At 48.0% G+C, this 65070-nt stretch overlaps 2 protein-coding genes across 2 annotated transcripts; both read left to right on the forward strand.

The window, feature by feature from the left end:
* The first annotated feature begins 36004 nt into the window (after positions 1-36004).
* On the forward strand, positions 36005-37657 carry LOC123044435 (geranylgeranyl pyrophosphate synthase, chloroplastic). Its single transcript, XM_044467171.1, has 2 exons — positions 36005-36772; positions 36968-37657. The coding sequence occupies exons 1-2, from the start codon at positions 36125-36127 to the stop codon at positions 37388-37390; spliced, it is 1071 nt and encodes a 356-aa protein (XP_044323106.1). The 5' UTR covers positions 36005-36124; the 3' UTR covers positions 37391-37657.
* Positions 37658-40424: 2767 nt separating this feature from the next.
* Positions 40425-43304, forward strand: LOC123044436 (uncharacterized). Its single transcript, XM_044467172.1, has 2 exons — positions 40425-41513; positions 42239-43304. The coding sequence occupies exons 1-2, from the start codon at positions 40821-40823 to the stop codon at positions 42281-42283; spliced, it is 738 nt and encodes a 245-aa protein (XP_044323107.1). The 5' UTR covers positions 40425-40820; the 3' UTR covers positions 42284-43304.
* The last annotated feature ends 21766 nt before the right edge of the window (positions 43305-65070 follow it).

Raw genomic sequence — 65070 nt, forward strand, 5'->3', positions numbered from 1 at the left:
GTAATATAATAGCATGGAACAATCAAAAATTATAGATACGTTGGAGACGTATCAAGCATCCCCAAGCTTAATTCCTACTCGTCCTCGAGTAGGTAAATGATAAAAACAGAATTTTTGATGTGGAATGCTACCTAGCGTAATTCATAATGTAATTTTCTTTATCGTGGCATGAATGTTCAGATCCAAATGAATACAAAATAAAAGTTCATATTGATAAAAGAAATAGTAATACTTCAAGCATACTAATCAAGGTAATCATGTCTTCTCAAAATAACATGGCAAAAGAAAGTTCATACCTACAAAATCATATAGTTAGGCTATGCTTCATTTTCGTCACACAAAGACGTTCCCAACTTCTATACCCCCGATGACAAGCCAGGCAATTGTTTCATACTTAAATAATCTCAAACTTTTTCAACCTTCACGCAATACATGAGGAGAAGGTATTAAGTTCATAAGAACAGAGTAAGGTATTAAGCAACATGACATGATGTAGAGGGATAAACTCATGCAATATGATATAAACCCTATTGTCGGTGTCAAAACCGGCGGATCTCGGGTAGGGGGTGCCGAACTATGCGTCTAGGCAGATGGTAACAGGAGACAAGGGACACGATGTTTTTACCCAGGTTTGGGCCCTCTCGATGGAGGTAAAACCCTACTCCTGCTTGATTGATATTGATGATATGGGTAGTACAAGAGTGGATCTACCACGAGATCAAGGAGGCTAAACCCTAGAAGCTAGCCTATGGTATGATTGTTGTAATGGTTGTTCCTCCTACGGACTAAAACCCTCCGGTTTATATAGACACTAGAGAGGGCTAGGGTTACACAGAGTCGGTTATAATGGTAGGAGATCTACATATCCGTATTGCCAAGCTTGCCTTCCACGCCAAGGAAAGTCCCATCCGGACACGGGACGAAGTCTTCAATCTTGTATCTTCATAGTCTTGGAGTCCGACCGATGATGATAGTCCGGCTATCCGTACACCCCCTGGTCCAGGACTCCCTCAGTAGCCCCTGAACCAGGCTTCAATGACGATGAGTCCGGCGCGCATATTGTTCGACATTGCAAGGCGGGTTCCTCCTCCGAATTAATTCATAGAAGATTGTGAACACCAGGATAGTGTCCGGCTCTGCAAAATAAATTCCACATACTACCGTAGAGAGAATAATATGTACACAAGCTCAATCTGCTGACGTATTTTGCGGCGTGACGTCACACCACTGCCAAGCCCTTACTTGAATCCTTTTTACTATACCACCTCAGCGCGTTTAGCGAAGCGGTTTCCTTGGCATGTCTTGTCGAAGTAGAGATCGTGTTCCCCTTATTCTAGGATTCCCATCAATACGGACGTGGGTAACCCAACCGCGCCATTGATTGTGGCGCTTGGGAGATAGGCGAGTCTTACCAGGCCGGTGGGGACGCATAGTCTTTGTCCACCCATATATAAGGGGATAAGGATCCACCTTTTTTACCTACGCCTTCCTCCTCCTTTGGCTATCCATCTCCGCGCACTCGAGCTCCAGCGCCCAAGTCCGCACCTCTCGCCTCAACCTTCTCCGGCCATGTCCGGAGCGGGAGGCAAGTAGATGGCCTCCTCCGTTACGGAGGGGCACATCGAGAAACTGCGCGGCGCCGGATACCTGTCCAGCAACATCGCGCACCGGCTGCCCGACGAGGGGCAGCTCATCCCCGCCCCCAGGCCCCATGAGAGGGTCGTATTTCTTCCCCACTTCCTTCACGGACTGGGCTTCCCACTACATCCCTTCGTCCGGGGGCTCATGTACTACTACGGCCTAGACTTCCACGATCTGGCGCCAAACTTCATGCTCAACATCTCGGCGTTTATCGTCGTGTGCGAGGCCTTCCTCTGCATCCATCCTCACTTCGACTTGTGGCTAAAGACCTTCAATGTCAAGCCGAAGGTGGTGAAGGGCGTTCAAGCGGAGTGCGGAGGCGCCATGGTGGGAAAAATGCCCAACGTCATCTGGCTCAAGGGTGCCTTCGCGGAGTCCATCAAAGGGTGGCAATCGGGGTGGTTCTACATCACCGAGCCGCGTGACCCTAAATGGGTAGCGGCCCCCGAGTTCAGATCTGGTACCCCCATGCAGCTCACCTCCTGGAAAGAGAAGGGCTTGCTATGGGGTAGTTCGAAGGAGCTGACCGGACTCCAGTCCTGTCTCCAGACCCTGGTGAACAAGAAGCTTAAGCTTGTCAACGTGATCCAGGTCTGTAGCGACCCGACCTCAGATGGTCAAGTCTCTGTGCTCAGGTGTCATCCCTGGATCAGTAATGCTGACACCACACAGTACTTCGAAGGATTTATAACAGAGTAGCAATCACACACTTATTACATCGTTATCCAAAAGAGGACTTATTACAATAATCATGGCTTAAGGCCATCTATTAACGATAACAGCGGAAGACTTGGAAGATAAGTGAGTCCATCAACTCCAACGGCATCACTGAGTATAGAACCACGACCTAAAAGCACCTTACTCGTCGTCTGAAAAGTCTGCAACATGAAAGTTGCAGCCCGAAAATGGGTCAACACATGGAATATGCTGGCAATGTAATACATAGAGAATGATGAATGATAAGCCTATACTACATGCATATATGGCTGGTGGAAAAGCTCTATGGTTACAGTTTTTTTTGCATAAAGCCAATTTTTCCCTACTGCAAAGGAATAAATTTATTTAACTATCATGGTGGTTGTTAAACATTGAGAATGGTTGACAGCATTCTCAATACCAATTAAAAAGTACTCATTAACAAACCCAACAATATTAAATTAGAGTAACATGTTGAGATTCACATGATATTCAAGTACTAGATACTCAAGATGTCCATAACCGGGGACACAGCTAATCATGATTAGTTTGTACACTCTGCAGAGGTTTGCACACTTTTCCCCACAAGACTCGATCGCCTCCGTTTGGTTTCTCGCACTGCATGGTGTTTGAGAAACGGATGACCGAGACATAGTCTTTCAGAAGCGCTAGCACCTTACGATGGGTAGACCCGTACACCTACATCCCCTACATCTGCTAGTCCACCACTATAAGAGTTCGCACGACTTAGTCAACTATGCCAGAGCCCATAATGGCTTGTGGCTGCACACGGAAGTTTCTAGCATTAATTATCTTATGATCCCTTTGAGCCTGGGTGGCGGTCCATAGGAAAATCACACGGTAACCCCGGGATTTCCAAAAAAACAGGCAATCACTGGATACCCCAGGTGCCTCAATCCACCCAGATGTGTATTTAAGTTGCCACCTTAGATAAACCATTAATTAACAATCTCACATCTGTCATGGATATTCACTCACCCAATCCACGTCTACTAGCATAGCATGGCATAATAAGAAAACGTAGAAGTAACTCCCAAAGGTTTCATAAGTAAAACAGGTAATAGGTACTACCTCATCTACTTCCCATCCCACAATTTAATTAGATCCTAATCATGCAATGTTTGAGGATTGATCTAATGCATAAAACCTGGGTAGTAGAAAAGGTATGATCAAGTGTTACTTGCCTTGCTGATGATCCGTGAAACCTAGAGATTCAAAGTAACAAGCGGCGCACTCCGGGTGATCTATCGCAGACAAACAACAAGCATACAATAAGTACTCATCTAATGCACAGGTAAATCTCGAATAAAAGATCTAACCAGAAAGTTCAACTTAAGAACCCTGGTTGCAAAAAGAATCAAATCAAATAAAGCAACGAAAACCAAACGGCGAAAGAAAACAGCTCGGTTCTAGCAAGTTGAAACTAAGTCAAATTTTACAATAGCAAAACTTTGTTTAAGTTGATTAGTCGGAACGGCGGCTTCGAAACGAAACTCCAGGCGCTTGAATCACCTGATTCCGATAAACGAGCGAGAAGATAAACTAGAACGAAGATCGGATCTGAAATCGCTATCAGAAAAATAGCAGAATAAATCCGATTAAAAGAAAAATGACGAACGGTTAAATGAACGGACGTTCGTTAACCGGGAATAACCGGTGATCATGTTCGTTAAGACGAACGGTCCGGCGAACGCTCGCTAAACAATAAAACCGGAAATAAAAACCGATCGAGGGTTTCGAAAAAAACCCGAAACGACGAAAAAGAAAACCGGAACGATTTTTATAAAAAAACCGAACCGAGGGAGGGTGGCGCGGCGCGGCTACCTCGATGAGGCGGGGCTCCGGCGGGGCGGCGGCTAGGCGGCGGGGCGACGGCGACGCGGCGGCGGCAGCGGCAGGCGGCGGCGGCGGCTGCGGTGGCGCGCGGCTGCTGCTGCTGCTGCTTGGGGGCGGCGGCTGCGGGTTGGGGAGGAGAGGGGGGGTGCTGGGGTATTTATAGGGGGGGTGCTGCTTGGGGGAGGGGGCAAGGCAAGGGCGGCGGCGGTGGCGGAGTCCGAGCCGGACTCGGCTGGGGTGGCGTCGACCGCTGCGCGCGGGCGCGTGCAGGAGGGGCGGCGGGGCTGGGCCGGCTGGCCAGCTGGGCCTTGGCCCAGGCGGCGGGGCGCTGCAGTTTTTTTTTATAAATAACACGCGCAGAAAAAAAACGAATAAAATAAAATTCTAAACGTACTCCAAAAATTTCAAAGTAAATTTTCCTCGACTCCTAAAAATGAGTCGAACAAAATGAACTTTTACTCGGGGCCTAAAATGCAATTTTTGAAAACATGCATTTTTCCCTAAGGCAAATAAACTCCGAGAAAATCCAGAATTTGAGTTATTTATTAAATCTTCTTTTTTCCTAAATTTTGGGAAAGTCATATTATGCCCTCTCTTATTTTTTTTGATATTGGAAAAATATTTGAAGATAAAATAAATAAAGTCAAACGATCCTCTTTTCTTAATTTGAGGGGACTCATATATGAAAATTTCGAAATCTCCAACTCTCTCCGTGGGTCCTTGAGTTGCGTGAAATTTCTAGGATCGACAAATGCAAGAAAATATGTAATGCATGATGATCTAATGTATAACATTCCAAATTGAAAATTTGGGATGTTACAAACCTACCCCCCTTAAGATGAATCTCGCCCTCGAGATTCGGGTTGGCTAGAAAATAGGTGAGGGTGGTCCTTGAGCAAATCTTCTTCTCTCTCCCAGGTGGCTTCATCCTTCGTGTGGTGGCTCCACTGAACCTTGCAAAACTTGATAACCTTGCTGCGAGTAACTCTGCTGGCAAAATCAAGAATCTTGACTGGTTTCTCCTCATATGTTAAATCATCCTTCAACTGAATTGCTTCCAGTGGCACTGTATCTCTTAGCGGTACCTCTGCCATCTCGGCGTGACATTTCTTCAGCTAAGAAACATGGAATACGTCATGAATTCCTGACAGTCCTTCTGGTAATTCCAACTTATAAGCGACTTCTCCCATGCGCGACAAGATCCTATACGGTCCAACGAAACGTGGTGCTAATTTTCCTTTAACTCCAAAACGCTTAACTCCTCGAAGTGGGGATACTCTAAGATAAACTCTGTCTCCAACTTCATATTCTATCGCCTTGCATTTTGAGTCCGCATAGCTCTTCTGTCTGGACTGGGCTACCTTGAGCCTATCGCGAATCAACTTAACTTTCTGTTCAGACTCCTTAATCAAATCGGGTCCAAACAACTGATGGTCTCCAACCTCATCCCATGACAACGGTGTCCTGCACCTCCTTCCGTATAAAGCTTCGAAAGGTGCCATCTTCAAGCTGGTTTGGTAACTGTTGTTATAAGAAAACTCTGCATACGGCAAGTTATCGTCCCAACTAGATCCATAATCTAGTGCACAAGCTCTTAGCATATCCTCCAAAACCTGATTGACTCTCTCAGTCTGTCCATCCGTCTGTGGATGAAAAGCTGTACTGAACTCTAGCCTGGTTCCCAAAGTCTCATGCAACTGATTCCAAAACTTTGAGGTAAATTGGGTTCCTCTATCTGATACGATACTCCTCGGAACTCCGTGCAAACACACAATTCTAGTCATGTATATCTTTGCCAACTTAGCACTGCTATAGGTAGTCTTGACTGGAATGAAATGAGCTACCTTCGTCAAACGGTCGACTATAACCCAAATCGAGTCATAGCCTGATCGAGTCTTTGGCAAACCCGTGATGAAATCCATGCCTAGTTTATCCCACTTCCATTCGGGTATCGGCAATGGTTGCAACAATCCTGCTGGCTTCCGATGTTCTGCCTTCACTCTCTGACATACATCACAAACTGCTACATACTCCACAATATCCTTCTTCATTCCGGTCCACCAAAACGTTTCCTTCAAATCCAAATACATCTTGGTATTTCCTGGGTGAATCGAATAGGGTGAATCATGTGCCTCTTGCAGAATCAACCTTCTGATCTCCGGGTCATTTGGCACATATACACAGTCCTCAAACCATAGGGTATCGTGCTCATCCTCACGAAATCCCTTTGCTTTTCCTTCGCTTATTTTCTTCTTTATATCCGCGATCTCCTTGTCATTTTTCTGAGCTTCCCTGATTTTATCTATCAAGGTAGACTGAATCTCCAATGCTGCTACATAGCCTCTCGGAACTATTTCCAAACATAGCCCACGAAGATCTTCTGCTAACTCCTTTGGTATCTCTCCCGTCATCAGCGTATTGACATGGCTCTTGCGGCTCAATGCGTCAGCTACTACATTAGCCTTTCCGGGATGATAATGCAATCTCATATCATAATCCTTGATGAGTTCCAACCATCTCCTTTGTCTAAGGTTTAACTCCTTCTGCGTGAAAATGTACTTCAAACTCTTGTGATCCGTGTACACCTCACAATGATTTCCAATGAGGAAATGTCTCCATGTCTTCAAGGCATGCACTACGGCTGCTAACTCGAAATCATGTGTGGCATAATTTAATTCATGAGGTTTCAGTTGTCGTGAAGCATACGAAACAACTCTTCCTTCCTGCATAAGCACTGCTCCAAGTCCTCGACGTGAAGCGTCACAATAAACCTCATAATCCTTGGTCTGATCTGGCAAAATTAACACTGGTGAGGTAACCAATCTTTTCTTCAACTCCTGAAAACTTGCCTCACAATCCTCAGTCCATATGAATTTGGTATCCTTTTTCAGCAACTCCGTCATAGGCTTTGCAATTCTTGAGAAATTCTCAATGAATCTCCGGTAGTATCCTGCGAGTCCAAGAAAACTCCGGATCTCTCCAACTGTCGTTGGTGCTTCCCATTCGGTTACGGTCTCAACCTTTTTAGGGTCAACTGCTATCCCTTCTCCGGATATAACATGTCCAAGAAATCCAACTTCCTTTAGCCAAAACTCACATTTGCTGAACTTGGCATATAACTGATGTTCCCTTAGTTTCTCCAAAACAATTCGCAAATGTTCCTTATGTTCCTCTTCATTCTTCGAGTAAACCAAAATATCATCAATGAACACCACGACGAACTTATCCAAAAACACCATAAACACTTTGTTCATCAGGTTCATGAAATAGGCAGGTGCGTTAGTCAGTCCAAATGACATAACGGTATACTCATACAGTCCATATCTGGTGGTGAACGCTGTCTTAGGTATGTCCTGCTCTCGAATCTTCAACTGATGGTACCCTGATCGCAAATCGATCTTGGAAAACACCTTAGCTCCTTGCAAACGATCCAACAGATCATTTATCATTGGTAGTGGGTACTTGTTCTTGATTGTTACTTCATTCAATCCACGATAATCAACAACCACCCTTAAAGATCCATCCTTCTTCTCCACTAAAAGTATGGGTGATCCCCAAGGCGAAGAACTTGGGCGTATATACCCTTTATCCAATAGCTCCTTAATCTGCTTCTTGATTTCCGCCAAATCCTGTGCAGGCATCCTGTATGGTCGCTTCGATATTGGGCCCGTACCTGGCAAAAGCTCAATCAAAAACTCAATGTCTCTATCTGGTGGCAAACCTGGCTCTGATACCATCTCTGTAGCGACCCGACCTCAGATGGTCAAGTCTCTGTGCTCAGGTGTCATCCCTGGATCAGTAATGCTGACACCACACAGTACTTCGAAGGATTTATAACAGAGTAGCAATCACACACTTATTACATCGTTGTCCAAAAGAGGACTTATTACAATAATCATGTCTTAAGGCCATCTATTAATGATAACAGCGGAAGACTTGGAAGATAAGTGAGTCCATCAACTCCAACGGCATCACTGAGTATAGAACCACGACCTAAAAGCACCTTACTCGTCGTCTGAAAAGTCTGCAACATGAAAGTTGCAGCCCGAAAACGGGTCAACACATGGAATATGTTGGCAATGTAATACATAGAGAATGATGAATGATAAGCCTATACTACATGCATATATGGCTGGTGGAAAAGCTCTATGGTTATAATTTTTTTTGCATAAAGCCAATTTTTCCCTACTGCAAAGGAATAAATTTATTTAACTATCATGGTGGTTGTTAAACATTGAGAATGGTTGACAGCATTCTCAATCCCAATTAAAAAGTACTCATTAACAAACCCAACAATATTAAATTAGAGTAACATGTTGAGATTCACATGATATTCAAGTACTAGATACTCAAGATGTCCATAACCGGGGACACGGCTAATCATGATTAGTTTGTACACTCTGCAGAGGTTTGCACACTTTTCCCCACAAGACTCGATCGCCTCTGTTTGGTTTCTCGCACTGCATGGTGTTTGAGAAACGGATGACCGAGACATAGTCTTTTAGAAGCGCTAGCACCTTACGATGGGTAGACCCGTAGACCTACATCCCCTACATCTGCTAGTCCACCACAATAAGAGTTCGCACGACTTAGTCAACTATGCCAGAGCCCATAATGGCTTGTGGCTGCACACGGAAGTTTCTAGCATTAATTATCTTATGATCCCTTTGGGCCTGGGTGGTGGTCCATAGGAAAATCACACGATAACCCCGGGATTTCCAAAAAAACAGGCAATCACTTGATACCCCAGGTGCCTCAATCCACCCAGATGTGTATTTAAGTTGCCACCTTAGATAAACCATTAATTAACAATCTCACATCTGTCATGGATATTCACTCACCCAATCCACGTCTACTAGCATAGCATGGCATAATAAGCAAACGTAGAAGTAACTCCCAAAGGTTTCATAAGTAAAACAGGTAATAGGTACTACCTCATCTACTTCCCATCCCACAATTTAATTAGATCCTAATCATGCAATGTTTGAGGATTGATCTAATGCATAAAAACTAGGTAGTAGAAAAGGTATGATCAAGTGTTACTTGCCTTGCCGATGATCCGCGAAACCTAGAGATTCGAAGTAACAAGCGGCGCACTCCGGGTGATCTATCGCAGACAAACAACAAGCATACAATAAGTACTCATCTAATGCACAGGTAAATCTCGAATAAAAGATCTAACCAGAAAGTTCAACTTAAGAACCCTGGTTGCAAAAAGAATCAAATCAAATAAAGCAACGAAAACCAAACGGCGAAAGAAAACAGCTCGGTTCTAGCAAGTTGAAACTAAGTCAAATTTTACAATAGCAAAACTTTGTTTAAGTTGATTAGTCGGAACGGCGGCTTCGAAACGAAACCCCAGGCGCTTGAATCACCTGATTCCGATAAACGAGCGAGAAGATAAACTAGAACGAAGATCGGATCTGAAATCGCTGTCAGAAAAATAGCGGAATAAATCCGATTAAAAGAAAAACGAAGAACGGTTAAACGAACGGACGTTCGTTAACCGGGAATAACCGGTGATCACGTTCGTTAAGACAAACGGTCCGGCGAACGCTCGCTAAACAATAAAACCAGAAATAAAAACCGATCGAGGGTCTCGAAAAAAACCCGAAACGATGAAAAAGAAAACTGGAACGGTTTTTATAAAAAAAACCGAACCGAGGGGAGGGTGGCGCGGCGCGGCTACCTCGACGAGGCAGGGCTCCGGCGGGGCGGCGGCTAGGCGGCGGGGCGACAGCGACGCGGCGGCGGCAGGCGGCGGCGGCGATGGCTGCGGCGCGGCGGCGGCGGCTGTGGTGGCGCGCGGCTGCTGCTGCTGCTTGGGTGCGGCGGCTGCGGGTTGGGGAGGAGAGGCGGGGGTTGCTGGGGTATTTATAGGGGGTGCTGCTTGCGGGAGGGGGCAAGGCAAGGGCGGCGGCGGTGGCGGAGTCCGAGCCGGACTCGGCTGGGGCGGCGGCGACGCGCTGTGCGCGGGCGCGCGCAGGAGGGGCGGCGGGGCTGGGTCGGCTGGCCAGATGGGCCTTGGCCCAGACAGCGGGGCGCTGCAGTTTTTTTTATAAATAACGCGCGCAGAAAAAAACGAATAAAATAAAATTCTAAACGTACTCCAAAAATTTCAAAGTAAATTTTCCCCGACTCCTAAAAATGAGTCGAACAAAATGAACTTTTACTCGGGGCCTAAAATGCAATTTTTGAAAACACGCATTTTTCCCTAAGGCAAATAAACTCCGAGAAAATCCAGAATTTGAGTTATTTATTAAATCTTCATTTTTCCTAAATTTTGGGAAAGTCATATTATTCCCTCTCTTATTTTTTTTGATATTGGAAAAATATTTGAAGATAAAATAAATAAAGTCAAATGATCCTCTTTTCATAATATGAGGGGACTCAAATATGAAAATTTCGAAATCTCCAACTCTCTCCGTGGGTCCTTGAGTTGCGTGAAATTTCTAGGATTGACAAATGCAAGAAAATATGTAATGCATGATGATCTAATGTATAACATTCCAAATTGAAAATTTGGGATGTTACAAGGTCATGCTCGTCCGTCGGATTCTCCCCTGCCAGCAACGGGCTTTCAATTTGTGGGAGTTTGATCCGGCACAGCACCAGACCCTTAGCGGGCTCTTCGACACAACGTACGAAGCTGCCTGGAGGGTGCTGTTCAAGGGCGGAGAAGCCCCCGCATCCGCGACTGAAGATCGCGGATTCAGCACGCAGTGCCCGGCCGGTGCGGTAAGCTATGTTATCCTTTATGGGACATTCATTTCTTTCATAGTTTGACTCTATGTGGGATTTAAAATTCCCCATGCCTTTAACAGGACTGGCAGAGGACGTCCGGACAGGTTAACTGTCCGGCTCCCCTCCCCGAAGACCCAGCGGATACCAGTTGACGGGGCTGCTAGTCCCGACACTTTATGTGGTGCCGGAGAAGAAGGCCACGGGAACCCGAAGAAGTTCTCGGCGCCAGGTGGTATCGGACTCGTCGTCTGATGGCTCCGAGGCGGACTCCTCCCCCGAAGACGAGGAGGAGAAAGAGGCCTCTCCCCAAGAGGGGGGAGAGAAGAAAAGGAAGGCTTCCCCAACGGAGGAGGCCGAAGGGTCCAAGAAGGGAAGGACCCTTCCTCCGGACTGCTCCGCCAACACCGACGACGGCGACGGGGAGTGGCCCTCAAGGGACAAGCCCCTGGCAAGATCGTAAGTATCCGGATTCCTGAATGATTTATAATTTCTCTTTGTGCCACGTAGTGTCCTTCTAATGCCGCATACTACCTATAGTCCGGCCGAGGATGATCTTCCCGCTTCATCGAGCGGGTCCTTGGCTCCGTCGGATGTGGATTCCCTTCCGACCGCCTCCACTCCCCGTGACGCTGACAACGCCAAGGTGGGATCCCAGGAGGGGACCCATCAGGAGGAGGAGGCTCCGGAGGTGCCGCAAGGCAGCCTCCCGGACTTTGCGCCGGACTCCGCACCGGAACCTGTAGTGGTTCTGGAGTCCGGCAGGCGGCCCCTTCGTAAGAAGGGCAAGACCGTGACACCGGCGGCCTTCGTCCAACCGGAGGTGCCGGACAACTTGTTGGAGGCTCTCAACGGCGCTTCCATCAAAGAAGAACACCGCACTATCATGAGTGCGGTGATTCAGAAGGTTCAGCTCACCAAGAGCGGGCTGACCTACAGCAGTCTTCTAACGGGCTTTGAGGTAAGAAATTTAAAATATGTAATGTAATACCGCATAGACAGTAGCCCCTGATGCTCGGTTCGGTGTTCGGAAAGAAAAGCCGGACTGAGGATCTAAAAAGATATACGTAGGAGGTCTAAAAATTATGTCAATATGGGATTGCAGGCTGCGCTGCTAACCTCTGCCGCACTGACTGCGGAGGTCGATGCTTTGAAGCAGAACCTTGAGCGGTCCGAGAGTGAGCTCGGCCGTGCCAAGAAGCAGCTCGAGGACAGGGAAGGTGAGTAACACCCTATTGAATTTGTACCTTACAGAAAAGGATTTTGGTTGCAAGAAAAATAACAAGGATAACGTGGGTACTCCAGGGGCCACGAACGAGGTGGCGACCCTGAAGGAGGCGGTGTCTGCGGCCGAACGCAATGCGGGAGAAGCAGTAGGCGAGGGTGGCGGAGGTGTAGCAAGAGATCCAGGCTCTCATGGAAAAACATGAGGGTTTGGAGCGCGACTCGAGGACTCGAGAGTCCGAGCTTGCATCGGCTCTTGAGAGCGCAAAAGCCGCTAAGGCCGAAGCCCACAAGGCCCTCCAAGAGGTCGAGGATTTGAAGAAAATAGCAGCGGGTAAGGCTTTTGTCATGCAAAGCAAGCATGTGAAAGTGAATTACCTGTTACTTACCCGAATTCGGAGCTCTCCAGGAGCGTTTGTAGATCTGCCTCGCAGCGTGTCCGATGCTGCCGCATTCTACCGGGCCGAGGAGGGGAGCTCGACGGAGAAGGTCTTCTGGTCTCAATATGCTGAGGCCGGACATCCGGTGCCCCTTAGCGACCAGCTGAAGCAGCTGGTCGAGCTCCACAAGGTAGCCGAACAGGCCATGAAGGGCCTCATAGTTCGGCTATGGCCCCAGGAGGCCATGCCTGGGAGCTACTTCGGCCTGGTGCGGCGGCTGGTGGATGCGTGTCCCTGGGTGGAAGTCGTCAAGCGCTCTGCCTGCATTGAAGGTGCCCATCGGGCCCTTGCCCGTGCAAAAGTGCACTGGGGCAGGCTGGATGCTGAGAAGCTTCTGACGGACGCGCCGCCGGCGGGCAAGGAGTATCGCACGCCCGAAATGTATTATAAGAGTGTCCTAAAGGATGCCCGCAAGATTGCGGATGAGTGCTCCAAAGATGTAATATTTGATTAGACTCGCAATGTGTTATCCTGTGCGCTGAAAACTTTGTTCATATGCACTAAGCAACGCTTATTGATTTAAAATATTACCTTCTGTGCGGCCGTTTATCAAATCTGAGAGATGGCAAGTCGTCGGCTTCAGCCCCCATACACGAGTGCTGGGGTGTTCGGGATAAACTTGAGAGCTCTTGTTCCCATTTTTGGGTCCATCTAGGGAGGCGCTCAACACAACGAACAAGGCAACCGGACTTATAATGCTTGAACACTCTCACTTAGCCATAGAATTCTATAATTTTAAATTTCGGCGAAGCCCCTAGTATTCGGAAGACCGAGTTCAGGGCGCTATCCACGCCTGGGCCGGACAAAGCCAGTTCCTCGCTCTAAGCGGCATAAGTCTTTAGGGACTCGAAAAGACCTCTCGAACAGCGACCAGCTCTCGCCTTATCATGACGGTCAGTTTTAGCTTTCTCTACTGAGGCGCTCGCCCAGCTCAACCGGGGCGCAATCGCAGTGGTTCTCCCAGTGCTACCTTAGCCGATAAAATGGAGCGTAAGGTACCAAAACCTGGGAGCCGGGCAAACCCAACTATTGACCCAAGACATGATTCGGAGCCGATGCATATAATGCTATAAGTTCAAGTGCCGCACTTGGGAAAGTGTTCGGACTTATCACACCATAATGCGGGGAACTTAAGCCCCTGGTGTATTCGGCCGTACCAAAGTGTACGGATGCAGGATTCGTAAATGAACATATATATATATATATATATATATATATATATATATAAGAAAAGAAATGCGGCTATAAGCAAAAAGCGATGCATTGTTTATTCAGAAATACTGCCATGAATGCAGAGCGATGCAAATAGTGCGGTAAGCAAGGGATTGGACTATTTAAACATGTCCCCCTCCAGGGGTAGGCTGCGGAATGGTGTATTAAACAGATTTAATGCTCGTAATGGAGACCACCTTAGTGTTCGTCGTAGCTTTTCTCCTTCCCTGGCTGTTGCATCGTGAGTTCGGCAGGTCTACTGCCGGACAAGGCCTCTGGTGAACGGAGTCCTGTGGATAAGAAAAAATAAAAAGAAAAAGACCGACATACTTGGGAGCCCCTGGTGTGGTTAAACCGTACTCTGGGCCTGTCGTGGTCGTGCCCCTCCCCCTATGCCCATGGTATCTCCAGAGCGTAATGATGTACGCGAAGGACTGGTTTTGCAATTATGCGAGGGCTGGGGTTGGGGCCGCATTGCTACGCATGCTCGGAACGTGCCAGGTGGTCTTGTTGTATGTTACTCCGGGCGCGTTTGGCCGTGTCCGGTCGCTTAACGGCCGGACTCGAAAATTGCCTTAAGAGGCTGCTCTGTACTTCTGCCGCGAGAGCCACTGTATGTTCCTCCGTTTGGAGGGAGCGTTCCGTGTTTCCGTTGACCGTGATGACTCCTCGAGGGCCTGGCATTTTGAGCTTGAGGTATGCATAATGCGGCACCGCGTTGAACTTTGCAAACGCAGTCCGTCCGAGCAGAGCATGATAGCCGCTGCGGAACGGGACTATATCGAAGATTAACTCCTCGCTTTGGAAGTTATCCGGGGATCCGAAGACCACTTCTAGTGTAACCGAGCCTGTACAATTGGCCTCTACACCTGGTATGACGCCTTTGAAGGTCGTCTTTGTAGGTTTAATCCTTGAGGGGTCTATGCCCATCTTGCGCACTGTATCCTGATAAAGCAGGTTCAGGCTGCTGCCGCCGTCCATCAGGACTCTGGTAAGGTGAAATCCATCAACGATTGGGTCTAAAACCAATGCGGCGAATCCGCCATGGCAGATACTGGTGGGGTGATCCCTTTGATCAAAAGTGATCGGGCAAGAGGACCATGGATTGAACTTCGGGGCAACTGGCTCCATCACATATACATCCCTAAGTGCACGCTTCCGCTCCCTCTTGGGTATGTGGGTTGCATATATCATGTTTACCATCTGTACTTGTGGGGGGAAGCCCTTCTGTCCTCTACTGTTCGGCGGTCGGGTCTCTTCCTCGTCATCGCTATGCAGCCCCTTGTCATTGTTTTCGGCAATTAGCTTGCCTGCCTGCTTAAATACCCAACAATCCCTGTTGGTGTGATTAGCTGGCTTTTCGGGGGTGCCATGTATCTGGCAAGAGCGATCGAGTATTCGGTCCAAATTGGACGGACCCGGAGTGGTTCTTTTGAATGGCTTCTTCCGCTGACCGGGTTTAGAGCCTCTTAATCCGGTGTTGACTGCCGTATCCTTAGTGTTATCGCCGTTAACGCGGTGTTTGTTTTTGTTTTTGACGCGACCTGCCATTGCGGTCCTTAGTATTCGGACTGCCAGCATTTTTGCTGAGGTTGTTACTGCGGGCTAGCCAGCTGTCCTCCCCCGCATAGAAGCGGGTCATTAGTGATGTGAGAGCTGCCATGGATTTCGGCTTTTCCTGTCCTAGGTGCCGGGCCAACCACTCGTCGCGGATGTTATGTTTGAAGGCTGCGAGGGCCTCTGCATCCGGACAGTCGACGATTTGATTTTTCTTTGTTAGGAACCGTGTCCAGAATTGTCTGGTCGATTCGTCTGGCTGCTGAATTATGTGGCTTAGGTCATCGGCATCTGGTGGTCGCACATATGTGCCCTGGAAGTTGTCAAGGAATGCGGCTTCCAGGTCCTCCCAACACCCAATTGACTCTGCTGGCAAGCTGTTGAGCCAATGCCGAGCTGGTCCTTTAAGCTTGAGTGGGAGATATTTGATGGCGTGGAGATCGTCACCGCGGGCCATATGGATATGAAGGAGATAGTCTTCGATCCAAACCGCGGGGTCTGTTGTGCCATCATAGGGTTCAATGTTTACGGGTTTAAACCCTTCAGGGATTTGATGATCCATTACTTCATCTGTGAAGCATAGTGGGTGTGCGGCGCCTCTATACTGGGCAATATCACGACGTAGCTCAAGAGAGCTTTGTCTACTATGTTCGGCCCGACCGGAGTTGCTGTATCCAGCGCGACGGTAGTCGTCGCGCATCATGGGGCGCCCACGTGATCCGTAGATCGATCTTGATTGTCTTGCCTTGTGCTCCAATATGTCTCGCAAGTCCGGCGCATTCTCCCGTGGCTTCGCACTTTTCGAGCGGTGCTGGGGTACGGTTCTGGTGGAGGGCCTAGATGCCTCTCTGTCGCGGCCATGAGGTGGTCGGTCTGCCGTATTGTGCGCTGGTGATGTGGGTTTATACTCATCCTCCTCTAATTGGGGGAGCAACTTGCGTTTTGGGTAGCTTTTGGAGGGGCGTTCGAGTTCATGCTCTTCGGTCGCGAGGACTTCGGTCCATCTGTCGGCCAGCAGGTCTTGATCAGCTCTGAGCTATTGCTGCTTTCTCTTTAGGCTGTTTGCCGTGGCCATAAGCCTGCGTTTAAAACGCTCTTGTTCGACGGGATCCTCGGGCATGACAAATTCGTCGTCGTTGAGGCTTGCCTCGTCTCCGGAGGGAGGCATGTAATTATCATCCTCGACCTCTTCGTCTGCCGCTCTCTCATGAGGGCTGGCTTCTGCGTCCTCCTGCGCTGAATCTTGCTGGAGGGGTTGTCTTCGGCACTCTCTGGGGTGTTATTATCTCCGGTGCCGGAATCTCCATTCTTGCTGTGGCGGGATTTAGAGCGGCGCCACTGACGTCGGCGCTTGGGCTGTTTCTTAGGGGAATCTGCCTCCGTTGTTTCTTCGCCATTCCCATCCTTTGGGATGTCCACCATGTATATGTCGTATGACGAGGTGGTCTTCCAGTGCCCCGTAGGCGCTGGTTCTTGGTCGTCTCCGGCATCGTCATCCATACCGTCGATGTCTTCGGAGTCGTAGTCTAGCATGTTGGTTAGATCGTCGACAGTGGCTACAAAGTGGGTGGTGGGTGGGTTTTGAATTTCTTCGTCATCCGCGTCACAACCGTCCTGACCGTAATCCGGCCAGGGCTCTCCTAATAACGAGAGACGCTTTAGCGAATTCAGGATGTCGCCAAAGGGCGAGTGTTGAAAGATGTCTGCGGCGGTGAACTCCATGATCGGCGCCCAATCGGATTCGATTGGTAGGGGCGCAGGAGGTTCGGAGTCCGGCGAGGAGTCCGGCACCTCAGAGTCACGAGCTTTACGAGGGACAAGGTCAGTATTCGGCTCCATCGCCGTAGAGATTGCAGCTCCCGAGGCGGTGTCCAGCCACCTGTCCTCGATCTGCGCGGTCGGCTCCGAACTAGGGGTTGGAGCGGACTCATGTGCGGCCTCCAGGGCACTGTCCGGCGGCAGAGCTAAATCATGCCCATCGTGACAGTGTGGCGCGCTCGGGTGTGGCTTGAATCCATCGAAGATCAAGTCTCCGCGGATGTCAGCCGTGAAGTTTAGGCTTCCAAATCTGACCTGACGGCCAGGGGCGTAGCTTTCGATCTTCTCCAGATGGCCAAGCGAATTGGCCCGCAGTGCAAAGCCGCCGAACACGAAGATCTGTCCGGGGAGAAAAGTCTCACCCTGGACTACGTGGTTGTTGATGATTGAAGGAGCCATCAAGCCTATCGGTGACGACACAGAGGAACTCTCAATGAAAGCACCAATGTCGGTGTCAAAACCGGCGGATCTCGGGTAGGGTGTCCCGAACTATGCGTCTAGGCGGATGGTAACAGGAGACAAGGGACACGATGTTTTTACCCAGGTTCGGGCCCTCTCGATGGAGGTAAAACCCTACTCCTGCTTGATTGATATTGATGATATGGGTAGTACAAGAGTGGATCTACCACGAGATCAAGGAGGCTAAACCCTAGAAGCTAGCCTATGGTATGATTGTTGTAATGGTTGTTCCTCCTACGGACTAAAACCCTCCGGTTTATATAGACACCGGAGAGGGCTAGGGTTACACAGAGTTGGTTACAATGGTAGGAGATCTACATATCCGTATTGCCAAGCTTGCCTTCCACGCCAAGGATAGTCCCATCCGGACACGGGACGAAGTCTTCAATCTTGTATCTTCATAGTCTTGGACTCCGGCCGATGATGATAGTCCAGCTATCCGGACACCCCCTAGTCCAAGACTCCCTCACCCATCTTGTTATCCTCGATGGCAACAATACAATACGTACCTTGCAACCCTTTCTGTCACTGGGTAAGAACACCGCAAGATTGAACCCAAAGCTAAGCACTTCTCCCATGGCAAGAAAGATCAATCTAGTAGGCCAAACCAAACTGATAATTCGAAGAGACTTGCAAAGATAACTCAATCATACATAAAAGAATTCAGAGAAGATTCAAATATTATTCATAGATAAACTTGATCATAAACCCACAATTCATCGGATCTCGACAAACACACCGCAAAAAGAGTTTACATCGAATAGATCTCCACAAGAGAGGGGGAGAACATTGTATTGAGATCTAAAAAGCGAGAAGAAGCCATCTAGCTAATAACTATGGACACGTAGGTCTGTGGTAAACTACTCACAACTCATCGGAGGGGCAAGGATGTTAATGTAGAGGCCCTCCATGGTCGATTCCCCCTCCGGCAGAGTGCCGGCGAAGGCTCCAAGATGAGATCTCGCGGATACAAAAGGTTACGGCGGTGGAAATTCTGTTTCATGGTGCCCCTGGATGTTTTCAGGGTACGTAGGTATATATAGGAGGAAGAAGTACGTCAGTGGCCGCCCGAGGGGCCCACGAGACAAGGGGCGCGCCCTACAAGGGGGGCGCGGCCTCCTATCTCGTGGCTTCCTCGGAAGCTTCTTGACTTGCACTCCAAGTCCTCTGGATCACGTTCGTTGCAAAAATCACGCTCCCGGAGGTTTCATTCCGTTTGGACTCCGTTTGATATTCCTTTTCTTCGAAATACTGAAATAGGCAAAAAAACAGCAATATGGGCTGGGCCTCCGGTTAGTAGGTTAGTCCCAAAAATGATATAAATGTGTAAAATAAAGCCCATAAACATCCAAAAGGGGTAATATAATAGCATGGAACAATCAAAAATTATAGATATGTTGGAGACGTATCACAATCCTTCTGGCAATTCCAGCTTGTAAGCTACTTCTCCCATACGTTCCAAGACTTTGTATGGTCCCACAAAACATAGTGCTAACTTTCCCTTAACTCCAAAACGCTTAACTCCTCAAAGTGGGGACACACGAAGGTATACTCTGTCTCCGACTTCATAAACTGTCTCCTTGCGTTTAGAATCCGCATAACTCTTCTGCTTAGACTGGGCTACCTTGAGTCTGTCGCGAATCAGTTTAACCTTCTCTTCAGACTCCTTAATCAAATCTGGTCCAAACAACTGACGATCTCCAACTTCATCCCACAATAACAGTGTCCTGCACCTCCTTCCATACAGGGTTTCGAAAGGGGTTATCTTCAAGCTGGCTTGATAACTGTTGTTATAAAAGAACTCTGCATACGACAAGTTGTCGTCCCAACTAGATCCATAATCTAGCGCACAAGCTCTCAACATGTCCTCCAGAATCAGATTAACTCTCTCGGTCTGTCCATCTGTTTGTGGATGAAAGGCTGTACTGAACTCTAGCCTGGTACCCAAAGTCTTGTGTAACTGATTCCAAAACTTTGAGGTAAACTGGGTTCCTCTATCTGATACAATGGTCCTCGGAACTCCATGCAGACATATGATCCTGGTCATGTATATCTTTGCCAACTTAGCACTTGTATAAGTGGTCTTCACTAGGATAAAATGAGCTACTTTCGTCAACCGATCGACTACAACCAATATAGAGTCATAGCCTGAACGAGTCCTAGGCAATCCTGTGATAAAATCCATGCCATTGTCCCACTTCCATTCAGGTATCGGCAATGGCTGTAGCAATCCTGCTGGCTTCTGATGCTCTGCCTTCACTCTCTGACATACATCACATACTGCTACATACTCGGCAATATACTTCTTCATTCCGGTCCACCGGAAACTTTCCTTCAAATCCAGATACATCTTAGTGTTTCATGGGTGAATCGAATACGGCGAATCATGGGCCTCCTGCAGAATCAACTTCCTGATCTCGGGGTCATTAGGCACATATACGGGATCCTCAAACCATAGGGTATCGTGATCATCCTCACGAAATCCTTTAGCCTTTCCTTTGCTCATCCTTTCCTTTATCTCGGCAATCTCCTTGTTAGTCTTCTGGGCTTCTCTGATCTGATCCATCAAGGTGGAGTGAATTTCCAATGCTGCTACATAACCTCTCGGAACTATTTCCAAACATAGCTCGTGAAGATCCTCTGCTAACTCCTTGGGTAATCCTCCTGTCATGAGCGTATTAACATAACTCTTGCAGCTCAACGCATCGGCTACTATGTTAGCCTTTCCGAGATGATAGTGCAACTTCATATCATAATCCTTAATGAGCTCCAACCATCTCATTTGCCTGAGGTTCAACTCCTTCTACGTGAAGATGTATTTCAAACTCTTATGATCTGTGTATACCTCACAATGGTTTTCGATGAGAAAATGCCTCCATGTCTTCAACGCATGCACTACGACTGCTAACTCCAAATCATGAGTAGCATAATTTAACTCATGAGGTTTAAGCTGTCGTGAGGCATATGAAACAACTCTTCCCTCCTGCATAAGCACTGCTCCAAGTCCTCGACATGAAGCGTCGCGGCACTTGATAATCCTTTCGTTGATCTGGAAGAATCAGCACCGGGGCTGTAATCAAACGTTTCTTCAACTCCTAAAAACTGGCTTCACACTCTTCAGTCCATTTGAACTTGGTGTCCTTCTTCAACAACTCTGTCATGGGCTTTGCAATCCTAGAGAAATTCTCTATGAACCTCCGATAATAACCTGCGAGTCCGAGAAAACTCCTGATCTCTCCAACTGATGTGGGTGCCACCTATTTATTCACAAAAACAACCTTGGTAGGGTCTACTACTATTCCATCTCCGTATATAACATGTCCGAGAAATCCAACTTCCTTCAACCAAAACTCACACTTGCTGAACTTGGCATATAACCGATGTTCCATGAGCTTCTCGAGAACCAAACGCAAATGCTCCTTATGCTCCTCTTCATTCTTCGAGTAGAACAATATATCATCAATGAACACTATGACGAACTTATCCAAAAACTCCATAAACACCTTGTTCATCATGTTCATGAAATAGGCAGGTGCGTTAGTCAGACCAAATGAGATGCCCATCTAATCTTAGTGAACATTCTCAGCCACTCCCACTAGCTTCTTTGTGGACTTATCTGCCATCTGCAAGGTTATGATTGTGGGCATACATTCTACTAAATTCAATTTGTGATAAAGAGTTAGAGGCATCACACTAACACCTGCTCCTACATCACAAAGAGCATTATTTACATCGAGATTGCATATTGAATAATATATGGTGGGTATACCTGGGTCTCCCAAATTTCTTGGTATCTTATTCTCAAAGGGGTACTCCATTATTGTAGCCACCTGCCCCTTCAAATACATACTTCTTTTATTGTTAATGATGTCACGAATGAACTTGGCAAAAGTAGGAATCTTTAATATATCAGTTACATGCATAGAAACTTTAAGATCGGCTATTGCTTGTAAAAAGGAGGAATAAAGTGCATCATTCAAAGGTGGCCTAACAGCCTTAGGGTAAGGAAGAGTTTTCTTCATTTTGCCTTTGTCTTTCTCCTTTTCGTTACCTCTTTATTTATTCTTGTTGCTTGGATACTTTCTCCTCTGGTCGGATAAGGTGGTCGGGTATTCCTTTCTACCCTTGGTTCTTCATCTCTTTCAGTTTCTAGAGCTGCTTCTTCTTCATTATTTTCACCATTTACTGTTTCAGCATTAAGGTCAATTTGTTTGCCAGTCTCTGCTTCATTTTCTTGAGCTTCCTAATGGACATGTTCTTCAGGTTCTTCACCAAAGAGCAGTTCTCTGTTCTCGTATGTTTGGCTCCGGCTCTCTCTTCTCCTTTGTTCTTGTTCCTTCTCATACCACTCGGGGCCTTTAGGATCATGTGTTCTCTTACTACTATGAGTCGAAATTTCATTAGTAGAAACATGATTATACGGGAGTGTTTATTCCTTCTACCTCTTGACTTAATCCTTCTACCTCTCGTGAAAGGTAGGTTTGAAGGATATATGCCCTAGAGGCAATAATAAAGTTATTATTTATTTCCTTATTTCATGATAAATGTTTATTATTCATGCTAGAATTGTATTAAACGGAAACTCAGTACATGTGTGAATACATAGACAAATAGATTGTCACTAGTATGCCTCTACTTGACTAGCTCATTAATCAAAGATGGTTAAGTTTCCTAGCCATAACATGAGTTGTCATTTGATAAATGAGATCACATCATTAGGGAATGATGTGATTGACTTGACCCATTCCGTTAGCTTAGCACTTGATCGTTTAGTTTGTTGCTATTGCTTTCTTCATGACTTATACATGTTCCTATGACTATGAGATTATGCAACTCCCGAATACCGGAGGAACACTTTGTGTGCTACCAAACTTCACAACGTAACTGGGTGATTAAAAAGGTTCTCTACAGGTGTCTCTGATGGTGTTTGTTGAGTTGGCATAGATCGAGATTAGGATTTGTCACTCCGATTGTCGGAGAGGTGTCTCTGGGCCCTCTCGGTAATGCACATCACTATAAGCCTTGCAAGCAATGTGACTAATGAGTTAGTTACGGGATATGCATTACGGAACGAGTAAAGAGACTTGCCGGTAACGAGATTGAACTAGGTATTGAGATACTGATGATCGAATCTCGGGCAAGTAACATACCGATGACAAAGGGAACAACGTATGTTGTTATGCGGTTTGACTGTAAAGATCTTCATAGAATATGTGGGAGCCAATATGAGTATCCAGGTTCCGCTATTGGTTATTGGCCGGAAACATGTCTCAGTCATGTCTACATAGTTCTCGAACCCATAGGGTCCGCACGCTTAAAGTTCGGTGACGATCGGTATTATGAGTTTATGTGTTTTGATGTACCGAAGATTGTCCAGAGTCCCGGATGAGATCGGGGACATGACGAGGAGTCTCGAAATGTTTGAGACGTAAAGATCGATATATTGGAAGGCTATATTCGGACATCGGAAAGGTTCTGAGTGGTTCGGGTATTTATCAGAGTACTGGAGAGTTATGGGAATTCGCCGGGGAGTATATGGGCCTTATTGGGCTTTAAGGGAGAGAGAGAGGGGCTGCCTAGGGCAGGCCGCACGCCCCCCCAAGGCCTAGTATGAATTGGACTAGGGGGGCGCCCCCTCCTTCCTTCTCTTCTCTCTTCCCCTTCCTTCTCTCCTACTCCTACTACATGGAAGGGGGGATCCTACTCCCGGTGGGAGTAGGACTCCCCAGGGCATGCCATAGTAGAGGGCCACCCCCTCCTCCACTCCTTTAAATACGGGGGAGGGGGCACCCCATGGACACACAAGTTGATCATTGATCTTTTAGCCGTGTGTGGTGCCCCCCTCCACCATAATCCACCTCGGTCATATCGTAGCGGTGCTTAGGCGAAGCCCTACGTCGGTAGCTTCATAAACACCGTCATCACGCCGTCATGCTGATGGAACTCTCCCTCGACTCTCTACTGGATCGTGAGTTCGTGGGACGTCACCGAGCTGAACGTGTGCAGATCGCAGAGGTGCCATACGTTCGGTACTAGGATCGGTCGATCGTGAAGACGTACGACTACATCAACCGCGTTGTCATAACACTTCCTCTTACGGTCTACGAGGGTACGTGGATGACACTCTCCCCTCTTGTTGCTATGCATCACCATGATCTTGCGTGTGTGTAGGAATTTTTTTTGAAATTACTACGTTCCCCAACAAGGTGATTACCTTTTCATTATGATAAATGCATCTTGGAAAGTCTCTGATGAAGTTTTCTTGATGGAATCTAAACTTATTATCCTCCTGGCAATAGATACTAAACATATCCCCTTTTTCATCAATAACTTGTTCATCATGCTTACCTTTCTTTTGAGTAACCTTTTTAAATTCTTATATGTCTTCAATATGATGTATATTTCTAGTAGGCTTGACTGGCTCTTGAATATTTTGTTGTTCTTGTGCAGACACAATTTTCTCTATAAGTTCTTTCCCTTCTTCAAGATTTCAAGCCATAAATCATCCTCCTGCACTTAAATCAAGAATGGATTTTGATTTCTCATTAATTCCATGATAAATCATATGAAGTATAACATAGTCAACATAACCATGGTCGGGGCATAAGTTAAAAATAATAGAATATCTCTCCCAAACTTTATATAAACTTTCACTATCCTCCTGGATGAATAGGGTGAGGTTTCTTCTTAATTTAGTAATCTTCAAGCTTGGAAGAAATTTAGCCATAACCTTTTCAGCACACATAAGCTAGCTGGTTATACTCCTTGAGGTAATCAATTATACCATTTCTCGGCATCATCCTTTAAAGAAAACCTAAAGAGTCTCAATAATACGAATTCTCGTGACACATCCTTCAGTTTAAAAGTTCCACATAAACTATCAAAAAACGTGAGATGTGCTTGAGGGTCTTTTTCTTCAATTCCCGCAAAGGCATGCTTTCTAACTTTTGCAATAAGACCGCAGTCAATCAAATACTCTTTGGCATAATTGGTAGGATATACTATAGGAGATCTGGAAGTCAATATCGGAGCACTAATCCCTAATAGTCTTCTATGGCTTTGGAGTGATTGACATTTCTGCAAACAAAGTGTTAAGCTCAATTGTATCACTATTTTTGTATTTTCTAGTAATGAAGCTTGTTGCTCCAGATGAAAAACGAGCGATATATTCTGGTAAATACGTTTTTCCCGAACGAGTTGACCGCCTGTGAATTATAGGAAGCATCTACAATAAGAACACATGCAGAAACAGTTACAAAACAAATACTATGTGCTTAATTCCCCGGCACCGGCACTAGAAAATGCTTTGATGCCTGCAAGACAAACAGGGTAATGTAGTACTTTCGCAGAAGTATCCTAATGAGTAATTGTCCCAATGAAGAGCGGAGGAGAGTATTTATAGTGGCGCTTCTGTCACACACAAGGTGTCACAACTCTTTTGTGAAGTAACTACTTGAGCTTCTGCAAATATTGTTATTGTCCTGAATCATGGATAAACCAGTTGTGCAAATATCAGGAGTATTGAAAGTAACCGCTATAAGAACTATTAAAAGCAAATGACATGAGTAAGGCTAAAGGTTGTGTTTCCTGCAATTAAGTGATTAGGCACGGAGAGATTTCAGTTCATGGTAAGAATGTATAAAGTGTGCTAGTGCGACGGTACTACCTCTTATCTTGTATTGTGCTCATAGCATTTGATATATGTGTTCTGTAGGTGGATCACCCTAAGGTTATGAAACTCCTCGACATGGGATAATATTTCATTCTATGGTCTTGCTTCACTGTTGCCGCAGAGTGGTCGTTTCCACAATTAAGGTCCTTAGACCGGAACCAAGCATTAAGTTTAATGGATCACCGTTATCTCATATTATCTTCGGTTCTCATAGATATCTCCATCTGTCATGTCAGAGGACACAGATTTACTATATAATACGTGTTACCTGTGTACATCTTGAGATCACGTTGCCTTGGTCCTTAAATTGGACAAGACACATGCAGTTCACCACAGTGCAACAACATACTAGATAGAACACTACTATGAATGCAAATGACAAGATATAGAATAGGCACAAATTAATCTTACCACTTACCTACATCTCCCACACCTAGGGTAAATTACTCACACATCATAAGAGGGGGATCAATCATAACAGAGATAAAGCCCATGAAAACCATATCGATAATACCAGGAAGATCCACAATAAAATGAAATGGGTAACTCAAATAGTGTTAATCTCCAAATGAGATTAAGTAGAGTTACAATTGTTCTTTCAAACTGGAATTCCTCTTACAGTAGTGAAAGGGGTGATGATGATGATGGAGATGAAAGGACCAAAACTAAGAAGATCTTCGATGGTTCCTCAGAACCTCTCTTCTCCTGTTCTGGATGGTGCGGCAGTGGCTAGAGTTCTCTTCTCCTGTGACCCCTCCATGAAAGTGGCTTGTATGGACATGGTGGACTTGATAGTAGTACATACGATGGCTCATATGAGTGTTTGCGGTCGTATGGAGCACTGTCTTTTGCTCTACTGCGCCTGTTGACTTGGGTCTCTTCATGGAAGTTGCTCCATTTGGCTTGATTTGTAGCAATCCCTCTTGGTTTCCTTCCATAATTGATATTACATGCCAAACATTGGGGGAAATGTATTTTCTTCTCTTTCGAGGGATTAGCATTTGAAATATCCGAAGAGTAATAAAAATCTGATGAAACCAAGCAAGAATCACTAGGAAAACATCACAAAATGTCGAGCCATCAAGAGGCTGTGATTTTGGAGTTCCGTTTGAGGGATCTTTTTGGGCGGTTTGCCGGATCGTTTGGGTCGACCCAATTTGCGCAAACGTACTAAAAGCACATATCATAGGACACCAAACATTCATTTTGCATGTAACAATTCACACCAAAATATGTGCCACCCAAACATACTAAAAGCGCACATATTTTGTGTTCTTTTGGGTCGACCCATTTGAGTTGCACTAATGTGCCACCAAAACCACCTGTGGTCAACCGCCGCTGCTAGAGCTGATCTGCAGTTCTGCACAGCCACCGAGCGACCCAGCTATTGGCTGGAGGCAAAAACGAGCCTACCACACCACTCAGCACCATTTGTGTCGCCGCCTCCTCCACGCGCCTCCGCACCATCCTGCCATCAGCGACATACCGCCGACTCCCACCACAGACGAGGAGAACACTAAGGTCCTCAGAGCGAATTGATTGGGCATGACTCGATTTGGACCACCAATGTCGAGCTACCACGGTTGCAACCCCCATGAGAGACAGCAATTCGAGCCATGCCACGCCACTCGCCGACGCGATATCCCCAATTCTTAAGCGCCTCTACCGAAGCGGACGATCTCGCTGTCACTAGGTCCGTGCGAGCTTTGCGAGTTGGAGGCTATGTGTTGTGCTGCAGTCAGAGGGAGGAGGTCTTTTACGCTATAAGAGCAACTCTAGCAGACCCCTTATACTCGCGAACTCTAAACGCGGTACAAGGGCCGGGAAAGCAGGGGTTTGAGGGGTCATTTCTGCTGTGGCCGAACTAAATGTATCCGGGCGGCAAACCCGTAGATATACTGTTGGGGGAGGGGGGGGGATTTGCGGGCCACCGTAAAGAAATTATGGGCCGGGCGACTATACGGGCTCTGGTCTGGCCCAAAAAAGGACCAAACCCGTATAGTCGCCGGATTTTTTTCCGTTTGTGCGAGTATACAGGGGTGTGCTAGAGTTGCTTTAAAATCTTGTTCTAAAATGAGCGAAATAAAAAGAACGGAAATATATTTGAAGGCCTTTTGAGTCTTACTTTCCATTTTATTAGGCGTCTTATGTTTGAAGGCTTATTAGGAGTCTTAACTTTTGCATGCATTCCCAAAATGCAAGGAGGATGCAGCCAATTTTCTCTCTTGATTAGTTATGGACACCTAAGGATCGCTAATTTCCTGGAGATTGTGGTCAAAGAGATCGTGCATTCCTCCCTTTTTTTTTCCTGAGTCGTGGATGCCTCCCATGATGGCTCAATTCACGATCAACTGGTGCGTTAATTCTCGTGCTAAAACTAATGCGCCAAACAATATGGAAAGGGCGAATCAACTTGTGGTTGAGTTGGTTATAGATGGACAGTGGTATCCCCAATCCACCAGGGTTCAAATTCTAATGCTCGCATTATTTCTGGATTTATTTCAGGATTTCCGGCGATGCGCTTTTAGTGGGAGGAGACGTTCCCGTCGATGACGAGGCGCCTACGGTGACTTCGTAAATTTAAGATTGATATGCCGGCTTAGTCTATCGGAGGTGCTCATAGGGGTAGGGTATGCGTGTGTACGTTCATATGGATGAGTGTATGCGCGTGTATATAAGCGCTTGTGTCTGTACTAACAATATGGGAAGGATGGAGTACTATTTTCTTCCAACCACAGTGATTTGTACAGAACTAAATTTGTGCCTCGAGGTGCAAAGCACGTGCGGTTCACTAGTACTCTATCTATAAATTAATATAAAAGCATTTAGATCATCAAACTAGTTTTTTTTCATGGTAATACGTGTCTCATTCATATTATAAAGAATAAAGTACAAGTCACGTAAGAACCGACATGACAAAACTGAAAAGATAGCAGAACATTTCTGAGCTTGACACTAACGCCCGTCACCTGCCTCCGGCACCATCACAGCAGCCACCGAAGAAAAGAATGACGGATCACCTCCTCACCCGAGCTCGACGCGGCTCCATCGCTGATATGCAGCTTTGCGGACCTCCAAGGTGGCTCACCAAAAGTGAAGCCATTGCCGTTGAACGAATCAGACCGGGGCAACACTCTGGACACGCCATCGAACTCCAGATCTGGCACCCCACCACGACTAAGACGCCGAAGGAGGAAACCATACCTGCCATCCACGAACCACGAACCCAGCACACGTTCCGTCTTCCAGATGTCGTCGATGCAGACCATAATCTGCATCCGCTTCTGGACTACCTCCCAAGCTCCACGCCGACGCTGGAGCAAACGTCGTCGCAACGACGGAGCCAGAGAACACAGGTCCACCACGAGGATACCGCCGCCGCCACGCCATCCTTGCTTGAACAGACTGATTTCCAGATCCATCCCCAACCATAGGACCGATGGCCTCGTCAGGAAAAGATCTGAAGAATATTTATTCAGCGTCGTCATCGTCGCCGCCGAAGCAAAGACGATGAACAACCTAAAAAACCTAGACTACGAATGAGTAAAAACAATTCACACGCGTGGATCCGGCGACCCCCCTCACCACCGACGACCCCTCACCACCGACGACCGAGGTCGCCGGTGGAGGGAAGCCGCCGGAGAACGGCGTTGGAAGATCTGCCTCTGGTGGCGGCTAGGGTTGCAGCCGCCACGTACGAGAAGAAAACGTATCGACGCCCTCGTGATACATCACTAAACTAGTTAGTGAGAGAATAGTAAACTGGAGTAGATGGATGACTTCCTATACCATGCCGTCTTCGATCTCCCTGCACGCCTTGTTGGTGATGCGACGACATGGTTGCTCCCTTCGCACGCTGGCAGCAATGGCTTGGGACGTCGGCGTGCTGGTCTCTGGTCCAATCACGTGTAAGACCGGGAAGAATTTGACGAGACTTCTCCATCCACGTGCTCTCTTCAGAGTCAGGGCCAGCAGCGATCTCAAGTTCTCAACGCCGCATAGAGCACGCGAGAAAACATCAGCACGTTTATTTGGAACATGTATGTATATATTTTTCTCTACGAACGCGATCAAATATACAAATATGTTTTTTTTCGTGTGAAATATTACAAATATCGACTTTTGAAAAAAAAATACACTGTATTTCACAATGGAGGAAGTATAATCCATATTTAAGAATCAGTACGAAAATATATTAAAACAGTAAATTGCACATGATGGAAACAATAATTATTTGAAACTTTCAAAATGAACACAAAAATAAAGAGATAAAATATTTAGGTCCTTACTCTAAAAAAACATTTAGGTCCTATGGTTTTTTTTTTGAAAAACACCAGGCTTTATAAATTTGTAATAACAAGTGCATCATTTATGAGGAGGGGTACAATATTCACTCAAGGGCTCCTCAAACCAGTCATTAGTCAAAAAAAATCTAGCAAACCTAGTAAGCTCATGAGCAACCTTATTTGCTTCCCTAGTACAATGTTTGAAACCATCGTGAAAAATATTGCAAGCCATATAATAACAATCATCAATAATTACCGCCGCCATTCCGGCAGAGCGTCCTATATTTTTCATGGCATCGATGACTTCAAAATTATCAGATTTAATAACGATACAGTTGCATGTAAGAATTCACACTAAATCGTCTGAAAAATCTGCCGCCTGCCCTATAGAATAAAGTAAACATATCTTTCTATTTATTGAATAGAAATAAAACAAACATATCATAGGACACCAAACATTCATTTTGCATGTAAAAATTCACACCAAATTGTCTGGAAAAATAATTCCCTTAATATTTCATTTGATTTCATCTTATAGTGGTACAACCATTCCAAAATGAAATTTCATATAAGATTCCAAGTCGCTAAAAAGGAACTAAATTCATGCTAAAAAGAGGATTTCAAGCATGGTACAACTATGTCAAAAGGGGAAAGTAGAACCATAAGCAACTCTATTGTCAAAATTGAGAATACTTGGACAATTGAAGAAAGAAAAGTGTATAAAAAGCATATCCTATAGAAGGAAATAAATAGATATTTCAAAAAAATGAATTAATGGTATTTATGGAAGCGCATGTTTATAAAAAATATATAATATTTGGATAAATAACAAGTATGCATTACACTTTTATTGAAATTATGCATTCATAACTAAATCAACATGTCATAAGTTTGCTATTTGGGTGGTGGAAAGATCTCACATACAACACATTTTTGTCGAGATATTCTTGTTGGATCACCAAAGACATATCTGAGGAATTAAATTTAGTCCTAGTATAATTATGTCAAAAGAAAAGAAAATCGATTGAACTACGGAGGTTCTCCTTTGTTGAAACTGGGCACACTTAGACTTTTTTTGGAAAAGATAGCCTATTATATACAATAAAGTAAACGTATATTTCTATTTCTAGAATAAATTAAAACAAACATATCAAAGGACATCTAACCAATCTTTTTTTAACATAGTACAATCGAAGTTGCTCACATACACGAGCATACACCCACCCCTTATGAACGCACGCACGCACGCACACCTTACCCCTATGAGCACCTTCGAGAGACTGAGTCGACACATCATCTTGAGATTGATGAAATCGCCACGGACTCCTTCGTAGTCGACAAGACGTCTCCTATCACTGAATGCACATCATCGAAAGGCCTGGAATAACTCTGGTGGGCTGGGAATACCACAGTCCTCCTAACCATCCAACCACGGGTTGGTTCGCTCAAACCATTCATTTTGCATGTGACAGTTCACACCAAATTGCTTGAAAAAAATAATTCCCTTAATATTTCATCTGATCTCATCATACAATGGTGCAACCATTCCAAAATGAAATTTCATATAAGATTCCAAATCTGCTCCATTTGCATACACATTTTTTGTGAGGAAGTTCTATATGCATTAGTAAATACTAACTATTTTTCTTGGAGATTTTGGCTATCCATTGACATCATTATGTGCATTTTACTTGGATATTTAGGCAAATGGTTGATGTTATTATGTGCAAATCAAGAGATGATAAACAAGGCAATATGAGGAAGAAGAAAAAACATGCCATGGTATGGTGTATCACATTCTACAAAATGCTTAACATTTCAATGTTACCACCATTGCCGCCCAGTGCAAAAGTTTTCCCTCTTGGCTTATGTAGATAAAAGAAGGTCATGCAATGCATTGGGGGGGGGGGGGGGAGTGATATCCATCCTCCGCCGATGATTAGCACCAATATGTTTACTGTCTCCCAGCACCCGACATGGACAAGCTGGGAGGGGTCCCTTTGTTTCGCCTTTAACGATTTTTATTCTCATGCCTTTTTATTACAATCCAAAAGTCTTGGATTCATATGGATTGTCGTTCTAGAACGCGTCCATTGTTCCCCTTTTATCCAAGTTGACCTTGTGTTTATGTCTCAAAATTAGGGAACATAGTTTTAAAACATTTTTCATGTTTGAGATAATAAGCAACAAAAACTATTCCAATTAATATCAACAAATGACATTTTAGGCGAAACATATTTTAGTTATTTTGTGCTATTTCAAGAAACTTTGCATGACAAAAATGTATGAAGCACGTATTCATAATGAAACCAACAATACACAAAATAGATATCAAGATGATAAAAAGATCAAATATACGTTACGTGTTTGTGGATTTATTTCTTTGGATCACCAAATTCATATATGAGGAACTGAATTCTTCCTAAAAAGAAATTAAATCGTGCTAAAAAAGGAACTAAATTCAAGCATGGTACAACTATGTTGAAAGGGGAAAGTAGAACCATGAAGCAGTTCTATTGTAAAAATTGAGAATACTTAGACTTGGGAAGTAAGAAAAGTGTATAAAAAGGCATATACTATATAAGAAAATAAATAGATATTTCAAAAAAGTCAATTAATGACATTTATGGCAGCGCGTATCTTCAAAAATATTGAATATTTACAAATAACAAGTATGCATTAGACTTCTATTGAAGTTATGCATTCATAACCAAAATTAACATGCCATAAGTTTGCTATTTAGGTGGTGGAAAGATCTCATATACAACACATTTTTTTCGAGATATTCTTGTTGAATCACCAATGACATATAAGAGGAATTAAATTTAGTCCTAGTATAACTATGTCAAAAGAAAAGAAAATCAGTTGAATTATGGAGGGGCTCCTTTGTTGAAACTGAGAACACTTAGACATTTTTCCTTTGGAAAAAGCAGCCTATTATATATAATAAATTAAGCATATCTTCCTATTTCTAGAACAAAAATAAAACAAGCATACCATAGGACATCAATCCATTCATTTTGCATGTAACAATTCACATCAAATTGCTTGTAAAAACAATTCCCTTAATATTTCATCTAATTTCATCCTACAATGATACAACCATTCCAAAATAAAAATTCATAGAAGATTCCAAGTCGCTCCATTTGCATACACATTTTTCGAGGAATTTCTATATGCATTAGTAAAGACTAACTATTTTTCTTGGAGATTTTGGCAATCAAGTGATATCATTATGTGCAATTTACTTGGAGATTTAGGCATATGGTTAACATTATTGTGTGCAAATGAAGAGATGCCAAACAAGGGAAAATGAGGAAGAAAAAACATGCCCTGGTATGGTGTATCACATTCTACAAAATTCTTAATGTTTCACTATTACCACCATTGCCGCCCAGTGCAAAAGTTTTCCCTCTTGGCTTCTATAGATAAAAGAAGGCCGTGCAACACATGGGGGGGGGGGGGCTCTCCATCCTCCGCCTGATCATTAGCACCAATATGTTTTTTGTCCCCTCATCTAACATGGACAAGTTAGGAGGGGTCCCTCTGTTTCACCATTAACGTTTTGTTCTTACCCCTTTTTCTTACAGTCAAAAGGTGTTGGATTCATATGGTTCTCCATTCTAGAACACGTTTATTGTTTCCTTTTATCCAAGTTGACCTTGTGTTTATGTCGCAAAATTAGGGTAACGTAGTTTTTAAACATTTTCATGTTTAAGATAAGAAGAAACACAAAAACTATTCCAATTAATATCAACAAATGACATTTTAGGAGAAACATATTTTGGTTATTTTGTGCTATTTCAAGAAACTTTGCATGGCTGACGTATGGAGCAAGTATACATAATGAAACCAACAACACACAAAATAGATATCGAGATGACAAAAAGATCAAATATGCATCACGTGTTTGTGGGGTTTACTTCTTTGTATCGCAAAAGGCATATAGAAGGAATTGAATTCGTCCGTGCTAAAAAGAGGAACTAAATTTAGGCAAGGTACAACTATGTCAAAAGGGGAAAGTAGAACCATGAAGCAACTCAATTGTCAAGATTGAGAATACTTGGGGTTTTGAAGAGAGAAAGGTGTATAAAAAAGCTTATCCTATAGAAGAAAATGAGATATTAAAAAACAATTAATGGCATTTATGGTTGCGCCTATTTACAAAATATAGAATATTTGGATAAATAACAAGTATGCGTTACACTTTTATTAAAATTATGCATTCATAACTAAATCAAAATGTCATAAGTTTGCTATTCAGGTAGTGGAAAGATCCCACATACAACACATTTTTTGTCGAGAGGAAGATATCAGGTGATACTGGGCGTGAGGTGATACCGTGATACGAGCTTCAAGGGGCCATTGGATCTCTGATGTGACGGCTCTCGAGAGATCTTGAATATTTTGCAAAAAAGTCATCCGAGAGTCTCAAAATTTCGGGTAGGTACAATAGCTTTCAAGGAGCCGTCGGATTTGAGATCCAACAGTCTAGGAGTCCGTATCACGGTATCATCTAAGTGCTGGTAGCACCTGATATTTTCCCTTTTGTCGAGGTACTTTCGTTGGATCACCAAAGACATAAGAGGAATCAAATTTAGTCATAGTATAACTATGTCAAAAGGAAAGAAAATCAGTTGAACGATGGAGTAGCTCCCTTGTTGAAACTGAGAACAGCTGGACTTTTTTTTGAGAAAATAGCCTATCATATATAATAGAGTAAACATATATTTCTATTAGAACAAAAATAAAATAAACATATCATAGGACATCAAAACGTTCATTTTGAATGTACTCCCTCCGATCCATTTTAGTTGTCGTTCAAACGGATGTATCTAGCACTAAAATACTTCTAGATACATCCATTTGAGTGAAGAGTAATATGGATTGGAGGGAGTGACAATTCACACTAAATTGCTTGAAAAAAATTCCTTTAATATTTCATCTGATTTCATCCTACAATGGTATGACCATTCAAATCAAATTTCATTTAAGATTCCAAGTCGTTCCATTTGCATACACATTTTTTTGCGAGGAATTTCTATATGCATGAGTAAATACTAACTATTTTTTCTTGGAGATGTTGGCAATCCATTGACATCATTATGTGCAATTCACTTGGAGATTTAGGCAAATGGTTGACGTTATTATGTGCAAATCAAGAAATGACAAATAAGGAAAATGAGGAAGAAAAAAAACATGCCTTGGTAGAGTGTATCACATTCTACAAAATGCTTAATGTTTCACCGTTACCATCATTGCTGCCCGGTGCAAAAGTTCTCCCTCTTGGCTTCTATAGATAAAAGAAGGTCGTGCAAATCCTTCGCCTGGTCATTAGCACGAATACGTTTTCGGTCTCCCCTCATCCGACATGGACAAGCTGGGAGAGGTCCCTTTGTTTCGCCTTTAACAGTTCTATTCTTACGCCTTTTTCTTACAATCCAAAAGTCTTGGATTCATATGGATTATCGTTCTAGAACACGTCCATTGCTCCCCTTTTATCCAAGTTGACCTTGTGTTTGTGTCACAAAATTAGGGTTACGTAGCTTTAAAACATTTTCATGTTTGAGATAAGAAGCAACACGAAAACTATTCTAATTAATGTTACCAAATGGCATTTTTGGTGAAACATATTTGGGAAAATAGTCTGTGCTATTTCAAGAAACTTCGCATGATAGACACGTATGAAGCAAGTATTCATAATTAAACCAACATGCCACAAAATAGGTATCCATATGGCAAACGATCTGATATACGTCATGTTTTTGTAGAGTTTTATTTCTTTGGATTGCCAAAGGCATATATGAGGAACTGAATTCTCCTAAAAAGAAAATAAATTCATGCTAAAAAGAGGAACAAAATTCAAGCATGGTACTACTATGTCAAAAGGGAAAAGTAGAGCCATGAAGCAGTTCCATTGTCGAAATCGAGGATACTTGGATTTCAAAAGAAAGAGAAGTGTATAATAGAAGTCAATGAATGAATGTTTCTCTATAATAACAACAAACAGTCCGTTTCTCATGTAACATTTCACACCAAATTATTAGAAAAATAAACATTTGACACCAAAATCCCTACAATGTATCTATATTCCCATAATATTTCGTTTGATCTCATCCTACCATACAGCCATTCCGAAATTAAATTTCATACAAGATTCCAAATCGCTCCATTTGCATGCGCCTTTTCTTTCAGATATTTTGTATGCATTGCTAATTGATTACTACTGTACGTTGCTTGGAGATTTAGACAAATGCTTGACCTTATCACTAGCAAATCGAGAGTTGACAAACAAGAAAAGAATGGCAAGAAAAGAAACCATGCTCTGGCACCGTCGCATCACGTTTTCTTTTTTCCTTATAAAAGCGTTCCACGCCTCGCCGTTACCACCATCGCCATTTGCCCACCCGGTGCCGAAGTTTCCCCTCTTTGCTTCTACAGATAAGAGAAGGTCTCGCAGCCCACGGGGGCCATCTCCATCCTCCCCGCCCACTCCATCCCGCACTAAAAAAACCCGAGCCATGGCAGCGTTCCACCCCCTGGTCGCCTCGCGCGTCCGCCTCACCACCCCGCTCCTCCCCGTCGCCGCGCCCGCCGCCGCCGCCGCAGCCGGGGTCTCCTTCCACCGGCGCCGCTTCTCCGCCATCGTCGCCGCGGCGACCGCGCCCGCGGCCACCGGGTTCGACTTCAACTCCTACATGGGGGAGCGGGCGGTGGCCGTGAACAGCGCCCTGGACGCGGCCGTCCCGGCCGGCGAGCCCCCCGCGGCGCTCCACGAAGCGATGCGCTACGCGCTGCTGGCCGGGGGCAAGCGCGTGCGCCCGGCCCTCTGCCTGGCCGCCTGCGTCGTGTCCGGCGGCCGCGAGGCCTGGGCGATGGCCCCCGCCGCCGCGGTCGAGATGGTGCACACCATGTCGCTCGTGCACGACGACCTCCCCTGCATGGACGACGACAACCTCCGCCGCGGCAAGCCCACCTGCCACGTCATGTACGGCGAGCCCATCGCCGTGCTCGCCGGCGACGCCCTGCTCGCGCTCGCCTTCCAGCACATGGCCAGCGTCGACTCCTACCCTCCGGATGTCGACCCCGCCAAGCACACCGCCCGCGTCGTCCGGGCCATTGGTGAGCTCGCGCGCTGCATCGGATCAGAGGGCCTCGTCGCCGGCCAGGTCAGCAGATTCTATTCGATTTCGTCACCGAAAAAAGTACAGTTTGGGAATGTGCTAATTCTGTGAATCGAATGCCTTTTTAAGAATTATGATTTGCATAGGTATCTCCGTACAGTTGGATTAGAAATTGAAACTATCCTCAACATAGATCGTGCCACATAACTTGCTGAAAAATGGGCGTCAACTTTTTCTCAGGTTGTTGATCTGGAGATGACTGGCTCAACTGAGACTGTACCACTTGACCGCCTTGAGTACATCCATCTGCACAAGACTGCTGCCTTGCTTGAGGCCTCAGTGGTTATTGGAGCAATCATCGGGGGTGGCTCAGAAGAGCAGATTGAGCGGTTGCGCAAGTACGCGAGATCAATTGGGTTGCTGTTCCAGGTGGTTGATGACATTCTTGATGTGACCAAGTCATCAGAGGAGCTAGGGAAGACAGCTGGGAAGGACTTGGCGAGTGACAAAACGACATACCCCAAGTTACTAGGGTTGGAGAAGTCACGGGAATTTGCGGAGAAGTTGCTTTCTGATGCAAAGGAGCAACTTGCTGATTTTGATAAAGAGAAGGCAGCACCGCTATTGTACTTGGCCAATTATATTGCCTATCGGCAGAACTAAGGTGATGGTTATTCTGTTGTTTGTTGTTGATCTGTAACTTTGTAAGACCATCAAGTCTGGGATTTGAGGAATATCTGAATTCTTCCCCTCATATATACTAGTTTAGTTTTCTACCGTTGTGTCATGAGAATATTTAGGTGACAAATGCCACATGAGTTAGGTGGCAAATACCAATGTCCCATTGAGATAGCCAAGACATTATAATGGGAATCAGCCTTTATGTCCTATACTGTCTGGATGATAATAAATCAATTGATTTCGAAAGAATAACATCTTATTTCTCTATTTCTTTCTTTCCACGACTATTGCATGCATCACATAATTGCTATGCACCTTGCTAGCTAGAAGCCTAGAATGTTCAGCGAGAAAGAGCATGTCAAGGTCATGGTTTTTTCTATCTGAGGTACTTCCTCTGTTCCAAATTATAGTGCATACAGTTTTTTGTTCAAAAGTCAAGCATTCTAAAGTTTGACCAGGTTTCTTGAGAAAAATATTTACATCTACAACACCAAATAAATACAGTATCATTATTTTTTTAATTGTATTTGTTTGGTATTATTGATGTTGATATTTTCCTCTATCACTTGGACACTTGGTCAAACTTTACGAAATTTGACTTTGAAATGTCTAATTGCAGTTAGGTTTTATTAGTTCAGTAGAAGAATCTATACAAAGGGAAGTATGTGTCAGCATGTTGTGCTCTCTGTTCACAGAAAAACCATGGATAATATCAGATGTATGTGGGTAGCCTGTCACTTTAACGATGGAGTTTGAATTTAGAGCATGATATATCTGTTCATGACATGTGAAGCTTTCTTGAGGGTGAAACTTCACTGAAAGTTCAGTTTTAGATATAAGATTCAGATTTGACTCCGCGATAGTGGTGGAAAACTGGAACATGAGCTTCTGCAGTTGCCATTCAGTTTGGCATATTTTCACACTCCCAACACTGTACTGTGCAAGAGTTATGTCATGTAATCATGTGCCATCCCTAGCAATCTATCACTTTGAATATATGAGGTTTTTTTGGGTACTCTATATTCGTCAACTATAACACATGCAGTGCTACAACAATTATAAGCAACTTTTAGGCTAATAGTGGCATGCAGTAGCAAGCGTTCAACCTGCACACAGTATGAATGATCATATCTTGAATGTGAATATGTCAAAAATCAAAAGCATACTGTTGTCTTACATGTCCTAATCAACTACTATCGTGGATGGATGCTTGCTGCAGTGTTTTGATTCAGCACCGCAGTTTCTGGTCATGTCTATTTCACTAGTGTACTGCACAATTGATTTGTTTTGTGCTTATCTCAGGTTGCTTTTACCTTGCTTGCCACTGTAAAGCTTTCTTCACTGAAAGAGTTAGCTTGCATTTCTGTGGCTAAACATGTCGATTGTCTATCATTTCCTTTAAAATGATCAATGTTTCCACTTGCATAAGATTTATCATACAGAGGACGTTGGTATCTAACCATCACAAAAATCCCTAATTGCAGTTAGGTTTTATTAGCTCAATAGAAGAATCTAAACAAAGGGTTAGTTTGTGTGAGCATGTTTTGCTCTCTCTTGCATCAGATGTATGCCGGTAGTAAGTCACTTCATTCTTTATCTGGTAAATCTTAGGCTGCCTAGTATTTCTGCTAAACCACTGTACTGATGGAATTTCAGTATAGATTGATGTATCTGTTCATGATATCCTCATTCTGCTGTACATTGCTGGACTACATAAGCATGTTATCTGGCTTCCTGATTGTAACCCATGACCACTACTGTTAATGCATAAGACTTCCCCTGTGTCCATTTCTGTGAATTCACACTCGGTTGTTTTCTGCTCATGTCTATTTCAGCACCAATCAGATTGATTTTACTTTGCACGTTGTTGTAAGGTTTCTTGGCTGAAGAACTTTCACCGAAAGTTCAGTTCTTGAAATAAACATGCAGATTTGACTCGGTGATAGTGGTGGAACAGTTTAACATGAGGATCATGCGGGCTGCGGTTGTCATTTTCAATTTGGCATGTTTTCACACTCTCCGCCCTCTTGATCCCTGCTACTTACTTTGAATTATGTGATATTCCTTCACAACCTGAACTGCACATGGGATTTTCTCGTTTAGAATCTTGTTTGCTGTTGACTTCGAGGCTGTGGAGCATGTGGCATCTCCAATCCTGGCATCACGATCAGGATCGGATCATCACCGTATCTTTTCTTCAGAAATACTATACTGCATTCCAGGTTGGGGTCAGGTCCGTAGACCAAGTAGTATCAAGTTAACTTGCTGTTTAGTTGGCTAACCCCAAGGGAGCAGCCACAAGTTCCTATCTTAATTGAGGTCAGTAACCAAGCCATCTCCAGCATTTCTGTTCTATTTCTTCGGCGAGTTATCCGAGCAATCGTTAAGAAAACAAAGCAGGCTGCCGCTCATGGGCTCCCGCATCGGGTGAGCGTCCCCGGCGGCGCCGCCCGATCTCCTTCCTCCGGCGCCCTCTGCTGCCGCCGGGACCAGATCCGGAACCACCACGGCGCCCTCTCTCTTCTGCCCCTCGAAGGTCCGCCCCCCGCGACGGCTGCGTGGCTGTCTGCTCCGGCGCTCGTGACGGCCCAACGCTCACGGCGGCCGTGCCGTCTTCGGCGTCCTCTCCGACTCCGGCCATCAAGCTCGCTGCGGCCTCCCTCGCCGCCCGCAAGGCCGATCAACCGTTCAAGGATGCTTCGCCGCCTCGCGCAAGCTCCCGTGCACGCCCTCGGGGCCGGCCAGTCTGCCTCCTCTGCCAACCGTCCCCGTCCTCATTGTCGGCGCCTCCTCCGGCCGGCCGGCGGCGCCCTCCGGCCTCCTCTGCTCGTCACCAAGCTCCCAACCGCCCCGGCCTGATCTGGGTCGGGGGCCTGTGTCCCCGCCGCCGGAGCCACATTTGTGTTCTGAAGACGTTGTCGTGGAGGTGCCGGAGACCTTTGACGGGTCACCGACAGCGCTGCCCTGCCTGGACGGCTGCCGGCCGCCTGATGCCCCGTTGAGCTCCAGCCCCATGGTTTCTGATGCAGACGCAGACGCAGACTTCCTCGTCGGGCCGGATGCGGCATGCGTGGGGCTCGTGGAGGACACTGCAGGCTGGAAGCTTGTCCAGTCCCGCCGTGCGCGGCAGGCACCTCGGTCACCTTCGGTTTTCATGCCTCAACAGCGTCCCCGGCCGCCCGCGTGGCTCTGGAATAGATGTTTCCGTTGCTTCGGAAAAGGTCATCGAGCAGCGGAGTGCAGGGATCCAATTCGGTGCAACAGATGCTTTCGCTCGGGACACCGTGCACGGGATGGCTGCAAGCTGGTGCATCCGCAGCCTTCTGCAAGTTCTACTCGACCGCTGGCTCATTCTTGGGCTACGATTGTTGCGCCTTCATAGGCATCAGAGATACACGAGGCCCCGTCCAACATGAAGACTCTTCGGCGTGATTCCTCGCCTTACTCGTCGGTTGCTTCGGCTTCTGTCCCGATAGATGTGACGCTCCAGCCTGCTCTTGGGGTGCACACAAAGCTACTAGGATCTGACCTTCATGGCATGACTTCCTCACAGATGGAGGAGGCAATTAAGCCGCTTCGCGAGGTCGCTGACTCCTTGCAAGGCTGGGTGGTGCGTATTGGGAGCTTTCTGGAGCGTGCAGAGGCTGCTCTGCAAAGGCTCCCTCTTGCACAGGCTCCCGTGGTTGAGTCTTCTGTTGGCTTCATGGATCAGGCGGGTGCGGAGCTCTTTGGTAGCTTCTCGCCCCGTGTTGGGTCTAGTTCGACGCCTCTTGTGTTGCCGAACTCCGTGGGTGAGGCATCCACTGAGGTTGTGTCTCCGGTGCTGCAGATCATGCCCGAGTTGCAGGTGTTGTGTGGGGAACATGTTTTGCCTGTGTCGATGGAGCAGCTCAAGTTGGACTCTCTCCAGGCTTCGAAGGTGGACCCTGTGTCCTCACCACCCCCCGTGGAGCTTTGTCAGGCTTTGGAGGTGGACCTAGTGCCCTCACCACCACCTGTGGATCCTTGTCAGGGGTCAGACAACCTACCTCTCAGCGTCTTGGAGCACGGAGTTTTAGATGTTGCTGCCCTTCCCTCGTCTGCAACCATCGGGCAGGTGATGCATGTGAGTGGCATGACCATTGAGCCACTTGTGTTGGCACCTACTCCAAATCCAAATGCTCTTTTCGCGAAGGAACTTTGTGATTTGCTAGCCAGTGTGGAGGTTGCTAGACCTGGTTTGGCAGGTCGATTGCTTGCCTCCTGACGGGGACACCAATAAGGGGCAAACAAAAAAAGTTGGGCAAAGGCAAAAATGATGCCAAAAGCAAGGTGTCTATCGCTGCTTGATGGATGATCTTCGGTCTCTCGGCTTGTCCTCTTTGTTTGGGTTGTCGTTGTGGGTTGGGAGGTGCTTGATGTCTTGTGTCTAGGTGTTCTTGTGGGGAGTCACTCGGCGTAGTAGCAGTGAAGAGGTTTCTGGATATTGTGTATTTGGAGAGTTTGGCAGGCCGCCTGTGTGGTTGTGGGGTTTCATGTCGTGGGAGTAGTTTGTTCGTGCTTAGTTTGTATTGGTTTTCGCCCGGTTTTCCATAAATTAACTGGGCAATTCTTTTCTTCTTAATTAATCGATGAGGCAAAACTTTTGCCTCCGTTTCGAAAAAAAAATAGTGCATTTTGAATGAAATCTGTTTCCCAAGCTGTTTTCCTGATATTTGTCAGATTCCTTCTTCTTCTCTTGCAGCGTCAGGATTAAATCTGTTTCCCAAGCTGTTTTCCTGATATTTTGAATTAAATCTGTTCCCCAAGCTGTTTTCCTGATATTTTGAATTAAATCTGTTTCCCAATCAGGAACGGCGACCGATATGGCCTCAAATGCGCAGTTTCTTGCTGTGATCCTGCTGCATCTGTGCACCACGTCCTCCTCCCTATACCTTGGTCCACCACGCCAGGCGCACGACTACCTCCGCTTTGCCGACGTCAATCGCCATTGCCAGTCCGTGCTCTCGTCGCCGCCGAGCTGCCCTACGAAGCCAACCGTCCCTACCAAGTGAGGCACCAGCTATCCTTCGAGAAGGGCGACTGGCGCCAGGACGCCGGCCGTGCGCCTCTCCTGCCGTTCGACGCCGTGACGCGCCAAAGATGGGTGCTTGCAGTCGCCGGTTGCCTGAGCCCCTGTCGCGCCAAAGATGGGTGCTCGCAGTCGCCAGTTGCCTGAGCCCCTGTCCCTCGCAACATTCGTTGTCACGCATGTCGACGATGACGAGGAGCACCGTGCACCGTGCAAGGCCAGCCGTCAATGTCAGCGGCGTCCTCGTCCTTGCCCTTGCCTGGAAGACTGCCGCGCCGGAGTTCGGGCCAGGCATGTCGGCCGTGTCGCCGGAGTTCAACCTTTCGGCAGGCAGCACCAGGCTCAAGATTATATAAGAAGGCGTGTACACGGAGAGTGCGGAGAGCAATGGGGATGACGACGGCGAGCGAGTGCTGTGCATGGTCGGGAGCGCTGTCCTGCCGAAGCGCAGCACCGGCGGCGTTGACCCGTGGGACTGGGCCAAGAACTCCGGCCGGAGCAGCTTCCAGTCGCCTGTAACGGCCGACAACAACATACTGCTCGTGCTACGGTACTCGAAGAAGCTGACACTGACAATCCGAGCGGTGATCGGCACGATGCGGAGCACCCGCGGCGCGCTCCAGGCTTAGCGGGAAGACACTGTCGGCCGAGGGAGCGTGGAACGCATCGACGGGGCAGGAAAGAAGGCGTGCAACTTCCGGGTGTGCCTCTTCTTCCCGACTGTTGAGTATAATGTTTATTAGGAAAGACGAGATAGATTAGGATTTGTTCTGGCTTGTCTTGTACTCTAAGTAGATGATTGTACTCCTATATATATGCCCATGAGGCTCAAGCAATACAACAAACTATTCCACCAAATCTTTCTCTCTCCCTTCTAACATGGTATCTATCGCAAGTTGATCCTAAACCCTAGCCGCCGCCGCTTCCGCACCCGCGCGCCGCCCCCAGGGCGGTCAGCCTCCATGACCGCCGCCGGGGGCCGCGCCGCCCGTACCTAGGGTTCGTCCGCCGGCCGTGTTGGTCGGCTGCCCTAGAGAGTTTTTTTCCCGATCCTTTGATCCGGATTTCTCTCTCTCGCCGGTCGCCTTGATCGACGACTACTTTTTGGTTTTCCGGTCTATGTGATCCGGTTTGCGTCGCCCACCGCCGCCCTCGACCCCGTGCGCCTCTACTCCAACACCGGCGCGATTGGCCGGCTTCTTCACCGACCCGGCGGCCTCGCGCGTCGTCCGCGCGTCGGCCCGCCGGTCGCCCCAACCCGCCGGCCTCGCGTCATGCGGCGGCCCTTCACCGTCGCCGTTCGCGTGACGGCCCGCCCGTCGATCTACGCCGGCCGTGATCGCCCTGCTCCGACCGGGACTCCTGCATCACCCCGACCCGGCGGCCTCGCGCCATGCGGCGGCCAATCATAGCCGCCCTGCCACCTGTGGCTGCCGGCTTCATCTCGGACTCCGCCGCCACCACGTCTCCACCGAGCGGCGTCCCCGACCTCGCGCGCGATCGGCTTGATCACCCGCTCGCCGCCGCGATCCGCCTCATCTACGCCGCGCGACCGACCTGGCCCGTCGGTTACGCGCGCCTCCGCAGGTCCCGTGAAGATCGTCCCCTAGTTCAGCGCGCCTCTCCACCGATCGAGCATCGGGCTGCCGCTCCTTCGCCCCGTCGGGCCGCCGCCCCGTGGTTCTTCTCCCGGCTGCACCGACCTGCGTCACCGCTGCGTCGCCCCTTTGGGCCATAGTGCCGCGGCCCGCGGTCCCCCGCTGCCCCGAAGGCGTCCGCTCTAGGCCGTCTCGTGGCTGCATCGACCCTCGCGCCGCCGCTGCGTCGCCCCGTCGGGCCGTAGCGAGCATGGCACGCGGTCCACGCCGCCGTCCCGAGGCCGTCCCTGCGGTTGCACCGACTCGCGAACTGCCGTTGCGTCGCCCCTTCGGGCCGCAGCGTCGCGGCCCGCGGTCTCCGCCGTCGCCCCGACCCGCCTGCCGCCGCTGCGTCGCCCCTTTGGGCTGTAGCGCCGCGGCCCGCGGTCCACTCCGCCGTCACCGCGCGTCGATCTCCCGTGGTATGCGCCGCGCCGTCTCCCTTGGCGCGGGAACACCACCGTCCGTGCCGATCTTCGTCACGCTGTCAGGGTTCTTCGCCTAATTCGAGCACCGCCGCCGCACTCCTAACCTAGCCGCCGCCGCCGCTCTTCTTTGGCCGCCGTCGCCGCCCGTCCACCCCCTTCGTCTTCGTCCAAGCACCAGCCCGTCGCCAGCGTCGCCGTCATCTACCCCGACCACTTCGTCTACTCCGACCACCGTTGGTGACATCGGCCCCGCGCCGATGGACGCCGCAATCGTCGTCGAGTTCTTCTCTGCTGGCCCCTCCGACTTCTCCGACATGGCGTACAGCTCGTGCAGGTCCCTCGTCTACGCATGCCCGGTGCTGGCAACACCGATGCGTGCCTTCATCCACGATGTGTCCCCGGGCCTGGCAAGCCTGGTCGACGCTTCGTCAACTTCGTCTTCGTCCGTCTACGCATGCCCGGTGCTGGCAACACCGGTGTGTGCCTTCGTCCATGATGTGTCCCCGGGCTTGGCAAGCCCGACGCGACGCGTCGTCAACAACATCTTCTTCCCGGCGCACCTCTACTTCGACACCACTGCGTCCATGACTAACTCGGCGCCTCCTTGCGCCCGCGGCTCCACGGCGACTTCCTCGACACCGGCCACCCCGACTCGACATCGACCACGACATTCGTCGCACGGCTACCTCGACCACGGCTCCACCACCATATGCTCTCGGCTACCTCGACAAACGGCATAAAGGGCTACCGCCTTGTTTGAGCAACCTCGTCGGTTTTCACTCCAGCCACGACTCCGCGATGCGTCGACCTTCCAACTGTGTGTGTGTGTGTGTGTGTGGGGGGGGGGGGGTGTCCGCTGGCTTGCCTTCGGATTCTTCTCCAGTCTCACCGTCTGCGTAGCTACCGTTGTAACTGTGAGGGGATGTTGAGTATAGTGTTTATTAGTAAAGACGAGATAGACTAGGATTTGTTCTGGCTTGTCTTGTACTCCAAGTAGATGATTGTACTCCTATATATATGCCCACGAGGCTCAAGCAATACAACGAACTATTCCACCAAATCTCCCTCTCTCCCTTCTAACACCGACGACTATGTCGATTAACCGCCTCGACACAATGCTGGGACAGATAACCGGCGTGGACGCAGCAGCCGGCGGAGTGGCACACCCGCCCCTCCCGTCGTTCCGGCAGCACATGAGCCCGCCACGCCTCTGGGGCTACCATCCCGACGATGGCATACCGCGGGTGTACAACTACACGAAGGTCAATCAGGCCGGCGAGCTGCGCCGGAGGAGCGAATTGCCATCGGACTTCCGCAAGACCCTCGCGAAGTCTCTGTCCCTGAGCTACCCCAAGAGAGATGGCGCTGGCAATGACAGGAGGAGCCTGTCCAGCCTCGCCGACAGGCTCACTCTCTGGTTCATGGCCGTGCCAGACCTGTTCCGGCAGGATTGGATTGAGCATCCGATCCTTCACTTGGAGGTCTTCTCCCTCGAGCAGGTCATCGACCGCTATTCACCCCCGCAACACGGAGATGGCATACCAACCAAAAAGCCTGGAACGGAGAGGCGCATACTACTAAATATGTCGGCCGAGCTCACCATTTTTAAGGATCGTTGGTCTCAAAAATCAGTGATGTCACTTGAAGGCGTGTACAATCCAGACGACGGTCGAATGCACCTGATCGGCTGCCGAAATGTCCGGCTCCCACAGCAAAACTCGTCGACAAGCAGAGACCTCGGACTCGAAGAAGGGATGGACTGCTCCATCGAGGTGAAAGTCGATTACCCTCCGACCACAATGCACTTGTTTGTCATGTCGACGGCGAAGGTGCAGATAGTGAGCACGAGGACGGCCGTCGACCCGCTGCATTTCAAGGCCATGCCCTCAGGGCCATGCCCTCATACCCGCAGCAGCGGCCCAGCGGGTTCTACCGAGGCGTCGTCAATGGCGTGCTCCGCATTGTACTGCTAGCAGCCACGATCGCGGCCGTGCTCAGCCAGCTGCGCTACATCAAGACGCACACCGACGTGGCGCCGTACATCTCCCTGGTCATGCTCAGCGTCCAGGCCCTCGGCTACGGCATCCCGCTGGTCACGGGCGTCGAGGCGATCCTTGCCAGGGTCACCTTGCGCTCGTCCGGCGACCTCGCCAAGTCGACGTCTTCTAAGCGAACTCCCTACTACATGTTTGATACGGGACGGCCATGGCTGCAACGGGTGGACGTGAGCAGACCTTGGAGTGAATTCACAATAAAGGTTTCAGCGGAGGCACTTTGTTTGTTCCAGGCTGCTACCAAGTGCGAGGCACATTGTGGACAGAACACCCTCTTTTGGGAGGACCGGTGGATTAATGGGATGAGGGTGCAGGAGATCGCACCAACTATATATTGCATGATCCCCCAACGTGTGAGACTGACGAAGCATGTGGCACCGGCCATTGAGGATGGTTCATGGGCTATGGATGTCGGCCCGGAGCTGGATGAGCAAGCCTTGAGGGAGTTTTTATCCCTATGGCTGTGTGTGCACATGTGGGAGCCGGAGATGGATGTACCGGACAAGGTTGCATGGTCCTGGGAGACGAATGGTCGCTATTCGGTGAGGTCGGCTTATGCGGCAAAGTTTTGGGGCCGTGAGGTGGCACCAATGGCGGAGCTTACTTGGACATCCAGGGCCCCCTCTAACTGCAAGTTCTTCGCTTGGCTAGCACTACGGGACCGGTGCTGGACCTCGGATCGACTTGCACGAAGAGGGTTGCCGCATCAGGACGCATGCCCTCTTTGCGACCAGGAGCAGGAAACGATCAACCATGTGCTACTAACATGCGTGTTCTCTTGTGCTGTATGGGCTGTTATCTGTGAGGCTTTGGGCAAGATGCAATGGACACCGACGGCCCAAGACACGCTGGATGCTTGGCTGCGGGACAAGCAAGGACCGAACAATCTACGGCGCAAGGATCTGCATACTATCTTCATTCTCACTATTTAAAAGTTGTGGAAGCATCGCAATGCTGCTGTGTTTGAAGGGGCATCCCCCTCCATGGATGTGCTTATAGCTAGGATCAAGTCCGAAGGGAAGATATGGTCGATGGCCGGCAAGTTCAAAGGGGATGTTGAGCCCTTCTTTGGTAGTTTAGAAAGGTGGGCGCGTAGGGAAGGATAAGTGTAACGGGAACGTTGTAAAACATGGTGGAGGCTTTCTTTGCCTTTCTTCTTTAATATATAATATGCACGCTCGTGCATATTCGAGAAAAAAGATACGGGACGGCTGTGCGAGACCATCGACCAGGCGGTGAAGGTCCTCACGGGCTGCGCCTTCATCCTTACGGTGCGCCTCGGCCAGAAGGTGCGGTGCTCGAGGGCGCGCATGGTGGAGCGGTCGCCGCTGGACCCGGCGTGCGTGCCGAGCGACGGCAGGGTGTTCGTCTACCACTGCGGCCTTCACCTGGCGCTCTTCGTGCTCGTCCTCGCGCTCAACAGGGAGGCCATGACCGTCCAGCAGCAGGTGGCGCTGATGCAGGACCTGTTCCTGCTGCCGCAGGCGATTGGCAACGCCGTGTGGCGGGTCCATGAACCTTTTTTGAAATCTATGGTGAGGATTGTTCTAAAGAGCATACACCTGGGGCACTAACTCATTGACTTGCTTGGAGATCCTGTTGGTGGAGTTCAGAAGACGGGTTAGGTGTTCAGTCGACGTTCAGTGAGTGATGTTGCCCGCGACTTTAGAACTTCATCCACCTTGCCCACCAAGGCGTCGATCTGCTTCGTGTTGTTGGTGGAGGCGAGGGCGTTGTCCTTGGTGATCGTCGCCATGGCCGCTAGCAACGCCTGCAGATACTGGAGCGTCATCTCCACGGACGCCACCCTTGTCGTTAGCGTCGGGTTGCTCGACTTTGCCATCCCGGCCGATCCGGGATCAACTCAACCATGCAACTGTACAATGAAGTGTTTTGCGTGAATTCACTTAAGTGAATTCGCACCGATCGTGACGGATTTAAAAGGATTCCAAATCAAATCGCAACTGAAATTCTTGGGGAGAAGAATCGGTGGCTCGGATTACCAAATGTCATGATAGAGACATCCACCAGCATCACACTAGTAGGTAATAGCAGATCCGATACTAGATTACACAGAAGACGGGTAACGTAGGGTTTGAGAGGAAGAGGAAGGATGATAGGACATGCAGGTGCGGATCACACTTTTGTTCATCGATGTCCCTCACTACTCTATCGTGAGCTACAAGAAGGTAGCTGTTGGTACTCCCCTCTCCACGATGTAAACCTAGGTCATCCCTTGTCACCCTTCAGTGTTCAGTCCTTGCGTGTGCGCTTAATTACTGGCCTTGTGTTGCACCGTAGTTGCTCTACACTATTGGTTACCGGGCCCCGCTTGTCTGGTATAGTCTTGGTCGTCACACTACGATGATTGCATCTGTTGAATATATATGTGTATGGGTATATTGTGTTTTGGCCCACCTCCTAGTCTATCTATATAGTTGAGGCCGTGCCCCCCTCTGTACTCATATATATGTGCCTGGTGCATCAATGCATTGTGTTTGCATGGCCTATACCTCATATTCTACATGGTATCTATCGCAGGTCGGTCGACCTAACCCTAGCCGTCGCCGCCTTCCCACCCGCCGCCGCGCGCCTTCCGCGCCGCCGCCACCGCCACAGGTCGCCGTTGCCTCGCCCACCTCCTGCCGCCGCCACCCGTCGTCGTTGCCGCCGCGCATTTCCTGCGCCGCCGCCACCGCTGCCGGTCGCCGCTGCACCCCGCTTCCGCACCCTCCTCCTCCTCCTCCTAACCCACTCCCCCCCACCCGCTCCCCCTCCCTCCACCCGAGCCGCCCCGCCCCAACCCGAGCTGCCCGTAACCCTAGCCTCCTCCAACCCGCGCCGTCTTCACCTCACGCCGTGCCATGAGCTCCTCCTCCTCCACCGTTTCCAACCCCTTCGCCGGTCCCGACGTCACCCTCGTCCGGGACCTCAACATCCATGAGCGTGTCCCGGTGGTGCTTAATCAATCCATCGCCTCCTACTCCGCTTGGAAGCGGTACTTCTCCTTGGTGTTTCGCGAGTACCTCCTCCACGGCCACATCGACGTCACCGTGGACTCGAGTCTCATGATTCATGACGAGGAGTGGATGATCCTCGACGCGACTATCATCCGCTGGTTCTACCTCACCATCTCCAGCGACCTCTTCCACACTGTGGTGGATGATGACGACGATGCCTACGCCGTCTGGACCAAGCTCAATGGCCTCTTCACCGACAACAAGCTGCAGTGCAAGGTCCTCCTCCACGGCGAGTTTTACGGGTGCCAGCAGCTTGACTCGTCCATCGACGATTTTTGCATGCGCCTCAAGAAGCTTGCCAATGAGCTTCGCGATCTCGGGGAGACGGTTGGTAACGAGCTCCTCATCAGCATCCTCACCGCCGGCCTCAACGAGGATTTTGGGAACGCTGCCTCCTACCTCACCCTCATCTCGGAGCCTACCTTCGCTAAGGTGGTGGCGTACCTCAAGCTGGAGGAGTGCCGGATGAAGATGGCGCAGACTCGGGCGACCCACACCGTGCTTGTCGCCGGCACCCGCGGGGGCCAGGTACCGCCGCCGCCGCGCCCCATGAGGGAGTCCTGGATTACGGGGTCCTCGGACAGCCGTACTATATACTTGGGCCGGATTGTTGGACTATGAAGATACAAGATTAAAGACTTCGTCCTGTGTCCGGGTGGGACTCTCCTTTGCGTGGAAAGCAAGCTTGGCAATTTGAATATGTAGATTTCCTTCTTTGTAACCGACTCTGTGTAACCCTAGCCCTCTCCGATGTCTATATAAACCGGAGGGTTTAGTCCGTAGGACAACAACAATCATAATCATAGGCTAGCTTCTAGGGTTTAGCCTCTACGATCTCGTGGTAGATCAACTCTTGTAATACTCATATCATCAAGATCAATCAAGCAGGAAGTAGGGTATTACCTCCATCAAGAGAGCCCGAACCTTGGTAAACATTGTGTCCCCCGCCTCCTGTTACCATTAGCCTTAGACGCACAGTTCGGGACCCCCTACCCGAGATCCGCCGGTTTTGACACCGACATTGGTGCTTTCATTGAGAGTTCCACTGTGCCGTCATGGTAAGGCTTGATGGCTCCTTCAATCATCTACAACGATACGATCCGGGTTGAGGTTTTCCTCCCCGGACAGATCTTCGTATTCGGCGGCTTCGCACTGCGGGCCAACTCGCTTGGCCATCTGGAGCAGATCGATAGCTACGCCCCTGGTCATCAGGTCAGGTTTGGAAGCCTGAACTACACCGCAACATCCCGAAGACTTGATCTTTGACGGATTCGAGCCCATGTCAGGTGCGCCGAACAGTCACGACGAGCATGACTTAGATCTGCCATCAGGCCGTGTTCGGGAGATCACACCTACGGCTGCCCGGCCCTTAATCCGGAGCAGATCGCGCCATCCGAGGACGGGTGGATGGACCCCGCCACGGAGGCCGCACACTCAGCAACGATAGAGCCAAACACAGACCTCTCCTCCATTGAGGCCTGTGTGATCGGACCCTCGGACTTGTCTCCGGCCATAGGCTCCGAGTCATGTGCATCCGTGCCTATCGAATCTGATTGGGCACCGATCATGGAGTTTACCTCCGCGGATATCTTTCAGCACTCGCCCTCGGGCGACATGCTAAATTCATTAAAGTCTCTCTCCATGTCAGGAAACTCCTGGCCGAACTATGTCCGGCTTGAGTGGGAAGCGGATGACGAAGAAATTCGTTCCCCACCCACCACCCACTTAATAGCCACTGTCGATGACTTAACCGGCATGCTTGACTTCGACTCCGAAGACATCGACGGTATGGACGACGATGCAGGAGAAGAACAGGAACCACCGCCCACAGGGCGCTGGACAGCCACCTCATCATATGATATATATATGGTGGACACGCCCAAAGAAGGCGATGGCGATGAGGCAACGGAGGATAATCCCCTTGAGAAGCAATCTAAGCACCGGCGTCATAGGCGCCGCTCTAAGCCCCGCCATCGCAAAAATAGCGATACCGGCTCAAGAGACAATAGCACTCCGGATGGTGCCGAAGACGAAAACAACCCCGCCCAGCCAAGCTTCGAGCAAGCCGAATGGGAGGATGTGCAAGCTAGCCCTAAGGAACAGGCAACAGATGGATATTCAGAGGATGACAATTACATGCCCCTCTCCGAAGACGAAGTGAGCCTCGGCGACGAAGAATTCATCGTGCCTGAGGATCCCGTCGAGCAGGAGCGCTTCAAGCGCCGGCTTATAGCCACTGCAAAAAGCCTGAAGAAAAAGCAGCAGCAGCTTCAAGCTGATCAAGATCTGCTAGCTGATAGATGGACTGAGGTCCTGGCAGCCGAGGAATACGGACTCGAGCACCCAACCAAAAGTTATCCAAAGCGTAGGTTGCTACCTCAACTCGAGGAGGAGGCATTAAAGCCTACACTACCAGTGCAGGATGCGGCTGATCGGCCACCTCGTGGCCGAGACAAAGCGGCATATCAGCCCGAAGTCCAGCCCGCACCCTGTCGCCAGTCAAGCAAAAACATGAAGACCCGGGGCTACACACATGACCTGCAAGACAAATTGGAAAACAAAGCAGGACAGTCAAGATCGATCTACGGATCACGGGGGCGCGCCCCAACGCGTGATGATGACCGTCACGCCAGATATACTAAAAAAATCCGGTCGGGCCGAATACAACAGACCAGACTCATTTGAACTGCGTCGTGATGTAGCCCGGCATAGAGGCGGCGCACACCCCCTATGCTTCACTAACGAAGTAATGGATCATGAATTCCCAGAAGGGTTTAAGCCCGTAAATATCGAGCCCTACGATGGGACTACAGACCCCGCGGTATGGATAGAAGATTTCTTCTCCACATTCACATGGCCCGCGGGGATGATCTACACGCCATCAAGTACCTCCCACTAAAACTCAAGGGACTGGCTCGGCATTGGCTGAATAGTTTGCCGGCAAACTCCATTGGAAGTTGGGAGAACCTGGCAGACGCATTCCTGGATAACATCCAGGGCACTTATGTGCGACCACCGGATGCTGACGATTTAAGTCACATAATCCAACAGCCCGGAGAGTCAGCCAGGAAAATCTAGACTCGGTTCCTAACTAAAAAGAACCAAATTGTCGACTGTTCGGATGACGAAGCCCTAGCGGCCTTTAAGCATAACATCCGTGACGAGTGGCTTGCCCGCCATCTCGGCCAAGAAAATCCTAAGTCCATGGCAGCCCTCACGACACTCATGACCCGCTTTTGTGCAGGTGAGGATAGCTGGTTGGCTCGTAGCAACAACACAACAAGCAATCCTGGCACATCAGAGGCCAGAGATATCAACGGCAAGCACCGACGCAACAAACACATGCATCGCAAAAACTGTGATAACGCCGAAGACACGGCAGTCAATGCCGGATTCAGTGGCTCTAAGTCCAGTCAGCAGAAAAAGGCATTCAAATACAACACTTCGGGCCCGTCCAGTCTGGACCGCATACTCGATCGTCCATGCCAAATTGATGGCACCCCAGGAACAGCGGCCAATCGTACCAACAGAGAATGCTGGGCCTTCAAACAAGCCGGTAGGTCAGGTGCCGAAAACAAGGAGAAGGGGTCTCAAAGCAACGACGACGATGAGGAGCCCCGATCACCAAACATAGGAGGGCAAAAGAAATTTCCCCCGCAAATCAAAACAGTGAATATGATAAACGCCACCCACATTCCGGCGCTGGAACGGATGTGCACTCTTAGGGATGCCGACTTAACGGAGCCAGTCGCCCCACAATATAAACTATGTCCGATCACTTTCGATCGTACGGATCGTCCGGCCAATACCAATCAGGGCAATTCAGCCGCACTAGTCCTTGACCCAATAATTGACGGATTTCACCTCACACAAGTCCTTATGGATGGAGGCAGCAGCCTAAACCTGCTGTATCAGGACACAGTGCGCAAGATGGGCATTGATCTTTCAATGATCAAGCCCACTAAAACCACCTTTAAAGGTGTTATAGCAGGGGTGTAGGCCCGTTGTATAGGCTCCATCACTCTGGAGGTAGTCTTCGGATCACTAGACAATTACCGTACCGAAGAGTTAACCTTCAACATCGTCCCTTTTCGCAGTAATTATCATGCACTGCTCAGACGAACCGCGTTTGCTCGATTCAACGCGGTGCCACACTATGCCTACTGTAAGCTCAAGATGCCCGGTCTGCGTGGCGTCATAACAGTTAATGGCAAGGCCGAACTCCACCTCTGTGCCGAAGAGTGTACCGCCGCCTTGACAGTAGAAGCAACGAAAGGCATCTTTCAATCGAACCTCGAGTCAACGGCCAAGCTGCCGGACACCGTCAAGGGCGTCCGAACTACTTTGCTGCAGGATAGCCCGGCTTGTCCGGAGCTCAATTAAAATTCTCCGGTAGTAAAACGGAGGCACAACTAGGATAGGCCACACAATGCGCTTAACCGCTCTGTGGCACATAAATATCTTTTTTTTGCACTTTCTTTGCAGGTCCACTTTTGCCTAGGCCAGGACTGGCGACATGGAAACAACTCGAATGCGTAAGGGAATCCTTAGATATGCCCCTTGATGACCATCCGATTACACTCCGGCTCCGCACACGGCCTCCTCCCGCTTTATCTCAGCGGGTTCCGAAGTCATATTTCTTTTTTTATCACATTACTTGTATTCGTATGCATCGACGTGTTATTCAATTACAACATGTGGCTTTATATGACATTTATCTGCTATTATTTCTTATTGACACTCTTTGTTAAATGGCATCCATACACCGCTATATGCCTTAAATATGCCAGGGGCTTCATTGTACCCATAATAACGGCAATAAAGTCCGAACACCTTCACGGTCGTTCGACACCCCGAACTTATAACATTATATGCATCAGCTCCGAATCATGTCTTGGGTCAATAGTTGGGTTTGCCCGGCTCCCATGTTTTGCTGCCTTACATTCCGCTATATCGGCTAAGGCGGCACATGGAGAGCTACTGTGATTCTGTCCCGGTTCTACCGGATGAGCGCCTCAGTACAGAAAGCCGAAAACCGACTGTCATGATACGGCGAGAGCTGGTCAGCTGTTCGAGAGGTTGTAAAATCTTTAAGGATTTCTTCCGCATAATGCCAGAACTAATGCAGCGTGTGATGGATCGGCTTTTCTTCCGATCAGGTGCTTATAGAACTCCTCGTGCGGTCTTCCGAACACCAGGGGCTGCACCTACCTTCCTTTTGTCGAGCTCCTATGGCTAAGTGAGAGTGATAAAGCCCTATAGTCCGATTGCCTGGTTCGTTGTGTTGAACACCTCCTTCAAGGACCCAAAACTAGGATAAAGAGTGCTCAGGTTTATCCTGAACACCCCCGTACTTCCTGCATGGGGGCAAAAGCCGACGACTGGCCAACTCTCAGGATTAATATATAAAACAGCCGCGCAGGAGGAAAAACTTTCAAATAAAAAGCAATAAATAATGGAAATGACCTTATTCAACATTACAAAGGACAACATGACTGTATTCATGGAAATATAATGTCCTTGGTGCATTGCTCCGCCGCAAGGCGGTGTCCTTTTAGGACACTATCATAATATAATTCGGGCTTGCGGTGCTCCTTCCCCTCCGCCGATCCCTCGGTCATCAGCTTTTCAGCATCCATCTCCCCCAGTGCACCTTTGCACGGGCGAAGGCCATTCGCGCACCCTCCATACAGACCGACCACTTGACGACTTTGAGTCGAGGGCAGGCACTCACAAGCCGCTTCACGAGCCTGAAGTAGCTGCTTGGAATTGGTTCGGCAGGCCATAGCCAGATAATTAAATCCTTCATGGCTAGTTTGGCCACCTTATGCAATTCGATCAGCTGCTTCAGCTGATCGGCAAATGGCACTGGATAATTCGGCGCAAGATACTGCGACCAGAAGAGCTTCTCCACAGTACTCTTTTCTTCGGCTCGGTAGAATTGGGCAGCGTTAGATATGCTGCGTGGCAGCTCCGCAAATACTCCTGGAGAAATCCGAATTCAAATTAGTAAACATGATTTTCTCTCCTCAAATACCTGCTTTACATAGAAAAAGCCTTACCCACCGCGATCTCCCTCGCTTCCTGGATTTCCTTCAGGGCGCCTTGGACTTCCCCCCGGAAATCACATGCGGCTTGGTGAGCTTGGGAGAGTTCGGAGTCCTTCCTCGCTAAACTCTGCTCCAAGGTCTCACATTTCTTCACGGCCTCTTGAAGCTCTTGCTCAGCTTCAATAACCCTGGCCTCGTGCTTTTCGTGAAGTGCCTGCTCTGCAGCTGCCTTCTTTTCAGCTTCAGCCACATCCTTCTTAAGAGCCTCAATTTTGACCGTCGCCCCTAGAGCACATCATAAAAATATTTTTATCATATTAACTTATTCATTCGCGCTAATGCGAACAAGGTTTTTTGCATACCTTGGTTATCCTCCAACTGTTTCTTCACTCATCCGAGTTCTTCTTCGGCCCTCTCCAGACTCTGCTTCAGTCCGGAGACTTCCACAGTATGAGAGGCGGCAGTCGCTACAGACGCCTGCTTACAAAATAAAAAGAGGGAGAGATGCCATAAAGTGAGTCTCATGCGAACATATATTTGATCCTCTGTCCGGTTCCTTTTTTCATTGAACAGTGTATCAGGGGCTACCATCTATACTGTGACACTCTTCGAAACCTCACAAAACATACCTCAAATCCCGTTATAAGGCTGATGCAGGCTTCATTCAGGCCACTCTCAGCAGACTGAATCTTCTCAATCACCGCACCATAAGGGCACGGTATTCTTCAATGATGGAGGCGCTCTTTAGCGCCGCCGATAAAGTATCCGACACCTCTGGTTGGACAGAGGTTGCCGGTGGAACGGGCGCACCCCCTCCAGCCGAGGGAGTCTGCCTGCCTGATTCAGGAGCCATGCCGGTCTCCGTAATTATGCCCGGCTGGGGGCCGAATTCAAGATAGCCCCTGCCATCGACATCCATGGGAGCCTTTCCTCCCGTGTGTACGGCCCCTGAAGTTTGATCCCTTGGTGCCGCCTTGACGATCTTTCCCCCCCTCCTTAGCTTGGGTCCTTCTGGGACGATACCTCAGTATCGTTCACATGTTTTCGGGAAGGGGCCTTCGAGGGCGTCCCACTGTCCATATCATCCAAACCCAGTAAATCCTCCGATGAGGATCGTTCGGTGCGGGACCTCGCCGGACTGCAAAAAATTATGGCTCAACGATTAAAATGTCATGCCATAGTGAGTCTGGATGCGCAAACGTGTTCGAATTTTATACTCACGAGTTCACCAGGGGCTGGGCCCTAGGATCCCACTCCGAGCTGCTGTCGGTAGCGGTGGTGGACTCCTCCAGAAGGGGAGTTTTTCCCTTCTTAGGTGACTCGGCTTCCAAGGATGTGGAGGCCATCCTTTTGTTTCTTCCCCTCACTGGGGATTGGTCCTCCTCCTCTTCCTCGCCCTCTCCGGAGGAAGAGTGGGCATCGGAGTGTTCGGATATTGCGTCAGAAGTGGGCCGGCCGGTTCTTCTAGCAGTGGGGCCGGACAGTAGATCCGCCCCGCCTTCTTCATCCAGCCCTGGGAGAGTTGCGGAAAACAAATTAAAGCATTTCCCTTGGGTTATGTGAATAAAACATACGACTTGCCAACATACGATAGCTTACCGAACTTGCAGGGCGGGACAGTTGGTACCCGCGGTCCTCGGCAGAGTCCGGCCACGATTTGCCGGACTTAAAAAGCACCTTCCAGATGTCCTTGTGCGAGGAGACAAAGAGGTCTAGCAGGGTCTGGTGCTTGGCTGGGTTGAATTCCCATAAGTTGCAAGCCCTGTGTTAACAAGGGAGAATCTAGAGAACTAACATCGCCTGGACTACATTGACAAGTTTGATATTCTTGTCTTCCATATCCTTGACACGCGTCTGGAGCGCCGACACCTCGTCGGGCGAAGACTAGTTCAGGCCCTTCTTGGGCCAAGACGTAAGCCGCAGGGGGGCTCCGGATCGGAATATGGGAGCAGCGGCCCATTCCGTGCCACACGGCTCAGTGATGTAAAACCACTGCTGCTGCCACTCTTTGATGGAGTCATTGAAAGTACCTGTTGGCCATGTGATGTTGGGAATCTTGCTCACCATGGTGCCTCCGCACTCGGCGTGCTTGCCGCTCACTACCTTGGGCTTCACATTAAAAATCTTCAGCCATAAGCCGAAGTGTGGCGAGATGCGGAGAAAGGCCTCGCACACGACGATGAATGTCGAGATGTTGAGGAAGGAATTGGGGGATAGATCATGAAAATCAATCCCGTAGTAATACATGATGCCGCGAATGAATGGGTGAAGGGGAAATCCTAGCCCACGGACAAAGTGAGGGAGGAATACAACCCTCTCGTGGGGTTCCGGGGTTGGGACGATTTGTCCCGCCGTCGGGAGACGATGGCTGATTTTCTTGGCCAGATACCCGGTCTCCCAGAACTTTTTGATATCCTTCTCCCGGATGGTAGAGGCCATCCACTTGCCTCCTGCTTCGGATCCGGACATTTTCGGAGGGCCTTGGTGGGTGGAGAAGACGAATGCTTGGGCGCTGGAGCTTGAGCGAGATAGAATGGATAAGCAGAGAAAGGAGAAGGCGTGGGTGAAAAAGGGGAGTCCTTATCTCTTTATAAAGGCAGCGGGGATCCTGCGCCTCCCCACTTGCCCGGTAAAACTCGCTTATTCCCCAAGCGCCGCGTTGATGGCACGGTTAGGTTACCCACACCCGTATTGATGAGAATCCCGTCATAAGGGGACACGATCTCTGCTTCGTCAAGACGTGCCAATAAAACCGCCTCACGTTATGTGCGGTAGCAGGTTGAGAAAAATGGTTCGCATAATAACCGGGCCGCAGCGTGATGTCACGCTATGAAAAGTTGTCAGCATATTAGATTTGTGGAATATTGTGCTCTCTACGGTGGTATGTGGAAATTGTTTTGTAGAGCCGGACATGATCCTTGTGTTCAAGATCTTCTATGGGGTATTCGGAGAAGGAACCTGCCTTGCAATGCCGAAGACAATATGTGGGCCGGACTCATCGTCATTGAAGCCTGGTTCAGGGGCTATTGAGGGAGTCCTGGATTAGGGGGTCCTCGGACAGCCGGACTATATACTTTGGCCGGATTGTTGGACTATGAAGATACAAGATTGAAGACTTCGTCACGTGTCCGGGTGGGACTCTCCTTTGTGTGGAAAGCAAGCTTGGCAATTCGTATATGTAGATTTCCTTCTCTGTAACCGACTCTGTGTAACCCTAGCCCCCTCCGGTGTCTATATAAACTGGAGGGTTTAGTCCGTAGGACAACAACAATCATAATCATAGGCTATCTTCTAGGGTTTAGCCTCTACGATCTCGTGATAGATCAACTCTTGTAATACTCATATCATCAAGATCAATCAAGCAGGAAGTAGGGTATTCCCTCCATCGAGAGGGCCTGAACCTGGGTAAACATTGTGTCCCCCGCCTCCTGTTACCATTAGCCTTAGACGCACAGTTTGGGACCCCCTACCCGAGATCCGCCGGTTTTGACACCGACACCCCACGCCAGTCCAGCTGCCCGAGCCCGCCTTCCCGCAGGCCCCGGCCGCCCCCTTCCCGGGCATGTCCTATGCAGAGGTGGTGTTTGGCGATCGCGGGGGACGCTGTCGGCTTGATGGCCATGCGGGCACCCACAGTGAAACCGCCGACCTGGAGGACCTGTCCTGAAGTTAGGCTTCTTCCAGAAGTGATATCGTTGTTGATGACAAGGCGAGTCATAGATCGCTTTACGTGACTACACAGCAGAGCTCTCAATGGAAGCAACAATGTCGGTGTCAAAACCGGTAGATCTCGGGTAGGGGGGCCCAAGCTGTGAGTCTAAGGATCAATTGTAATGAGGGACAATGGGGACACGATGTTTACCCAGGTTCGGGCCCTCTTAAAGGAGGTAAAACCCTATGTCCTGCTTGATTGTATTCGATGAGTATAGGGGTTACAAGAGTTGATCTACCTCCAGATCGTAATGGCTAAACCCTAGCTGTCTAGCCTATGATTATTCTGATAGACTCTACGGCCAAACCCTCTGGTTTATATACACACCAGAGGGGCCTAGGGTTGTAGAGAGTTGGTTTGCAGAGGAAGGAAATAGTACATCCGGACACCAAACTTTCCGTCCACGCATATAGGAGTCCTACTCGGACACGAGTGATAGTCTTCTGCTCTATCTTCAAGGCCCATCAGTCCGACCCATATCAAACAGACCGAACACCTGAGGACCCCGTAATCCAGGACTCCCTCTGTAGCCCCCGGACTTGCCTTCAATGACGATGTAGTATCCGGCTTATTTCTTCGGCTTTGCAAGGCGGGTTCTTCATCATACCCCGGATTGACGATAGTCCGGTTTTGACCTCGATGTTCTGCTTTTATGATTCCTTCCCGTCGTCGCCTCGATTTCCATGCGCTGGGCGAATGTGAACGGTCCATAATTTTTTACAAATAAACCCCTTATCATGCAAGGGTGGCATCTATATAAGGAGGTTAGATCTACCAATGCCATCCCATATCGCGCAAAGAGCATCAGAGCAAACCACGAAAAAAACTTCAAAACATGGAAAGCTCTCCTGGCTCTTCCTCGCGCCCTCATGGCCCTCAAGCGGGTGATTGGCGGAGCTGCTCAATATCTCACCTCCACCTGAATCGACTTCAGACGCATGGATATCTCCCTCCCGCAGATCTAGTCTCCGTGCGGGCGGGATTGGCCTCGATTGGCAATGATGTGATAGCAGAGAATTTCCCCAATCCCAACAAGGAGGAGAGGGTGTGCCTCGTCTTGTTTCTTCTGAGGGGCTTAGGATTCCTGATCCACCCCTTCCTCAGAGGTCTATTGGAATTCTACGGGATCCAGCTGCACAACCTCACACTAGGTTTGATCCTGCACATTTCGGGTTTTGTTGCTCTCTGCGAACTGTTCTTAGGCTGTGAGGCTCATTTCAAACTATGGAGAAAGTTCTTTTGCTTCGTCCCTCGCCATCAAGGGGGTTCTATATTTGAAGTGGGCGGCACCGAAGTATGGCGTATAGCCGGATCAGGTTACCCTGTCGGAACTCCCAAAAAGGGATCCGAAGAATGGACTTCGGAATGGTTTTATATTCAGAACGTTCCCCTTTAGGACCCAGTTCGACGTGGACTTCCTGAATTCTCCAGTGCTCCTTTGAAGAAACGCCTCAATTGGCGCCCCCAAAGCCCCAAACAAGAAGACAATGCAGAAGTAAGGAGGTTGGTCAACAAGGTCAGGTTACTTGCTCATTCCGAACTCTCGATAATCAAAGTCATGGCCATCGCGATAAAGCGATGCATCCAGCCCCTTCATTCCAGAGTGACCCCTTTATGGTGTTACAATGGGCAGGACGACGCATCTCATTATAAGTGCGAGGGCCCGGATACCCCAGCCGCTTTGGCTGCCATTCTGGTAGATCTTTATAAGGGGGATAAAGAAGAATTCACCCGCTTAAATTGTTGGGAAGGCTTTTCCATGTATAACCCCATTGAATGGGTAAGTTTTTGATTGTCAGCATTGTCCTACCTCATTATCGAGGTGCACTAATCAAATTGTTCTGGTCGTCTTAAAGTAGACATGGAGGAAGGTAGTCGAAAATGTCCATTGCCCCTCCCTACAGCCAGAGGATCACGCTCGCAACGAAGACCCCGGCTTCCGCGTGGATTTGGATATATTTATAGAGTTTGATGATGGAGTCTTTCATCAAGCGAGCCTTGACGGCTCGGAAGTGGCTATTATGGCCGAATACCCCAGCCTGTTCCCCTTCTCTAAGGTAAGTACTCGGAAATCATCCTCAAAAAAGGAGCCCCCACTTGCGTCTCACCCATCACACTGAATCATGCTTCATAGGATCAGCGCTTGGTGAGCCGCACTCCATCGAGGGCGACCTCTAGGAAGGTAGCATCTACGCAGGGTGAGCCTTCAAAATGAAAGGAAACCCGGAGCGCGGTCGAGCCCCCCCCCCTTCATCAAAGAGGTATAACTTTTAATGTGTGCCTAGGCATAAGACCAGTTTGTCATATTTCTCCTATCATCTTAACTCAAGAGGAGCACACGGCGAACCGTGTCTAAAATCCCAGTTAGCCGGTCATCAGCTAATCCGGCACCGAGCTCATCAACCGGGACGAGAGCCAATACGGATGCAATGCCAACTCATCCACCTCATGAGGATTCGGATGACGTATCCGTCACAAATTACGAAGTAGAGAGCATGATGAATCATCGATGACTGAAAGAGACCATGCGTGCTCTAGTTTTTAATGAGCAGGAATTCAATACCCTCAGCTCTGTGGATGCATATATCTGGGCCGCCGAGACGGACTTGCAGGAGTCGCTCACCTGTTTTCCAAGGATACGCATGTAAGAGTTTGTGTAAATTTATAATATATATACACATCTGGGCTATTCTGTTACGCGTAACAGAATATTATTCTGTTACCCTCTCTGTACTGACGTAGTTCACAGACTTGGACTAACATGTTTTTCAACAAGAACTGATCTTCCTGCATGCACAACGGACGGAAACAGGGGATGCAACGTGGAGCTTCCGGTCGTTCTCCGGCGCGATGCTGCGGGCCATTCGTTGCTAGAGGAGACATGTAAGGGGTTCCGCACGTGCACGCGCTCAGCTGGATGTGTTTTGCGATCTGTAGTCACCGGAGGTGACGGTGTGGTCATTTTGGCAGCGGACATGTTTTTGGCGTCAGTGTTTACTGTGGTTTTCACGGGCCTCAAATTATGTCGTGTTTGTCGTTTTTGATGTGAGAATTATCGGTATGTTATAGTTTTTTGAGATTATTTTCATCTGTAATTCATGATTACAAGTTTGGTGTTCTTGGTCGTTTTCGACGCCCGCCATGGAATTCTGTTCTTCTTTTTCTGTTTTTTACTTTCGAATTGGTGTTGTAGGGAGAGATATAAGGATTGTATGAAAAGATTTGCGTTGTTAATTTTGCTTTTTTGAGTTGTTTCTACCCCGGATTCCCATGTTATTTTGTCGTTGGCGGAGGTGGTGTATGGCGGCTGACTATAAGCTATGATTTCTTGTAATCTGGTCAAACTACGTAATTAATTTGCGTGTTTTTAGTGTTGTTTTGAATTGCTGCCGTATGTGTAGTTGGAGTGCTGCGTGGCAAAGTTTTATTACTGTGTGTTGACATTGGAGCCGCACTGATGGCTCTGCACTTTGATTATAAAGCATGAGCCCTCTGTCAGTCTCATTCTACGAGCTGCAACCAAAGAAAAGGGGGGATTGATCCTGAGCTGGGAGAGGTCACAGAGGAGGAGGGGGACGCCATAGATGTGAGGGCTGCAGTAGCTGAGCAGAGGAGGAGGAGGCTCATGCGCAGGCAGATGGCGCGACGTGCTGCCAAGGAGGAACTGGATGCAGAGTTCAACAGGCGGCTTGCGCGTGAGGTGATGGATACTTGCAACTCCAATGAATTGGAGCTTCTTTTCCCAGAGGGCAGGGGAAGGAACCATATTCAGATCATTAGTTGGGCTAGGGCGAGAGCAGCCACGGCTCCACATCCATCCACCAGGGCAAAATGGCGTTGTTTCTTTGATCGTTATGACTAAAGTAGTGAACATTATATTTTTAAGATTTTTGTTGTGGGGGAGCAGATGTTTGAATGACTAAATGAATTTAACTTGTTTTTGTTTCTGAATGTGTTGTTTTGTCTGCATATGTTCGACATGTGCACCTTTGAACTGCTTGTTTTTCTGAAGTTGAACTGATCTATGGTCAAATGTTGCATGGCTTGTGTAATAACTATTTCCTACCAGCTGGCTGCCCATCTTCCTATTTTATTATTTTTATAATCTGCGAGTGTCCCTGACTATAAACGCTATCCATCTATGTGTGGTGTGTGGCCAAGTCTTCCCCCTCCCTTTTCTTCCTTCTTCCAGAATCAGATCTAGGTACCTCTCTCTTCTCTTCGTCGCCTTTTTTATCTGTTCCTGTGTGTTCCATGGAGGATTGTTCATGCGGATGCCTGGCCAAGATGGCGCGCATAGCTGACGGCTGTGTGTACGAGTCTGGTTTGGAGCTCACTCAGGCTCAGCAGCGTGGGCAACTTTCTTGTTTGCTGTACAACAACCATGGGTTTCGTACACCCTATGTTCGTCGCCTGACGGATGGTGACTTGAAGGAATCATGGGTATGTGTTTCTATTCGTTTTGGTTCCTACTTTCTTGATGGTTTCTGTTTGAATCCCATGGGCTGGATCTGCAGTTTTGTCTAATGAATAGCTTGTCTATATTTTTTTAATTTGGTTTTGTGAGATTTTAACAGTAGGGATTTCTGTGTGTATTTGTTCATTACTTAACAGTGTTTTAACCATTTTTTGTATAATCCCTGATCTGTTTATGAATAGATGTTTTTACTGTTGGTGTATTGATTTGTATATTTCTTCAGTTTAGTCAGTTCACATGTCTAGTTGGTTTTGTGTAATTGTTTTGGTTCAGATTTTTTCCATTTTAGTTTGTTATACAAATCGTTCCTATATTTGTGTAAAAATTCGGTTATGTTAGGTGTTGATTTTGTTTTGTACTCCCATGCCCATTTGTAGAAAATGTCATCGAGGATCCCGATTGTTGCTCCTAGGTCCGGTGTTCTGAATATGGAGACTTCAGACAAGAATGGGTATCAGTTGATGGATGTTGCCTACCACATTGACTTTGATGGTTGCATCAACCTAACTACTGGGTGGAAGGAGTTTGTTGCTAAGTCTGGATTTGAGGATGGTGATGTGGTTATGGTTATGTTTTCGAGAGAAGACGACTCTCTGACGTTCAGAATTTATGTGCTATAGGTTTAAATGTGGCAAACAACGCCGGTTGTGAGATTTGCGTGTGGTTGATTATGTTGGAGTATTTTTTTCTTTTAAAACATTTGCATGTGAGATGGTTGAATTGTATGGTATTATCAGAATTGTATGGAACTAGTTATGTAATGTTTTTCCTATTGTTCTGCTCAAGTATAACTGTCTTTATTTATACATTGTTTATATTAGTTATGGAACAATTTCTATAGTTGAACTGATGGGCATCCTTTGTTTTGAATGATATATTTTTCATGTTCATAACTCGCAGACGGTGCTATACGCTGATGAGTTTTTTAGAACCGCTTTTTTGTTATTGAGTTTTGCTGAACTTACATCCTGTTATTGATAGTACTGATCTATTTTAGGGTGTCAATTACCAATCAAATTTGTTTGTTGTATAATATTTTTTTCTTACTTCTTTACATGAATTTTGTACCACATTTTTTTATAAGATGAATAATGATAGTTTTGGTATTTTATAAAATTAAAAAAATTTAATCTTCGCTGCACAGTACTATTTTTTTTGTACTTGAACCTTATGAATTGTAGTAGTTGAACTTTTTTTGTAAATTCGTTTCTGAAATTTTTATTTACAGTCTTAT

The sequence above is a fragment of the Triticum aestivum genome, chromosome 2B (assembly GCF_018294505.1).
Source record: "Triticum aestivum cultivar Chinese Spring chromosome 2B, IWGSC CS RefSeq v2.1, whole genome shotgun sequence".
Taxonomy (NCBI): Eukaryota; Viridiplantae; Streptophyta; class Magnoliopsida; order Poales; family Poaceae; genus Triticum; species Triticum aestivum.

Excerpts from the sequence above, each read along its gene's own strand:
- LOC123044435 (XM_044467171.1), top strand. The coding sequence starts at position 36,125 with ATGGCAGCGTTCCACCCCCTGGTCGCCTCGCGCGTCCGCCTCACCACC. Across the intron at positions 36,773-36,967 it reads AGGGCCTCGTCGCCGGCCAG|GTTGTTGATCTGGAGATGAC; the intron begins GTCAGCAGATTC and ends ACTTTTTCTCAG.
- LOC123044436 (XM_044467172.1), top strand. The coding sequence starts at position 40,821 with ATGAAGACTCTTCGGCGTGATTCCTCGCCTTACTCGTCGGTTGCTTCG. Across the intron at positions 41,514-42,238 it reads CCATCGGGCAGGTGATGCAT|GAACGGCGACCGATATGGCC; the intron begins GTGAGTGGCATG and ends TTTCCCAATCAG.